Source organism: Phyllobates terribilis, unplaced genomic scaffold (genome assembly GCF_046119375.1).
Source record: "Phyllobates terribilis strain yellow unplaced genomic scaffold, ASM4611937v1 Scaffold_60__1_contigs__length_8166268, whole genome shotgun sequence".
NCBI classification, from domain to species: domain Eukaryota; kingdom Metazoa; phylum Chordata; class Amphibia; order Anura; family Dendrobatidae; genus Phyllobates; species Phyllobates terribilis.
The window spans coordinates 487,182-559,270 of record NW_027362820.1 but is presented as its reverse complement, the minus strand read 5'-3'; the positions used below and the strand labels follow the sequence as shown (position 1 = coordinate 559,270).

Sequence of the window (72,089 nt, the reverse complement as noted above, 5' to 3'; positions counted from 1 at the left end):
TGAAGGGGTGTGTCTCTATGGTCCCATCAATAAAGGGGTGGTTGTGTGATGGTTTGTGTGTCCCTGCACTAATGGGGTGGGTGTTTGTGTCCTCAACACTGCAGCACTGAAGGGGTGTGTGTATGTGTGTTTGGCACAAGTGTACATGTCTCATGAAATGCAGCGCTGAAGGGCTGTGTGTGTGGCCCCAGCACTGAAGGTGTGTGTCTGTGTCTGTTTGTGTGACCTCAGCACCAAAGGGATGTGTGTCTGTGACCCCAGCAATGAAGGGCTGTGTCTCTATGGCCCCATTAATAAAGGGGTGGTTGTGTGATGGTTTGTGTGTCCCTACACTAATGGGGTGTGTGTTTGTGTCCTCAACACTGCAGCACTGAAGGGGTGTGTGCACGTGTGTTTGGCACAAGTGTACATGTCCCCTGAAATGCAGCACTGAAGGGCTGTGTGTGTGGCCCCAGCACTGAAGGTGTGTGTCTGTTTGTGTGACCTCAGCACCAAAGGGATGTGTGTCTGTGACCCCAGCGGTAAAGATGTGTGTCTCTATGGCCCCATCAATATCGGGGAGGCTGTGTGATGGTTTGCGTGTCCCTGCACTAATGGGGTGTGTGTTTGTGTCCTGAACACTGCAGCACTGAAGGGGTGTGTGCACGTGTGTTTGGCACACATGTACATGTCTCCAGAAATGTAGCACTGAAGGGCTGTGTGTGTGGCCCAAGCACTGAAGGTGTGTGTCTGTGTCTGTTTGTGTGACCTCAGCACCAAAGGGATGTGTGTCTGTGACCCCAGAAATGAAAGGGTGTCTCTGTGCCCACATCAATAAAGGGGTGGATGTGTGATGGTTTGTGTGTCCCTGCACTAATGGGGTGTGTGTTTGTGTCCTCCACATTGCAGCACTGAAGGGGTGTGTGCACGTGTGTTTGGCACAAGTGTACATTTCCCCTGAAATGCAGCACTGAAGGGCTGTGTGTGTGGCCCCAGCACTGAAGGTGTGTGTCTGTGTCTGTTTGTGTGACCTCAGCACCAAAGGGATGTGTGTCTGTGACCCCAGCAGTAAAGATGTGTGTCTCTATGGTCCCATCAATATCGGGGAGGCTGTGTGATGGTTTGCGTGTCCCTGCCCTAATGGGGTGTGTGTTTGTGTCCTCAACACTGCAGCACTGAAGGGGTTTGTGCTCTCGTGTTTGGCACACGTGTACATATCCGCTGAAATGCAGCACTGAAGGGCTGTGTGTGTGGCTCCAGCACTGAAGGTGAGTGTCTGTGTCTGTTTGTGTGACTTCAGCACCAAAGGGATGTGTGTCTGTGACCCCAGCAATGAAGGGCTGTGTCTCTATGGCCCCATCAATAAAGGGGTGGTTGTGTGATGGTTTGTGTGTCCCTACACTAATGGGGTGTGTGTTTGTTTCCTCAACACTGCAGCACTGAAGGGGTGTGTGCACGTATGTTTGGCACACATGTACATGTCTCCAGAAATGCAACACTGAAGGGCTGTGTGTGTGGCCCCAGCACTGAAAGTGTGTGTCTGTGTCTGTTTGTGTGACCTCAGCACCAAAGGGATGTGTGTCTGTGATCCCAGAAATGAAGGGGTGTCTCTGTGACCCCATCAATAAAGGGGAGGATGTGTGATGGTTTGCGTGTCCCTGCACTAATGGGGTGTGTGCTTGTTTCCTCAACACTGCGGCAAAGAAGGGGTGTGTGAATGTGTGTTTGGCACACGTGTACATGTCCCATGAAATGCAGCACTGAAGGGCTGTGTGTGTGGCCCCAGCACTGAAGGTGTGTGTCTGTGTCTGTTTGTGTGACCTCAGCACCAAAGGGATGTGTGTCTGTGACCCCAGCAATGAAGGGGTGTGTCTCTATGGCCCCATCAATAAAAGGGATGGTTGTGTGATGGTTTGTGTGTCCCTGCACTAATGGGGTGGGTGTTTGTGTCCTCAAAACTGCAGCACTGAAGGGGTGTGTGCACGTGTGTTTGTTACAAGTTTACATGTCTCATGAAATGCAGCGTTGAAGGGCTGTGTGTGTGGCCCAAGCACTGAAGGTGTGTGTCTGTGTCTGTTTGTGTGACCTCAGCACCAAAGGGATGTGTGTCTGTGATCCCAGAAATTAAGGGGTGTCTCTGTGACCCCATCAATAAAGGGGTTGATGTGTGATGGTTTGCGTGTCCCTGCACTAACGGGGTGTGTGCTTGTTTCCTCAACACTGCAGCACAGAAGGGGTGTGTGAACGTGTGTTTGGCACACGTATACATGTCCCATGAAATGCAGCACTGAAGGGCTGTGTGTGTGGCCCCAGCACTGAAGGTGTGTGTCTGTGTCTGTTTGTGTGACCTCAGCACCAAAGGGATGTGTGTCTGTGACCCCAGCAACGAAGGGGTGTGTCTCTATGGCCCCATCAATAAAATGGATGGTTGTGTAATGGTTTGTGTGTCCCTGCACTAATGGGGTGGGTGTTTGTGTCCTCAACACTGCAGCACTGAAGGGGTGTGTGCACGTGTGTTTGGCACAAGTGTACATGTCTCATGAAATGCAGCGCTGAAGGGCTGTGTGTGTGGCCCCAGCACTGAAGGTGTGTGTCTGTGTCTGTTTGTGTGACCTCAGCACCAAAGGGATGTGTGTCTGTGACCCCAGCAATAAAGATGTGTGTTTCTATGGCCCCATCAATTACGGGGAGGCTGTGTGATGGTTTGCGTGTCCCTGCACTAATGGGGTGTGTGCTTGTTTCCTCATCACTGCAACACTGAAGGGGTGTGTGCACGTGTGTTTGGCACACGTCTACATGTCCGCTGAAATGCAGCACTGAAGGGCTGTGTGTGTGGCCCCAGCACTGAAGGTGTGTGTCTGTGTCTGTTTGTGTGACCTCAGCACCAAAGGGATGTGTGTCTGTGACCCCAGCAATAAAGATGTGTGTCTCTATGGCCCCATCAATAACGGGGAGGCTGTCTGATGGTCTGCGTGTCCCTGCACTAATGGGGTGTGTGCTTGTTTCCTCATTACTGCAACACTGAAGGGGTGTGTGCACGTGTGTTTGGCACAAGTGTACATGTCCCCTGAAATGCAGCACTGAAGGGCTGTGTGTGTGGCCCCAGCACTGAAGGTGTGTGTCTGTTTGTGTGACCTCAGCACCAAAGGGATGTGTGTCTGTGACCCCGGCAATAAAGATGTGTGTCTCTATGGCCCCATCAATAACGGGGAGGCTGTGTGATGGTTTGCGTGTCCCTGCACTAATGGGGTGTGTGCTTGTTTCCTCATCACTGCAACACTGAAGGGGTGTGTGCACGTGTATTTGGCACACGTGTACATGTCCCCTGAAATGCAGCACTGAAGGGCTGTGTGTGTGGCTCCAGCACTGAAGGTGTGTGTCTGTGTCTGTTTGTGTGACCTCAGCACCAAAGGCATGTGTGTCTGTGACCCCAGCAATGAAGGGCTGTGTCTCTATGGCCCCATCAATAAAGGGGTGGCTGTGTGATGGTTTGTGTGTCCTTGCACTAATGGGGTGTGTGTTTGTGTCCTCAACACTGCAGCACTGAAGGGGTGTGTGCACGTGTGTTTGGCACACATGTACATGTCTCCAGAAATGCAACACTGAAGGGCTGTGTGTGTGGCCCCAGCACTGAAAGTGTGTGTCTGTGTCTGTTTGTGTGACCTCAGCACCAAAGGGATGTGTGTCTGTGATCCCAGAAATGAAGGGGTGTCTCTGTGACCCCATCAATAAAGGGGTGGATGTGTGATGGTTTGCGTGTCCCTGCACTAATGGGGTGTGTGCTTGTTTCCTCAACACTGCAGCACAGAAGGGGTGTGTGAACGTGTGTTTGGCACACGTGTACATGTCCCCTGAAATGCAGCACTGAAGGGCTGTGTGTGTGGCTCCAGCACTGAAGGCGTGTGTCTGTGTCTGTTTGTGTGACCTCAGCACCAAAGGGATGTGTGTCTGTGAACCCAGAAATGAAGGGGTGGATGTGTGATGGTTTGCGTGTCCCTGCACTAATGGGGTGTGTGTTTGTGTCCTCAACACTGCAGCACTGAAGGGGTGTGTGCACGTGTTTGGCACACGTGTACATTTCCCCTGAAATGCAGCACTGAAGGGGTGTGTGTGTGGCCCCAGCACTGAAGGTGTGTGTCTGTTTGTGTGACCTCAGCACCAAAGGGATGTGTGTCTGTGACCCCAGCAATGAAGGGGTGTGTCTCTATGGTCCCATCAATAAAGGGGTGGTTGTGTGATGGTTTGTGTGTCCCTGCACTAATGGGGTGGGTGTTTGTGTCCTCAACACTGCAGCACTGAAGGGGTGTGTGTACGTGTGTTTGGCACAAGTGTACATGTCTCATGAAATGCAGCGCTGAAGGGCTGTGTGTGTGGCCCCAGCACTGAAGGTGTGTGTCTGTGTCTGTTTGTGTGACCTCAGCACCAAAGGGATGTGTGTCTGTGACCCCAGCAGTAAAGATGTGTGTCTCTATGGCCCCATCAATATCAGGGAGGCTGTGTGATGGTTTGCGTGTCCCTGCACTAATGGGGTGTGTGTTTGTGTCCTCAACACTGCAGCACTGAAGGGGTGTGTGCACGTGTGTGTGGCACACATGTACATGTCTCCAGAAATGTAGCACTGAAGGGCTGTGTGTGTGGCCCAAGCACTGAAGGTGTGTGTCTGTGTCTGTTTGTGTGACCTCAGCACCAAAGGGATGTGTGTCTGTGACCCCAGCAATGAAGGGCTGTGTCTCTATGGCCCCATCAATAAAGGGGTGGCTGTGTGATGGTTTGTGTGTCCCTGCACTAATGGGGTGTGTGTTTGTGTCCTCAACACTGCAGCACTGAAGGGGTGTGTGCACGTGTGTTTGGCACACATGTACATGTCTCCAGAAATGTAGCACTGAAGGGCTGTGTGTGTGGCCCCAGCACTGAAGGTGTGTGTCTGTGTCTGTTTGTGTGACCTCAGCACCAAAGGGATGTGTGTCTGTGACCCCAGAAATGAAAGGGTGTCTCTGTGCCCACATCAATAAAGGGGTGGATGTGTGATGGTTTGTGTGTCCCTGCACTAATGGGGTGTGTGTTTGTGTCCTCCACATTGCAGCACTGAAGGGGTGTGTGCACGTGTGTTTGGCACAAGTGTACATTTCCCCTGAAATGCAGCACTGAAGGGCTGTGTGTGTGGCCCCAGCACTGACGGTGTGTGTCTATGTCTGTTTGTGTGACCTCAGCACCAAAGGGATGTGTGTCTGTGACCCCAGCAGTAAAGATGTGTGTCTCTATGGCCCCATCAATATCGGGGAGGCTGTGTGATGGTTTGCGTGTCCCTGCACTAATGGGGTGTGTGTTTGTGTCCTCAACACTGCAGCACTGAAGGGGTTTGTGCTCTCGTGTTTGGCACACGTGTAAATATCCCCTGAAATGCAGCACTGAAGGGCTGTGTGTGTGGCTCCAGCACTGAAGGTGAGTGTCTGTGTCTGTTTGTGTGACCTCAGCACCAAAGGGATGTGTGTCTGTGACCCCAGCAATGAAGGGCTGTGTCTCTATGGCCCCATCAATAAAGGGGTGGTTGTGTGATGGTTTGTGTGTCCCTACACTAATGGGGTGTGTGTTTGTGTCCTCAACACTGCAGCACTGAAGGGGTGTGTGCACGTGTGTTTGGCACAAGTGTACATGTCCCATGAAATGCAGCACTGAAGAGCTGTCTGTGTGGCCCCAGCACTGAAGGTGTGTGTCTGTTTGTGTGACCTCAGCACCAAAGGGATGTGTCTGTGACCCCAGCAATGAAGGGTTTGTGTCTCTATGGCCCCATCAATAAAGGGGTGGCTGTGTGATGGTTTGCGTGTCCCTGCACTAATGGGGTGTGTGATTGTTTCCTCAACACTGCAGCACTGAAGGGGTTTGTGCTCGCGTGTTTGGCACACGTCTACATGTCCCCTGAAATGCAGCACTGAAGGGCTGTGTGTGTGGCCCCAGCACTGACGGTGTGTGTCTGTGTCAGTTTGTGTGACCTCAGCACCAAAGGGATGTGTGTCTGTGACCCCAGCAGTAAAGATGTGTGTCTCTATGGCCCCATCAATATAGGGGAGGCTGTGTGATGGCTTGCGTGTCCCTGCACTAATGGGGTGTGTGTTTGTGTCCTCAACACTGCAACACTGAAGGGGTGTGTACACGTGTGTTTGGTACACGTGTACATGTCCGCAGAAATGCAGCACTGAAGGGCTGTGTGTGTGGCCTCAGCACTGAAGGTGTGTGTCTGTGTCTGTTTGTGTGACCTCAGCACCAAAGGGATGTGTGTCTGTGACCCCAGAAATGAAGGGGTGTCTATGTGACCCCATCAATAAAGGGGTGGATGTGTGATGGTTTGCGTGTCCCTGCACTAATGGGGTGTGTGTTTGTGTCCTCAACACTGCAGCACTGAAGGGGTGTGTGCACGTGTGTTTGGCACACGTGTACATTTCCCCTGAAATGCAGCACTGAAGGGGTGTGTGTGTGGCCCCAGCACTGAAGGTGTGTGTCTGTTTGTGTGACCTCAGCACCAAAGGGATGTGTGTCTGTGACCCCAGCAATGAAGGGGTGTGTCTCTATGGTTCCATCAATAAAGGGGTGGTTGTGTGATGGTTTGTGTGTCCCTGCACTAATGGGGTGGGTGTTTGTGTCCTCAACACTGCAGCACTGAAGGGGTGTGTGTACGTGTGTTTGGCACAAGTGTACATGTCTCATGAAATGCAGCGCTGAAGGGCTGTGTGTGTGGCCCCAGCACTGAAGGTGTGTGTCTGTGTCTGTTTGTGTGACCTCAGCACCAAAGGGATGTGTGTCTGTGACCCCAGCAGTAAAGATGTGTGTCTCTATGGCCCCATCAATATCGGGGAGGCTGTGTGATGGTTTGCGTGTCCCTGCACTAATGGGGTGTGTGTTTGTGTCCTGAACACTGCAGCACTGAAGCGGTGTGTGCACGTGTGTGTGGCACACATGTACATGTCTCCAGAAATGTAGCACTGAAGGGCTGTGTGTGTGGCCCAAGCACTGAAGGTGTGTGTCTGTGTCTGTTTGTGTGACCTCAGCACCAAAGGAATGTGTGTCTGTGACCCCAGCAATGAAGGGCTGTGTCTATATGGCCCCATCAATAAAGGGGTGGCTGTGTGATGGTTTGTGTGTCCCTGCACTAATGGGGTGTGTGTTTGTGTCCTCAACACTGCAACACTGAAGGGGTGTGTACACGTGTGTTTGGTACACGTGTACATGTCCCCAGAAATGCAGCACTGAAGGGCTGTGTGTGTGGCCTCAGCACTGAAGGTGTGTGTCTGTGTCTGTTTGTGTGACCTCAGCACCAAAGGGATGTGTGTCTGTGACCCTAGCAATGAAGGGCTGTGTCTCTATGGCCCCATCAATAAAGGGGTGGCTGTGTGATGGTTTGTGTGTCCCTGCACTAATGGGGTGTGTGTTTGTGTCCTCAACACTGCAGCACTGAAGGGGTGTGTGCACGTGTGTTTGTCTGTGTGTGTATGTATGTGTGTGTGTGTATGTATGTGTGTGTTGAGGTGAGTGTGTATGTGTGTGTGTGTGTGTATGTATGTGTGTGTGTGTGTATGTATGTGTATAGAGGTGAGTGTGTATTTGTGTCTGTGTGTGTATGTATGTGTGTGTTGAGGTGAGTGTGTATGTGTGTGAATGTTCATGGATGTATTAAAGGTAACCCATCACTTCATTTCAGGCCCCTAAACCACCACCATTGTGAAATACCACTGTGTAATGAGTTTATAAAGATGCCCCTGTATAAATCATTCATTTCTGCATTGTGTAGACAATGAGCTTATAATGAACCAACAGTTTATACAAGGACATATTTATTATTCTGTTGGTGCCTTGGTGGTGATTTCATTCCCAGTCCCCTTAAAGGGTTATTTGGGACTTAAGAATTGATGACCTATCTGTAAGATAGCTGATCAGTATGAGATCGGAGGGTCTGACACCTGGCACCCCCACGATCAGCTGAAATCTGCTCCGGCAGGTGCCAGACACATGATAAGCATACTTGATAGGACGCTGCTTCTGGTCTATAGGACGCACACAATACTGAGCAAGATTTTTTGTTGTTAAAAAGTGCGTCATATAGTCTAGAAAATACAGTTAATGACGGTCACTCTTTAACTAAGAAATGCATCTTAACTTATGAAGGACTATATCCGTCATAATTCTGCTCCCCGCATTTCTTGCAGGCTCACACGCCGAGTCTGCATCTTTCTCGGCAGATGATGGCTGTGTTATTCAGCAATCATATGCCTCTAACAGTCGCAGGTTGAGCGGAGCTCTGCCCACGACAGTTAGCCTATTAAATCTTGCTATCAGTGTGTGACAGCGGCATTTAATGTGCGCCAGCAGGGGGTGCACCATTCCATCTCTTCATTGGCGCACCCGTGACTTGATCACTGAAGATCCCTGTGTCTGTCATCACTGGATTCCTGTGACAGCCAGCCTGTTGCTAGTGTTCATAGGAGACCGTGATCTCTGCTATATATAGCAATGCTGTATATAGCACAAGCAATCAGATGATCGCAGGTTCAAGCCCCCTAAAGAGACGAAGAAATACAGTGAAAAGTAAAAAAAAATGAAAAAAGTATAAAAGTTCAAATCATCCCAGTTTTCCCCCCATTAAAAATTAAGAAATATAAAACATTTAAAAAATACACATATTTGGTATCGCTGCGTTTGTAAAAGTCAGATCCATCAAAATCTAAAATAAATTAATCCATTTAGTAAACGGCGTAACTAGAACATTACATAAAATGCCAGAATTACAGATTTTCAGTTGTTGCAACAAGAAAAAAATATATAATAACAGACAATCAAAACATTGTATATACCCCAAAATGATATCAATATAACCATCAGTTTGTGGTGCAAAAAACCAGCCCTCACGCAGCCCCATTCCCGAAACATGAAAACGCCGCGGCTTTCAGATCTCGGAAAGTGGCGACACAAGCAAATTATTTTTACAAATTTCTGAATTTTTTTTTCATCACTTAAATATAAATCCTATAAATCGTCACTTAAGTAGAACAGATGAAGCTTTACTACCTCCTGCTCCAGCTCCAGCACTTCACCGCTGCCGCTGATCTTTAGTCACTGGCTTCAAGGGTGACATCATGACTGCAGCTCTGCAGCCAATCACTAGGCTCAGTGGCCCACGCTGACAGAGCTTCTAAGCTCAGTGATTGGCTGCAGCAATGATGTGTGCTGAAGTTGAGCCATCACCCCTGCAGCCAGTCACAATAGAGCACAGGCAGCGCTGAAGATCCAGAGCTGGAGCAGCAGGAGAAAGTAAAGCTCTGTGTGTTTTCTCTACCACTGGGAACCTCCTATATATTACATAAAAACATTCCTGAAAACCCCTTTAATCTGACTTTATAGAAAAAGTCTCTATCCGGCTACTGTCCTCCCCTCATGAATCACAAAATATGCCAAGTGTGAACAACTCCTGTCCCCAAATGAGGACTTGCAGGCGATCAGTTGATAGTCGGGGGTCCGGCAGTGAACCCCCTCAGCAATCAGCTGTGTTTTGCTGGACGTAGTGGCCTCTCCAGGACACATGTGGTATTACATGGTGCTCTTTCAGAATAATATGTAATATGTAATACATGATATCTTGAAGTCTTCCAGAAGAAGATATTGGCAGACAGGTAATGACTTATTACCTACCAGCCATTGTCTCCTTTATCACTCGCTAGTTCTTATACACATTGGGATGATGTCACATCTTCGTTGGAAGCCGTATTAGGAACCTCCATCGCAGATTTTATCATACAGGACGAGTTCTCAGCCAACAGCTATTTGGCCATTGTTCACATGACGTAAGCCAATGTTATATACAGCGATATGCAGCAGGATACACGAGATCCAGGGAAATATCCGATCGCCAGAAATGGGGTCAGGAAGGAATTTTTTTCCCCCCTGAATCAGAATTCTTTTGGGGGGGTTTCTTTGCCTTCTTCTGGATCTTTGGGTCCCAATGACTCTCAGGTGGTCCCCAATGACCGCAGCTCGTTTTGTGGTCTCCACTGGGGCCAATCTGAGAGTGACTGTGACCATAGTTTAATTTCTTAAAGGACCAGTAATATTTTCATTACAATGTTGCTTACTGCTATTTCAATAAAAAAAATAATTATATATATATATATATTGTTTTGTGTTTTTTTTCCTGGATTTCACCTTACACAGTGAGAATGATAAGAGTAATCACAAAATATGGGGGCTCCATACACAGAGAGAACTCTGGTACCAAATTCCATGACAATTGTTCTGGGGTTCAGTCTGTGATGGAGCAGTAACATTGTATCCAGGACGTCGTACACACCATGCTACAGAAAGAAGACTGAAGAGCGGGACGCAGCTGCAGAATACAGGAGACACAGGGTCTTGTGTAACAGTAAAAAACAGGAAAGATGCTCAACAAGTGGCCGGGGGGCTCCAGGACCAAACCAGGAGGGGGGCCTCAGTCATCAGTGGCCAATATTCCCATGAAGTGGCCCACATTTACCAACCGCTCTGCAGCCACTCGTTTACCTTTGTCCAACACCTCCGTCGGTCCTTGCAGTTATTAGGCCACCACTGAGATTCTTTTCTGACTACACACAGACATGTACATAGAAACCGTGCATGCCGCCATCACCGGACACAACCAGAGTCCTGGTCCAGACCAGTGGCCTTTCCAATTCAAGTCTACTTGGGGTTAAACAAGGGCCCTGTCTCTAAGAGAACCATGTGCTTGCCACTTGGAACAGCAGTAATACAGTAACACCAGGTTAATATTCTTCGGGCACAGAGATGCACAGACAGTGAACCCTCTTAAAAAGAAGAATTGGACTGACATTCCCTAAGCAATAAGTACCCACACAATTGGAGGGACAGATTGCTAGCCCTTGCTGCACCATGGTGTATGCCCAGTGGTGGCCACTCTTAGTCTAAGTTGGCTCTTCAGATTGCATGGTGATAAAGAACCTGAGAGTCATATACCTTCAAGAAAAAGATCTCATAAGGACACGTTGCCTTGAATTGTGAAGAACACAATAATGTTTTCCATACAATTCTATTGTGTTCTATTCAAGATATATTAAAAAAAGTCTGGTCCTTAGAAGTTATAAAATGAGGTCAATACAACCTCAGGTGAACAACAACACATCACAAATTACACCAGGTCATCGAATATTTACCAAAAAATAGACTTAAATGCAGAAACAGTGTGTGAAAAATTAAAGGGGTTGTCCAATGAAAACAAGCTCCAATCTACAGGAACCGTCATCCCCTTTAGATTGGAACGGTGGTACGCATGCTAAAATGCTGCTCCATTCATTCTATATGAGGCGGCCATGAAGTGCGCCCGACTTTTTTGGACCGATGAGACAGAGTGACCTTACAGAGAAGGGTCCTTGGATTGGACGCCGAGTTACGGACCCCAAAGCAGCATTGAATATGATGTACTAGTGGGAGTCACGAGTGCAAGGGTTCAAGGGCGCCAGTAGTGGAAGACATAGTGCGCGAAACCGGAGAACAAGTAAGCAGACCTGCTGATCATCACTGCAGTGCTGAGGCCGAGTTATGGAGAAATAGGGAGCGACAGTGCGCCTCACCAGTCCTGGAGTATATTACAGAGGAAGGATACTGTGTGGAAAATGCTTCATACTGTAAAGGAAACGGCCAGAACACTTTGTGCCCCCCGATATCCCTTGTATGCCGGGACGTTGCTAGGGTCCTAAAAGATCAGGGGCCAAAGCCCCAAAGTAGGTGTTTCCCCATACAACCTCCCCGCCACTTAAAAGAGGACCTATACATATATAATTACAGTACACCATTGTTGCTAACCTAAAATACACAACTGAAAGACCAATATTCCCAAAATTACTTCTATACAAGGCAATAATAATCCCGCTACACAATGCCCTCTACCATCAACACTACACAGTGAGTACATAGTATTATGATATGACCATTGCCTCTACATAAAAACACACTGTACAAAGACCATCTGACTTCTCACATTTCCAGCACCGTCCCCATCTATTCCCACCCTGCACAACCTCCCCATGCTGCCTGCTCCTCCGACATGGAATAGGAACCTCAATACTTCAAAAATTATGTCATTACTATGATTACCCTCCACCAATTAATGCTACAAAGACTGTGTGCCAGATAGAGGGGACCTATCAAAATAATAGCGTCCCATAGAAAGTAGTAAAGAGCCCACTGTGCTACCTAGCAAGTAATAATGCCAGATATGCTCTTATGAAAGTTTCAATATCTGAAGTGTTCCCTCCAAGCAACAAATACCGTTGAGTATCCCCTATAAGTAATAATGCCCCCTTAAAGCCACAATCAAACTACACCCAACTACAAAGTTCTTCTTCAAGTCTATGGACGATGATTTCGGGGTGGTGAAAGAAGAAATTTCTGATGATGCACCCATTTAAAAGAAATAATGTCCAGAGTGCCCCCATAGCACCCTGTATATTGTATGATAGTCTCACAGCTCACTACACACTGTATGATGGTCCCCACAGCTCCCTATACACTGTATGATGGTCCCCACAGATCCCTATACACTGCATGATGGTCCCCACAGCTCCCTAGACACTGTATGATGGTCCTAACAGCTCCCTACGCACTGTATGATGATCTCCACAGCTCCTTAGATACTGTATGAGGGTCCCCACAGCTCCCTAGACACTGTATGATGGTCCCCACAGCTCCCTATGCCCTGTATGATGGTCCCCACAGCTCCCTATGCTCTGTATGATGGTCCCCACAGCTCCCTAGACACTGTATGATGGTCCTAACAGCTCCCTACGCACTGTATGATGATCTCCACAGCTCCTTAGATACTGTATGAGGGTCCCCACAGCTCCCTAGACACTGTATGATGGTCCCCACAGCTCCCTATGCCCTGTATGATGGTCCCCACAGCTCCCTATGCTCTGTATGATGGTCCCCACAGCTCCCTACGCTCTGCATGATGGTCCTCACAGTGCCCTATGCACTGTATGATGGTCTTCACAGCTCTCTACGCACTGTATGATGGTCCCCGCAGCTCCTTATGCACTGAATGATGGTCCCCACGGCTCCTTATGTACTGTATGATGGTCCCCGCAGCTCCCTACGCTCGGTATGATGGTCCCCACAGCTCCCTATGCCCTGTATGATGGTCCCCACATCTCCCTATGCACTGTATGATGGTCCCCACAGCTCCTTAGGCACTGTATAATGGTCTCCACAGCTCCCTATGCATTGTCTGATGGTCCCCACAGCTGTATACGCACTGTATGATGGTCACTGCAGCTCCTTATGCACTGTATGATGGTCCCCACGGCTCCTTGTACACTGTATGATGGTCCCCACGGCTCCTTGTACACTGTATGATGGTCCCCACAACTCCTTATATACTGTATGATAGTCCCCACAGCTCCCTACGCTCTGTATGATGGTCCACACAACTCCCTATGCCCTGCATAATGGTCCCCACAGCTCGCTATGCCCTGTATGATGGTCCCCACATGTCCCTATGCACCGCATAATGGTCCCTACAGCTCGCTATGCACTGCAAAATGGTCCCCACAGCTCCTTATGCACTGCATAATGGTCCCCACATCTCCCTATGCACTGTATGATGGTCTCCACAGCTCCCTATGCATTCTCTGATGGTCCCCACAGCTCTCTATGCACTGTATGATGGTCTCTACAACTCCTTATAACTGGCATGATGGTCCCTACAACTCCCTATATCCTGTATAATGGCCCTCACAGCCCCATATATACAGTACTGTATGATGGCCCCCACTGCCCAATATATACTGTATGATGGCCCCCACACCCACTTGTACATTATATTATGGCCCCTACAGCTCCCTTTATACTGTATGATGGCCCCACAGCCCCTTATAAACTGTATTCTGGCACCCACTCCCCATTTTATATAATATGATGGCCCCACTGCCCCTCCATTATATAAAGTCATTACAATCAAAGTGATCTATTTCAAGTGTTTATTTCTGTTAATGTTGATGATTATGGCCAGGGGCGCACATAGAAATCATGAGGCCCCATAGCAGAAGCTCTAATTGGACCCCCCCACCAAAAAAATAAAGAAATATTTGTCTGTGTCACAGAAGAGCTGATCTCACAACTTTCCAGCCTTTACTTCGTTTTTCTAATGTTCCTCCTACTGAAGTCCTAGATCCCTCTTTCATTGCCCCCATGAAGTATGATGCCAATAAAAGTGCCCCCCAAACACAGTATGATACCCCCATGGTGCATTCTTCCACATTAGCCTCTACATGAACAGTATAATGACCTTATTGTACCCCACTTCAACTCCCAAGGCAAAGTATGGTGACCCTAACACAGTATGATTCACCCAACTGTGACCCCCACACAGCCCTCCATACAGTATAATGGGCCTACATACAGTATAATGGCCCACACTAGCCCTCCAAACAGTATAATGGCCCCACACAGCCCTCCAAACAGTATGATGGACCCCACACAGCCCTCCATACAGTATGATGGACTCCACACAAACCTTCACACCGTATAATTGCTTTCATACAGTATAACAGCCCCCCAAATAGCCCCCAAAATATCATAATGGCCCCACATAGACTTCCATATAGTATAATATGCCACCCATAATCCTCCATATAGTATAATACACCCTCCAAAATCCTCCATATAGTATAATGCACCCCCCATAATCCTCCATATAGTATAATGAACTTCCCATGGTCCTCGATAGAATATATTGCACTCCCCATAGTCCTCCATACAGTATATTTCACACCCCAAAGGGTAAAATGCAGCCCCCATATAGTATAATGCACCACACAGTCCTGCCGTATTATGGGCACCACGTACTCACTGATTTTAAAATACCGTATGTTTTAAATAAGACGACCCGAGTATAAGCCGAGGCCCCTAATTTTACCACAAAAAAAACTGGGAAAACGTATTGAGTTGAGTATAAGCCTAGGGTGGGAAATGCAGCAGCTACTGGAAAATTTCACCATCCTGGTATGTATGGCACCCCTCATCACCAATCCTGGTATGTATGGCACCCCTCATCCCCAATCCTGGTATATAGGGCCCCCCTCATCCTCAATCCTGGTATGCATGGCACCCATCATCCCCCAATCCTGGTATGCGTGCCCCCCCTCATCCCCCAATCCTGGTATTCGTGGCCCCCTCATCCCCCAATCCTGGTATGTGTGGCCCCCTCATTCCCCAATCCTGATATGTATGGCCTCCTCATCCCCCAATCCTGGTATGTGTGGCCTTCTCATCCCCCAATCCTGGTATGTGTGGCCCCCTCAACCCCCAATCCTGGTATGCATGGCCCCCTCACCCCCCAATCCTGGTATGTGTGGCCCCATCACTGCACACTGCCTGTCATCACTGTATTCCTGTGACAGCCAGCCTGTTGCTAGTGTTCATAGGAGATCGTGATTTCTGCTATATATAGCAATGCTGTATATAGCACAAGCAATCAAATGATTGCAGGTTCAAGCCCCCTAAAGAGACTAACAAATACAGTGAAAAGTAAAAAAAAATGAAAAAAGTATAAAAGTTCAAATCATCCCAGTTTTCCCCCCATTAAAAATTAAGAAATATAAAACATTTAAAAAATACACATATTTGGTATCGCTGCGTTGGTAAAAGTCAGATCCATCAAAATATAAAATAAATTAATCCATTTAGTATACGGCGTAACTAGAACATTAAATAAAATGCCAGAATTACAGATTTTCAGTCGTTGCAACAAGAAAAAAATATATCATAACAGACAATCAAAACATTGTATATACCCCAAAATGATATCAATATAACCATCAGTTTGGGGTGCAAAAAACTAGCCCTCACGCAGCCCCATTCCCGAAACATGGAAACGCCACGGCTTTCGGATCTCGGAAAGTGGCGACACAAGCAAATTATTTTTATTATTTTTTTTTACAAATTTCTGAATTATTTTTCATCACTTAAATATAAATCCTATAAATCGTCACTTAAGTAGAACAGATGAAGCTTTACTACCTCCTGCTCCAGTTCCAGCACTTCACCGCTGCCGCTGATCTTTAGTCACTGGCTTCAAGGGTGACATCATGACTGCAGCTCTGCAGCCAATCACTTGGCTCAGTGGCCACGCTGACAGAGCTTCTAAGCTCAGTGATTGGCTGCAGCAATGATGTGTGCTGAAGTTGAGCCATCACCCCTGCAGCCTGTCACAATAGAGCACAGGAAGCGCTGAAGATCCAGAGCTGGAGCAGCAGGAGAAAGTAAAGCTCTGTGTGTTTTCTTTACCACTGGGAACCTCCTATATATTACATAAAAACATTCCTGAAAACCCCTTTAATCTGACTTTATAGAAAAAGTCTATATCCGGCTACTGTCCTCCCCTCATGAATCACAAAATATGCCAAGTGTGAACAACTCCTGCCCCCAAATGAGGACTTGCAGGCGATCAGTTGATAGTCGGGGGTCTGGCAGTGAACACCCTCAGCAATCAGCTGTGTTTTGCTGGACGTAGTGGCCTCTCCAGGACACATGTGGTATTACATGGTGCTCTTTCAGAATAATATGTAATATGTAATACATGATATCTTGAAGTCTTCCAGAAGAAGATATTGGCAGACAGGTAATGACTTATTACCTACCAGCCATTGTCTCCTTTATCACTTGCTAGTTCTTATACACATTTGGATGATTTCACATCTTCGTTGGAAGCCGTATTAGGAACCTCCATCGCAGATTTTATCATACAGGACGAGTTCTCAGCCAACAGCTATTTGGCCATTGTTCACATGACGTAAGCCTATGTTATATACAGCAATATGCAGCAGGATACATGAGATCCAGGGAAATATCCAATCGCCAGAAATGGGGTCAGGAATGGTATGTGTGGCCTTCTCATCCAACAATCCTGGTATGTGTGGCCCCTCATCCCCCAATCCTGGTATGCATGGCCCCCTCATCCCGCAATCCTGGTATGTATAGCCTCCTCACCCCCCAATCCTGGTATGTGTGGCCCCATCACTGCAACCTCCTACCCCCCCAATACTCACCTATCCTCCTCGCTCCCCCGAGGCTCACGGGCCCCATAGCAGTGGTGTGGCCTGCCACCATTGGCGGTACGCCACTGATTATAGCTTACAGCCAATGAAATCACAAAAGTCATTATCTCAGTAAATTAAAATACTTTATAACATCAGCTTGAAAAATGTTTTTAAAATCTGAAATGTTGGTCTACTGAAATGTATGTTCAGTAAATGCCCTCATACTTGGTCAGGGCTCCTTTTGCATCAATTACTGCATCAATGCGGCGTGGCATGGAGGCGATCAGCCTGTGGCCCTGCTGAGGTGTTATGGAAGCCCAGGTGGCTTTGATAGCAGCCTTCAGCTCGTCTGCATTGTTGGGTTTGGTGTCTCTCATCTTCCTCTTGACAATACCCCATAGTTTCTCTATAATAGATTCTCTATGGGGTTAAGGGCATGTGAGTTAGCTGACCAATTAAGCAGAGTGATACTGTTGTGTGTAAACCAGGTATTGGTACTTTTGGCAGTCTGGACAGGTGCCAAGTCCTGCTGGAGAATGACATTTCCATCTCCATGAAGCTTGTCGGCAGAGGGAAGCATGAAGTGCTGTAAAATGTCCTGGTAGACGGCTGCGCTGACTTTGTTCTTGATAAAACACAGTGGACCTACACCAGCAGATGACATGGCTCCCCAAACCATCACTGATTGTGGAAACTTCACACTAGACCTCCAGCAGCTTGGATTGTGACCTCTTCACTCTTCCTCCAGACTCTGGGACCTTGATTTCCAAAGGAAAATTGGAACTCTGGGATCTAATGGATGGTGTCAGTGACTGCCTTCTTGGCATTTGTCAAGTCAGCAGTCTTCCCCATGATTGTGGAGCCTACTGAAACAGACTATGGGACATTTTTAAACACTTAAGAAGCCGTTGCAGGAGTTTTTTGTTAATTATTCTAATTTACTGAGATAATGACTTTAGTGTTTTCATTGGCTGTAAGCCATAATCGTCAACATTAACAGAAATAAACACTTGAAATAGATCTCTCTGTCTGTAATGACTCTATATAATATAGGAGTTTCACTTTTTGTATTGAAGAACTCAAATAAATTAACTTTTTGATGATATTCTAATTTAGTGAGATGCACCTGCATATGATGACTGTTGCCTCCAGTGGAATATATGCGGTGTCTATTTTGGGATATTTTAGTACACCCATGATGATACTATAGACAGCCATTATACCTGGAATGGCCCCTTCCTTGCGTGCCTTGCTTTTTTTCGCTTACACGTCTAACAATCACATATGTGTTGTGTCCCTTCCCCCATCATCCTATTTTTCTATTGCTGAATAAATATGATAGATTTTATACTCCCTGGACTCCTTTGATGGTCTTTTACCCTGCGGGGTTTTCTTTCATATATGGATTCACTGTGTGGTGGTGATGGTAGAGGACATTGTGTAGCAGGATCATTTTGGCCTTGTATAGTAGTAATTTTGGGAATATTGGTCTTTGTATAGTGTATTTTAGATTAGTAACAGTGGTATACTGTAATTATATATGTATAAATCCTCTTTTAAGTGGCGGGGAGGTTATATGGGGAAACATGTACTTTGGGGCTGGGGTCCCTGATCTCTTAGGACCCCAGCAACGCTCCTGCACTGGGGAAAAGCAGGGTCTGGTGGCCACTTTAATATCATCACTTTATGGATATGACGCCAAAGAAACTAATGAAGTGCTTTGCAAACTGCCATAATTTTCACAATTCTGAAAATAAATTGTAAGTTTAGTTCCACTATAAGTGATGTTAATTCTGTTATGAGAGCTAACCTTCTGAGACAATTTGTCACTGCGGTGTGTGAATTGTCATATTAAGCTTTGCTACATCTATACATAGTGAAGCTCAGGGTCAAAATGCTGCAGGTCCCATCTCTTCTACAGAACAATCCCATGGAAATAAAGCTGATCATTTTATCAGACGGGATAATTAGAACTTACCTGGTTGGATCCTTTGTTTCTGGTGGTTTCTTTCCCAGGTCGTCATTAAGGCCCTTTACAATAAGCTCCAAAAACTCATCGGACTTTCAAGCGTTTTCTCCATCACAGAAAGGACAGAAAGGACGCGCTTATCCTGGCAGAGGAGAATCAGAGATATATTGTTCTACATCTCCCAGATGTTTGGATTTATCTACAGACTAATGATTAATCTCGCATGAAGAATGATAATATTATAACAGATCACAATTTTGGGGTAAAATTATTCAATTTTAAATATATATACAGTACAGACCAAAAGTTTGGACACACCTTCTCATTTTAAGATTTTTCTGTATTTTCATGACTTTGAAAATTGTACATTCACACTGAAGGCATCAAAACTATGAATTAACACATGTGGAATTATATACTTAACAAAAAAGTGTGAAACAACTGAAAATATGTCTTATATTCTAGGTACTTCAAAGTAGCCACCTTCTGCTTTGATGACTGCTTTGCACACTCTTGCATTCTCTTGATGAGCTTCAAGAGGTAGTCACCGGAAATGGTCTTCCAACAATCTTGAAGGAGTTCCCAGAGATGCTTAGCACTTGTTGGCCCTTTTGCCTTCACTCTGCGGTCCAGCTCACCCAAACCATCTCGATTGGGTTCAGGTCTGGTGACTGTGGAGGCCAGGTCATCTTGCATAGCACCCCATCACTCTCCCTCTTGGTTAAATAGCCCTTACACAGCCTGGAGGTGTGTTTGGGGTCATTATCCTGTTGAAAAATAAATGATGGTCCAACTAAACGCAAACCGGATGGAATAGCATGCCGCTGCAAGATGCTGTGGTAGCCATGCTGGTTCAGTATGCCTTCAATTTTGAATAAATCCCCAACAGTGTCACCAGCAAAGCACCCCCACACCATCACACCTCCTCCTCCATGCTTCACGGTGGGAACCAGGCATGTAGAGTCCATCCGTTCACCTTTTCTGCGTCGCACAAAGACACGGTGGTTGGAACCAAAGATCTCAAATATGGACTCAACAGACCAAAGCACAGATTTCCACTGGTCTAATGACCATTACTTGTGTTCTTTAGCCCAAACAAGTCTCTTCTGCTTGTTGCCTGTCCTTAGCAGTGGTTTCCTAGCAGCTATTTTACCATGAAGGCCTGCTGCACAAAGTCTCCTCTTGAAGAAATGTGTCTGCTGCTAGAACTCTGTGTGGCATTGACCTGGTCTCTAATCTAAGCTGCTGTTAACCTGCGATTTCTGAGGATGGTGACTCGGATAAAGTTATCCTCGGAAGCAGAGGTGACTCTTGGTCTTCCTTTCCTGGGGCGGTCCTCATGTGAGCCAGTTTCTTTGTAGTGCTTGATGGTTTTTGCATCTGCACTTGGGGACACTTTCAAAGTTTTCTCAATTTTTCACACTGACTGACCTTCATTTCTTAAAGTAATGATGGCCACTCGTTTTTCGTTACTTAGCTGCTTTTTTCTTGCCATAATACAAATTCTAACAGTCTATTCAGTAGGACTATCAGCTGTGTATCCACCTGACTTCTGCACAACACAACTGATGGTCCCAACCCCATTTAGAAAGCAAGAAATGCCACTTATTAAACCTGACAGGGCACACCTGTGAAGTGAAAACCATTTCCGGTGACTACCTCTTGAAGCTCATCAAGAGAATGCCAAGAGTGTGCAAAGCAGTCATCAAAGCAAAAGGTGGCTACTTTGAAGAACCTAGAATATAAGACATATTTTCAGTTGTTTCACACTTTTTTGTTAGGTATATAATTCCAAATGTGTTAATTCATAGTTTTGATGCCTTCAGTGTGAATGTACAATTTTCATAGTCATGAAAATACAGAAAAATCTTTAAATGAGAAGGTGTGTCCAAACTTTTGGTCTGTACTGTATATATATATAGCAATTACATTATTCTGACAAGACCAATTTTTTGTTTTTTTCTTCCCCTTTTTCCCAAAAAATATAACTTTGTTTTTTCATTAACATAGACGGAGGGCTTGTGTTTTGTGGGACTAGTTGCTCTTTGGAATGACAATATTCAATTTACCACATAAAGTATTGAAAAATGGGGAAAAAATCAAAGTAAGGTTATTATTTTTGTTTGTTTGGGTTTTTTTATGAACATTTAAAAAAAAATGTGGTTTGTGAGACCATTTTCATCTTGCGAAGACCTAATTTTATAAAATGATCCCATTGATGGAGTTGTCGGCTTTTTCTTGTGGAGAGATCAGTAGTTACAAGTTTCTGGCACTTTACTGTCCTTTACAGCATTGACCCGACGTGTAATAGATTTATATATACTGAAAGATTGTACTTATGTCAATGCAGCAGAAACAAATATTGTTTTACGCTTTTTCTTTTTTATAGTTGGCCAGAAAACCGCAGAACCTTAAGCAGAAAATGACATGAATGAGAATATCTGCCCGGCTTGTACCGGATCCGGGGGTGTTACGTACAAGGCGAAGGTCCCAGAATAAGGATTTGCTTCATTTTGGTGCAGAGTTTCTAGTAGTTTCTGGTGGCTACTGTTACAGGCAGATGCCGTCTGCATAATACAGCCAGCACCGCCTCAACCCCTCCATGCATGTGGACCCCGGCACAAACACTCAGGTACATCCTTTTATGCTAAGACATTAATAATTCTACAATTATCACACACAACTTATATACAGAAACCCCCCAACCGTCCCCGATCCAATGGGACTGTCCGGCTGTCGCTTGAGGTCGGGGCTATGTGCTGACGAGCTGTGTTCTGTCAGGACAGTCAGTGTAGTACAAGAATGTCTCATCGCGAGCTGCTGTGATCGCTCCTGGAGAGGGGCAGCATCCGCTCCGCACGCCTCGTACACACCCGGCTCCGCTCCGCAAGCCTCGTACACGTGCGGCTCTGCTCCGTACACCTCGTACATACGCGGCTCCGCTCCGTACACCTCGTACACGCGCGGCTCCGCTCCGTACGCCTCGTACACGCGCGGCTCCGCTCCGTACGCCTCGTACACACGCGGCTCCGCTCCGCACGCCTCGTACACGCCCGGCTCCGCTCCGTACGCCTCGTACACGCCCGGCTCCGCTCCGTACGCCTCGTACATACATGGCTCCGTACACCTCGTACACACGCGGCTCCGCTCCGTACACCTCGTACACACATGGCTCCGCTCCGTACACCTCGTACACACGCGGCTCCGCTCCGTACACCTCGTACACACGCGGCTCCGCTCCGTACACCTCGTACACACGCGGCTCCGCTCCGTACACCTCGTACACACATGGCTCCGCTCCGTACACCTCGCACACGCGCGGCTCCGCTCACCTCGTACACACGCGGCTCCGCTCCATACACCTCGTACACGCCCGGCTCCGCTCCGTACGCCTCGTACACGCCCGGCTCCGCTCCGTACGCCTCGTACATACACGGCTCCGTACACCTCGTACACGCGCGGCTCCTCTACGTACACCTCGTACACGCGCGGCTCTGCTCCGTACACCTCGTACACACGCGTCTCCGCTCCGTACACCTCGTACACACACGGCTACGCTCCGTACACCTCGTACACACGCGGCTCTGCTCCGTACACCTCGTACACACGCATCTCCGCTCCGTACACCTCGTACACACGCGGCTCCGCTCCGTACACCTCGTACACACGCGGCTCCGCTCCGTACACCTCGTACACACGGCTCTGCTCCGTACACCTCGTACACACACGGCTCTGCTCCGTACACCTCGTACACACGCGGCTCCGCTCCGTACACCTCGTACACACGCGGCTCCGCTCCGTACACCTCGTACACACGCGGCTCTGCTCCATACACCTCGTACACACACGGCTCTGCTCCGTACACCTCGTACACACGCGGCTCCGCTCCGTACACCTCGTACACACGCGGCTCCGCTCCGTACACCTCGTACACACGCGGCTCCGCTCCGTACACCTCGTACACACGCGGCTCTGCTCCGTACACCTCATACACACACGGCTCCGCTCCGTACACCTCGTACACACGCGGCTCTGCTCCGTACACACGCGGCTCCGCTCCGTACGCCTCGTACACGCGCGGCTCTGCTCCGTACACCTCGTACACGCACGGCTCTGCTTCGTACACCTCGTACACACGGCTCTGCTCCGTACACCTCGTACACGCACGGCTCTGCTTCGTACACCTCGTACACACGCGGCTCTGCTCCGTACACCTCGTACACGCGCGGCTCCGCTCCGTACACCTCGTACACACTCGGCTCTGCTACATCCACACTGTAAACCCCTCCTGACCCCACACATAAACTTCAGCTCATCCAGCACCATGACAACCAGCACAGCAGAGTCCTGCATCCACTGAGGCCCCTGATCATGTGACCCCTGACTCCTCCCCTCCTGTGACCTCATCACAGCTCCTGTGCGCACAGAGCAGCCATATATGTGGTGGCGGCTCTGCAGGTGGAGGTATGTGGAGACCCCATTACTGGGGCAGGGGAGACTAACCCCTTCAGCACGGAGACTCTTTTGGGGTCTTGTGTTGCCCCTTTATAAGAATCATAAGGTTTTTGTTCTGTTTCCTGTAATAGATACATACGACCCAACTATGGAGACAGGAAGGGAGGAAACGTATTGTTCTCATAGTACAGGACCCCTTTACTGGCCCCACAGTGTAATGCCCCCATTATGCCCCTTATGCAGGATGTATGATGCCCCCACAGTGTAATGCCCCCATTATGCCCCTTATGCAGGATGTATGATGCCCCCACAGTGTAATGCCCCCATTATGCCCCTTATGCTGTATGTATGATGCCCCCCACACAGTGTAATGCCCCCATTATACCCCTTATGCAGTATGTATGATGCCCCCACACAGTGTAATGCCCCCATTATGCCCCTCATGCTGGATGTATGATGCCCCCCACAGTGTAATGCCCCCATTATACCCCTTATGTAGGATGTATGATGCCCCCACACAGTGTAATGCCCCCATTATGCCGCTTATGCAGTATGTATGATGCCCCCACACAGTGTAATGCCCCCATTATGCCCCTCATGCAGTATGTATGATGCCCCCACGCAGTTTAATGACCCCATTATGCCCCTCATGCAGGATGTATGATGCCCCCACACAGTGTAATGCCCCCATTATGCCCCTTATGCAGTATGTATGATGCCCCCACACAGTGTAATGGCCCCATTATGCCCCTTATGCAGGATGTATGATGGCCCCATTATGCCCCTTATGCAGGATGTATGATGCCCTCGTACACACGCGGCTCCGCTCCGTACGCCTCGTACACACGCGGTTCCGCTCCATACGCCTCGTACACACGCGGCTCTGCTACATCCACACTGTAAACCCCTCCTGACCCCACACATAAACTTCAGCTCATCCAGCACCATGACAACCAGCACAGCAGAGTCCTGCATCCACTGAGGCCCCTGATCATGTGACCCCTGACTCCTCCCCTCCTGTGACCTCATCACAGCTCCTGTGCGCACAGAGCAGCCATATATGTGGTGGCGGCTCTGCAGGTGGAGGTATGTGGAGACCCCATTACTGGGGCAGGGGAGACTAACCCCTTCAGCACGGAGACTCTTTTGGGGTCTTGTGTTGCCCCTTTATAAGAATCATAAGGTTTTTGTTCTGTTTCCTGTAATAGATACATACTACCCAACTATGGTAGGAGTCCAGGGGAGGAGTCCTGAGGAGATAATTTGCATATTCCCACTGCATTTTGGGGTAAGTGAAGAGTCTCCGCGAGCTCAAAGAAAACTGGATTTTGGCTGTTGGAGCTGAAAAGAGGACATCGGTAAACCAGGGGAGGAGTCCTGAGGAGATAATTTGCATATTCCCACTGCATTTTGGGGTAAGTGAAGACTCTCCGCGAGCTCAAAGAACACTGGATTTTGGCTGTTGGAGCTGAAAAGAGGACATCGGTAAACCGTGCGCCTACCGGCGTGCGCATTTTGAAGCTTTTTTTTTAAGCTTTTTTCACTGTTTTCAGAACATTAACAATAAGAACATGGAAGAGTCCAGGAGCCATTTGGTGAGCTGCATATCCTGCTACATGTTCACAGACTTGCCAGTGGAAAAGCCAGACTTCACATGCCAGAAATGCAAGCTTGTGTCCCTGTTGGAGGAAAAGTTGCGAAATCTAGAAGAGAGGTTAACTACCTTGAAAATCATTAAGGAAGGTGAAGAGTTCTTAGACAGAGCAGAATTATCTCTTCATGATTCAGAAAGAGAAGAAATTCGAACTGCACCTGACGAAACAGAGGAATGGAAGCATGTGACCCACAGAAGCAGGAGGATCGAGAGGCAGTCAGCACCCATACTGCTCAGGAACCAGTACCAGGCTCTCACACAGGAGAACCATGAAGAAATACAGCAAGATAAGACTTTGCCAGCAATGAATAACCTTGTAAGCCCTCAGAATCCTCCTGGATGGAGAAAGAAGAATGTTGTGAAGAAAAAACAGAGAGTGGTGGTCATGGGGGATTCCCTGTTAAGAGGAACAGAGGCCGCTATCTGCAGACCAGACATAACCTCAAGAGAAATGTGCTGTCTTCCAGGAGCAAAAATTAAAGATGTGTCTGACAGGATATCAAGACTCTTCAGACCTACAGATCACTACCCATTCCTGCTAATACATGTGGGGACAAATGACACCGCAAGAAAGGACCTGGAAACCATCTGCAGTGACTTTGAAGACTTAGGCAAGAAAGTGAAAGAATTGGGAGCGCAGGTGGTCTTCTCATCCATCCTCCCAGTGGATGGCCATGGAACAATGAGGTGGAATAAGATTCTACAGGTGAACAACTGGCTACGTCGATGGTGCCGTCAACAAGGATTTGGATTTCTGGATCACGGAATGAATTACCTATACGATGGACTACTTGCTAGAGATGGGGTGCACCTTACGAAGACTGGAAAACATGTATTTGGAAGTCGCCTTGCTACACTCATCAGAAGAGCTTTAAACTAGAACAATGTGGGAAGGGAAGCAAAAGGCCAGAAAAAGCCATACAGCTGACAAATACTATTGAGATCTCTGCTACTGGAAGTGGAAAAGAAGAACAAAGACAAAAAAAATCTAAATAATAAAAATATGGGAGGAAGAGAAACCAAACACAAACTAAAATGTTTTTATACAAATGCACAAAGCATGGGCAACAAACAAGGAGAATTGGAACTACTAATGCAGGAAAAGGAATATGATGTCATTGGAATCACTGAAACTTGGTGGGACGATACACATGATTGGAATAAAAGGCTAAAAGGATACAACTTATTTGCAAGAAACAGACTTGATAAACGAGGAGGAGGTGTTGCATTGTATGTTAGAAAAGCGTATATCTGCACAGAGATTGAAGCTTCAGAGACTGGGAGTTCTGTGGAAACTGTTTGGGTAAGAATACAAGGAGAGAACAACGGAAAGGACACCATTGTAGGCATTTACTACAGGCCACCTGGGCAAGCTGAAGATATGGATGAACTCTTTATGTATCAAATGACCAAGTTCTCCAAAAAATATGACGTAGTGGTCATGGGAGATTTCAACTATCCAGACATTTGTTGGGAATCTCTCTCAAGTAAAACTAACAGGTCAAGCAAATTCTTATCCTCTCTTGCTGACAACTTTATCTTCCAAAAGGTAGGGGAGAAAACAAGGGGATCTGCTACTTTGGATCTAATCCTTATAAACAGGGAGGAAATGGTTGAGGAGGTAAAGGTGGCTGGGACCCTAGGAGGCAGCGATCATGCTATTATAGAATTTTGGATAACTAGAGGAGGAAGACATGTGAAGACTCAAACTTCAAGGTTAGATTTTAGAAAGGCAGATTTTAAGAGACTCAGAAAGAGAATAGGAGGGATCCAATGGCTGGATGTCCTTAAGGACAAAAATGTCCAGGAAGGATGGGAAATTTTTAAAAATGAGATTCTCAAAGCACAATCGTTAACAATCCCGAAAAGTAGGAAGAATGGGAAGCATTTAAGGAAACCAGGATGGATGAACACAGAACTTAAACACATGCTAAAAAGAAAGAAAGAAATGTTTATTAAATGGAAAGAGGGAGGCATATCTAAAGAAGATTATAATGCAGTCTGCAGATCCTGTAGGGCACGTATCAGGTTAGCTAAAGCTGACAATGAATTAAGGCTTGCAAGAGATGTCAAAAGCAATAAAAAAGGATTTTGGGGGTATGTCAAAAGTAAAAGAAAAGTCAAAGATGCTATAGGATTTTTACAGGATGAAAATGGAGAAATGGTAAGAGAGGATGTTGAGAAGGCCGAACTTTTTAATTCCTATTTTGCATCTGTTTTCTCTCAGAAAGAAAATGTAACATCAACTGATCTTCACTGTCCTTTTAAAGGAATAGAGGAATCCAAGTTATCTGTAAACCGAAAGATTGTGAGGGAATATTTAGCTAACATAAATGAGTTCAAGTCTCCAGGTCCAGATGAATTACACCCCAGAGTACTGAAGGAGATTGTAGAAGAAATTTTAGAACCACTCTCCATAATCTTTGAAAATTCTTGGAGAACAGGAGAAGTCCCAGAAGACTGGAGAAGAGCAAATGTTGTTCCTATCTTCAAAAAGGGGAAGAAGGTGGACCCAGGGAACTATAGGCCGGTGAGTCTGACTTCTATACCAGGAAAGATCTTTGAACAAATTATTAAACAACATGTATGTAAGTACATGGATAAGAATGAAGTGATTAACCAGAGTCAGCATGGGTTTGTAACTAACAAGTCATGTCAGACTAACTTAATTTCCTTCTATGACAGAATCACTGACTGGGTGGATCAGGGAAATGCTGTAGATATAGTATATCTTGACTTCAGCAAAGCATTTGACAAAGTATCTCACATCATCCTTATTGAAAAAATGACCAAGTATGCAATGGACCAGGCAACTGTTAGGTGGATTCATAACTGGCTTAGTGATCGGACTCAAAGGGTGGTTGTAAATGGCTTCACATCCAGCTGGATGAATGTCTCAAGTGGGGTACCACAGGGCTCCGTCCTGGGACCTGTATTGTTCAACATCTTTATCAATGATTTAGATGAAGGAATTGAGGGTAAACTGATTAAATTTGCTGATGACACAAAGCTAGGAGGGATAGCTAATACTAGAGAAGAGAGAGAGAGGATTCAAAAAGACCTAAATAAACTGGAGCAGTGGGCAGCAACCAACAGAATGGTTTTTAACAGGGAAAAATGCAAAGTACTACATCTGGGCAATAAAAATGAAAAAAGCATATACAGAATGGGAGGAATAGAGCTAAGCAACAGTACATGTGAAAAAGACTTAGGTATACTAATAGATCATAGACTGAACATGAGTCAACAGTGTGATGCAGCAGCAAAAAAGGCAAATACAATTCTGGGATATATTAACAGAAGCATACAGTCTAGATCATTTGAAGTCATTATCGGTCTTTACTCCTCTTTGGTCAGACCTCATCTGGAATACTGTGTACAGTTTTGGGCACCACATTTTAAAAAAGACATAGACAAACTGGAGCAAGTTCAGAGAAGAGCGACCAGAATGGTGACTGGTCTGCAAACCATGTCCTATGAGGAACGGTTGCAGGATTTGGGAATGTTTAGCTTGCAAAAAAGAAGACTGAGAGGAGACTTAATAGCTGTCTACAAATATGTCAAGGGCTGTCACATTGTAGAAGGATCATCTTTATTCTCATTTGCACAAGGAAAGACTAGAAGCAATGGGATGAAACTAAATGGGAGGAGACACAGATTAGATATTAGAAAAAACTTTTTGACAGTTAGGGTGATTAATGAGTGGAACAGGCTGCCACGAGAGGTGGTGAGTTCCCCTTCAATGGACGTCTTCAAACAGAGGCTGGACAGACATCTGTCTGAGATGATTTAGTGAATCCTGCTTTGAGCAGGGGGTTGGACCAGATGACCCAGGAGGTCCCTTCCAACTCTACCATTCTATGATTCTATGGAGACAGGAAGGGAGGAAACGTATTGTTCTCATAGTACAGGACCCCTTTACTGGCCCCACAGTGTAATGCCCCCATTATGCCCCTTATGCAGGATGTATGATGCCCCCCACAGTGTAATGCCCCCATTATGCCCCTTATGCAGTATGTATGATGCCCCCACACAGTGTAATGCCCCCATTATGCCCCTGATGCTGGATGTATGATGCCCCCCACAGTGTAATGCCCCCATTATACCCCTTATGCAGGATGTATGACGCCCCCACACAGTGTAATGCCCCCATTATGCCGCTTATGCAGTATGTATGATGCCCCCACACAGTGTAATGCCCCCATTATGCCCCTCATGCAGTATGTATGATGCCCCCACGCAGTTTAATGACCCCATTATGCCCCTCATGCAGGATGTATGATGCCCCCACACAGTGTAATGCCCCCAATTATGCCCCTTATGCAGTATGTATGATGCCCCCACACAGTGTAATGGCCCCATTATGCCCCTTATGCAGGATGTATGATGGCCCCATTATGCCCCTTATGCAGGATGTATGATGCCCCCACACAGTGTAATGCCCCATTATGCCCCTTATGCAGTATGTATGATGCCCCCACACAGTGTAATGTCCCCATTATGCCCCTTATGCAGGATGTATTATGCCCCCCACAGTGTAATGCCCCCATTATGCCCCTTATGCAGGATGTATGATGCCCCCACACAGTGTAATGCCCCCATTATGCCCCTTATGCAGGATGTATGATGCCCCCACAGTGTAATGCCCCCATTATGCCCCTTATACAGTATGTATGATGCCCCCACACAGTGTAATACCCCCATTATGCCCCTTATGCAGGATGTATGATGCCCCCACACAGTGTAATGCCCCCATTATGCCCCTTATGCAGGATGTATGATGCCCCCACAGTGTAATGCCCCCATTATGCCCCTTATACAGTATGTATGATGCCCCCACACAGTGTAATACCCCCATTATGCCCCTTATGCAGGATGTATGATGCCCCCACAGTGTAATGCCCCCATTATGCCCCTTATACAGTATGTATGATGCCCCCACACAGTGTAATACCCCCATTATGCCCCTTATGCAGGATGTATGATGGCCCCATTATGCCCCTTATGCAGGATGTATGATGCCCCCACACAGTGTAATGCCCCATTATGCCCCTTATGCAGTATGTATGATGCCCCCACACAGTGTAATGTCCCCATTATGCCCCTTATGCAGGATGTATTATGCCCCCCACAGTGTAATGCCCCCATTATGCCCCTTATGCAGGATGTATGATGCCCCCACACAGTGTAATGCCCCCATTATGCCCCTTATGCAGGATGTATGATGCCCCCACAGTGTAATGCCCCCATTATGCCCCTTATACAGTATGTATGATGCCCCCACACAGTGTAATACCCCCATTATGCCCCTTATGCAGGATGTATGATGCCCCCACACAGTGTAATGCCCCCATTATGCCCCTTATGCAGGATGTATGATGCCCCCACAGTGTAATGCCCCCATTATGCCTCTTATGCAGGATGTATGATGCCCCCACACAGTGTAATGCCCCCATTATGCCCCTTATGCAGTATGTATGATGCCCCCACACAGTGTAATGCCCCCATTATGCCCCTTATGCAGGATGTATGATGCCCCCATTATGCCCCTTATGCAGGATGTATGATGCCCCCACACAGTGTAATGCCCCCATTATGCCCTGTATACAGGATGTATGATTCCCCCCCACAGTGTAATGCCCCCATTATGCCCCTTATGCAGTATGTATGATGCCCCACAGTGTAATGCCCCCATTATACCCCTTATGCAGGATGTATGACGCCCCCACACAGTGTAATACCCCCATTATGCCGCTTATGCAGTATGTATGATGCCCCCACACAGTGTAATGCCCCCATTATGCCCCTCATGCAGTATGTATGATGCCCCCACGCAGTTTAATGACCCCATTATGCCCCTCATGCAGGATGTATGATGCCCCCACACAGTGTAATGCCCCCAATTATGCCCCTTATGCAGTATGTATGATGCCCCCACACAGTGTAATGGCCCCATTATGCCCCTTATGCAGGATGTATGATGGCCCCATTATGCCCCTTATGCAGGATGTATGATGCCCCCACACAGTGTAATGCCCCATTATGCCCCTTATGCAGTATGTATGATGCCCCCACACAGTGTAATGTCCCCATTATGCCCCTTATGCAGGATGTATTATGCCCCCCACAGTGTAATGCCCCCATTATGCCCCTTATGCAGGATGTATGATGCCCCCACACAGTGTAATGCCCCCATTATGCCCCTTATGCAGGATGTATGATGCCCCCATTATGCCCCTTATGCAGGATGTGTGATGCCCCCCACACAGTGTAATGCCCCCATTATGCCCCTTATGCAGGATGTGTGATTCCCCCATTATGCCCCTTATGCAGGATGTATGATGCCCCCACGCAGTGTAATGCCCCCATTATGCCCCTTATACAGTATGTATGATGCCCCCACACAGTGTAATACCCCCATTATGCCCCTTATACAGGATGTATGATGCCCCCACAGTGTAATGCCCCCATTATTCCCCTTATGCAGTATGTTTGATGCCCCCACACAGTGTAATGCCCCCATTATGCCCCTTATGCAGGATGTATGATGCCCCCACACAGTGTAATGCCCCCATTATGCCTCTTATGCAGGATGTATGATGCCCCCACACAGTGTAATGCCCCCATTATGCCCCTTATGCAGTATGTATGATGCCCCCACACAGTGTAATGCCCCCATTATGCCCCTTATGCAGTATGTATGATGCCCCCACACAGTGTAATGCCCCCATTATGCCCTGTATACAGGATGTATGATCCCCCCCACAGTGTAATGCCCCCATTATGCCCCTTATGCAGTATGTATGATGCCCCACAGTGTAATGCCCCCATTATGCCCCTTATGCAGGATGTGTGATGCCCCCATACAGTGTAATGCCCCCATTATGCTCCTTATGCATGATGTATGATGCCCCCCCACACAGTGTAATGCCCCCAGTATGCCCCTTATGCAGTATGTATGATGCCCCCACACAGTGTAATGCCCCCATTATGCCCCTTATGCAGTATGTATGATGCCCCCACACAGTGTAATGCCCCCATTATGCCCCTTATGCAGATTGTATGATGCCCCCCCACAGTGTAATTCCCCCATTATGCCCCTTATGCAGTATGTATGATGCCCCCCCACAGTGTAATGTCCCCATTATGCCCCTTATGCAGGATGTATGATGCCCCCACACAGTGTAATGCCCCCATTATGCCCCTTATGCAGGATGTATGATGCCCCCACACAGTCTAATGCCCCCATTATGCCCCTTATGCAGGATGTGTGATGCCCCCATTATGCCCCTTATGCAGGATTTATGATGCCCCCACACAGTGTAATGCCCCCATTATGCCGATTATGCAGTATGTATGATGCCCCCCACACAGTGTAATACCCCCATTATGCCCCTTATGCAGGATGTATGATGCCCCCACACAGTGTAATGCCCCCATGATGCCCCCACACAGTGTAATGCCCCCATTATGCCCCTTATGCAGGATGTATGATGCCCCCACACATTGTAATGCTCCCATTATGCCTCTTATGCAGGATGTATGATGCCCTCACACAGTGTAATGCCCCCATTATGCCCCTTATGCAATATGTATGATGCTCCCACACAGTGTAATGCCCCCATTATGCCCCTTATGCAGGATGTATGATGCCCCCACACAGTGTAATGCCCCCATTATGCCCCTTATACACGATGTATGATGCCCCCACACAGTGTAATGCCCCCATTATGCCCCTTATGCAGTATGTATGATGCCCCACAGTGTAATGCCCCCATTATGCCCCTTATGCAGTAAGTATGATGCCCCCACACAGTGTAATGCCCCCATTATGCTCCTTATGCATGATGTATGATGCCCCCACACAGTGTAATGCCCCCATTATGCCCCTTATGCAGTATGTATGATGCCCCCACACCGTGTAATGCCCCCATTATGCCCCTTATGCAGTATGTATGATACCCCCCCACAGTGTAATGTCCCCATTATGCCCCTTATGCAGGATGTATGATGCCCCCACACAGTGTAATGCCCCCATTATGCCCCTTATGCAGTATGTATGATGCCCCCATTATGCCCCTTATGCAGTATGTATGATACCCCACAGTGTAATGCCCCCATTATGCCCCTTATGCAGGATGTATGATGCCCCCACACATTGTAATGCCCCCATTATGCCCCTTATGCAGGATGTATGATGCCCACACACAGTGTAATGCCCCCATTATGCCCCTTATGCAGTATGTGTGATGCCCCCACACAGTGTAAAGCTCCCATTATGCCCCTTATGCAGGATGTATGATGCCCCACACAGTGTAATGCCCCCATTATGCCCCTTGTGCAGGATGTATGATGCCCCCACACAGTGTAATGCCCCCATTATGCCCCTTATGCAGGATGTATGATGCCCCCCACAGTGTAATGCCCCCATTATGCCCCTTATACAGGATGTATGATGCCCCACAGTGTAATGCCCCCATTATGCCCCTTATGCAGTATGTATGATGCGCCCACACAGTGTAATGCCCCCATTATGCCCACACACAGTGTAATGCCCTCATTATGCCCCTTATGCAGGATGTATGATGCCTCCCACAGTGTAATGCCCCCATTATGCCCCTTATACAGCATGTATGATGCCCCACAGTGTAATGCCCCCATTTTGCCCCTTATGCAGGATGTATGATGCCCCCCACAGTGTAATGCCCCCATTATGCCCCTTATACAGGATGTATGATGCCCCACAGTGTAATGCCCCCATTATGCTCCTTATGGAGTATGTATGATGCCCCCACACAGTGTAATGCCCCCATTATGCCCACACACAGTGTAATGCCCTCATTATGCCCCTTATGCAGGATGTATGATGCCTCCCACAGTGTAATGCCCCCATTATGCCCCTTATGCAGCATGTATGATGCCCCACAGTGTAATGCCCCCATTTTGCCCCTTATGCAGGATGTATGATGCCCCCACACAGTGTAATGCCCCCATTATGCCCCTTATGGAGTATGTATGATGCCCTCACACAGTATAATGTTCCCACAGTGCCATAATCCCCCCCACACAGTATAATCAGTGGCGTAACTAGGGTCTGATTGGCCCCGGTGCAAAGATTTCGACTGACCCTCCCCTCCCACTTCATCCTGATATGTCCCCTATCGTGGTATTTATATCCCCCGTTTAATGTATAGTAAAAAAATGTTCTATAAGGCTATGTGCCGTAATCGCCGCCATTGACTTGCATTGGACCGCGTGACATCCGCATCACTGCATCTGCACATGCGGATATCACACGGTTCAATGTGCGGATGGTACCCAGGTCTGGAGGAGAGGAGACAATAGAACCATAGAACCTGTTAAAAAAAAGGAATTTAAAATAAAAAAAAAAGATTCTACTTACCTTCCGATGTCCTCCCGGTGTTTTCTCCCCTCCGTCTGGTCTGCTGTATGGGTCGCGTTGTTGTGAAGGACCTGCCATGACGTTATTGAGTCATGTGACCTGTCACTCAATGACGTCATCGCAGGTCCTTCACACCACCGCGAGCTGCCCAAGACACCGGACGGAGCAGACGAAACACCGGAGTACATCGGAAGGAAAATATAATCTTTTTTTATTTTTTACCATTCTTATTCTTTTTTTTTTTTAACTAACTTGGTCACACTACTATCCATGCCGGTTGCATGGATTTATATAGTGTGAACAAGTTGTCAAGCACTTTTCCAAGTGATGCTAAAATCGCTTGGAAAAGTGCTTGATAACCTGCATGCAGAAATGCATGTGAAGAACGCTTGACAAACTCTTCTACCTGGCGGGAAAAATGCATGTAAAAACAGCACGCCTTTTTCCTGCCAGGGAGAAGCGGAAAAAATATGCAGCATTTCTGCATCTTGGGCACTTAGCCTTATACTTACCAGGTACGAACTTAGAAGTCATGGGACCCCATAGCAGAAGTATAATGCACAGCCCATAGTCTTCCATATAGTATAATGCACAGCCCATAGTCTTCCATATAGTATAATGCACAGCCCATAGTCCTCCATATAGTATAATGCACAGCCCATAGTCCTCAATATAGTATAATACACTCCCCATAGTCCTCCATATAGTATAATGCACAGCCCATAGTCCTCAATATAGTATAATACACTCCCCATAGTCCTCCATATAGTATAATGCACAGCCCATAGTACTCCACATAGTATAATGCACAGTCCATAGTACTCCACATAGTATAATACACTCCCCATAGTACTCCATATAGTATAATGCACAGCCCATAGTCTTCCATATAGTATAATGCACAGCCCATAGTCCTCCATATAGTATAATGCACAGCCCATAGTCCTCAATATAGTATAATGCACAGCCCATAGTCTTCCATATAGTATAATGCACAGTCCATAGTACTCCACATAGTATAATACACTCCCCATAGTACTCCATATAGTATAATGCACAGCCCATAGTCTTCCATATAGTATAATGCACAGCCCATAGTCCTCCATATAGTATAATGCACAGCCCATAGTCCTCCATATAGTATAATGCACAGCCCATAGTCCTCCATATAGCGTAATGCACAGCCCATAGTCCTCCATATAGCGTAATGCACAGCCCATAGTCCTCCATATAGCGTAATGCACAGCCCATAGTCCTCCATATAGCGTAATGCACAGCCCATAGTCCTCCATATAGCGTAATGCACAGCCCATAGTCCTCCATATAGCGTAATGCACAGCCCATAGTCCTCCATATAGCGTAATGCACAGCCCATAGTCCTCCATATAGCGTAATGCACAGCCCATAGTCCTCCATATAGCGTAATGCACAGCCCATAGTCCTCCATATAGCGTAATGCACAGCCCATAGTCCTCCATATAGCATAATGCACAGCCCATAGTCTTCCATATAGTATAATGCACAGCCCATAGTCCTCCATATAGTGTAATGCACGGCCCATAGTCCTCCATGTAGCGTAATGCACGGCCCATAGTCGTGCATGTAGCGTAATGCACGGCCCATAGTCGTGCATGTAGCGCAATGCACGGCCCATAGTCGTGCAGGTGGCGCAATGCACGGCCCATAGTCGTGCATGTGGCGCAATGCACGGCCCATAGTCGTGCATGTAGCGCAATGCACGGCCCATAGTCGTGCATGTGGCGCAATGCACGGCCCATAGTCGTGCATGTAGCGCAATGCACGGCCCATAGTCGTGCATGTGGCGCAATGCACGGCCCATAGTCGTGCATGTGGCGCAATGCACGGCCCATAGTCGTGCATGTAGCGCAATGCACGGCCCATAGTCGTGCATGTGGCGCAATGCACGGCCCATAGTCGTGCATGTGGCGCAATGCACGGCCCATAGTCGTGCATGTGGCGCAATGCACGGCCCATAGTCGTGCATGTGGCGCAATGCACGGCCCATAGTCGTGCATGTGGCGCAATGCACGGCCCATAGTCGTGCATGTAGCGCAATGCACGGCCCATAGTCGTGCATGTAGCGCAATGCACGGCCCATAGTCCTCCATGTAGCGCAATGCACGGCCCATAGTCCTCCATGTAGCGTAATGCACAGCCCATAGTCCTCCATATAGCGTAATGCACAGCCCATAGTCCTCCATATAGCGTAATGCACAGCCCATAGTCCTCCATATAGCGTAATGCACAGCCCATAGTCGTGCATGTAGCGTAATGCACAGCCCATAGTCGTGCATGTAGCGTAATGCACAGCCCATAGTCGTGCATGTAGCGTAATGCACAGCCCATAGTCCTCCATATAGCGTAATGCACAGCCCATAGTCCTCCATATAGCGTAATGCACAGCCCATAGTCCTCCATATAGCGTAATGCACAGCCCATAGTCCTCCATATAGCGTAATGCACAGCCCATAGTCCTCCATATAGAATAATGCACAGCCCACAGTCGTGCATGTAGCTTAATGCACAGCCCACAGTCGTGCATGTAGCGTAATGCACAGCCCACAGTCGTGCATGTAGCGTAATGCACAGCCCACAGTCGTGCATGTAGCGTAATGCACAGCCCACAGTCGTGCATGTAGCGTAATGCACAGCCCACAGTTGTGCATGTAGAGTAATGCACAGCCCACAGTCGTGCATGTAGAGTAATGCACAGCCCACAGTCGTGCATGTAGCGTAATGCACAGCCCACAGTCGTGCATGTAGCGTAATGCACAGCCCACAGTCGTGCATGTAACGTAATGCACAGCCCACAGTCGTGCATGTAGTACTATGGCCTAGGGTACCATGTACTCACTGATTTAAAAAAAAAAAACAACACATTATACTCACCTTCACTCTGTCGCGCTGCATATTTTTATGGAGCTGGCAGCTGGCTTCAGCGTGCAAGCGACGGGAGCGCATGATGTCACTTCCATGCGCCTCTAGTCACGTGTACGCTGACTTCATCTGATTGCCTCTGATTGGTCGGCAGCGTGTATTGTGGCACACTGACAAGATGGGAATGAGGTAGTAGGGGTCAATGAGGATCTAGGAGGGGCTGGGATATGCAAGGAAAGTAGGGAGCTGAGTAAGTGTAATAAATGTGCTAATAATATTAAATATCTGCTGGCAAATGCAAGAAGTCTCGCAAACAAAATGAATGAACTGGAGACTCTTATATCGGTCACAGAATACGATGTGGTGGGTATTACGGAAACCTAGCTGGATGAAAGCCATGACTGTGTGACAAACATGGAGGGATATACTACATTTTAGGATATAGTCAGCAGTGGGGTGCTGCAGTGATCTGTACTAGGACCGATTCTTTTTAACCTCTTTATTAATGACCTTGGGGATGGGATTGAGAGTAAAGTGTCAGTTTTTGCTGACGACATCAAACTATGTAGAATATTAAAATCTGATCTTGACATTATGATATTGCAGAACGATCTGGATAAGATGACTGAATGGGCAAACACTTGGCGGATGAGGTTTAATGTAGAGTAATGCAACTAGGTCGGAGTAATTCTATTGCTGCATATACATTATATGGGAGTATACTTGGGACTACAGAACAGGAGAAGGCCTTGGGTATTCTGGGTACAAGTAAGCTGAGCAGCAGTACTTAATGTCAAGCAGCAGCCGCAAAAGCAAACAAGACTGTAGGATGTATAAAAAGATAAGGAAGGTTGAACTGGATGCACCTAGGTCTTTATTCAACCTACATTACTATGTTGGTATGAATGTGTGTCCTCGGACACACATCTAGCTGAAACAGGGGCTAGCATTGGCTAGGCCCGGTCGTAGCGGTGACTGCGGTCATTAAGCCTCTAGATAAAATACTCCCACAGTACCTACAGCATATACAGTTACAGAAAATAAAAGGGATTAACAAGAGAACTTACTACACCGATCGCAGAGACGATTCAGTTTAGCTGAAGGAGAGCAGTTCAAATGGCCATTTTGTGAACGGGGTTTCCTGCATACATGATGTGTATCTCTCATACATGGGCCAGGTTGTGGGCTGGTCTCAGCACTTCATGATTTTATGGAATCCCCAACTTATGTGATAACGCCTCTCTGGATGATCGCAGAAGTTGTAGATTGACACCATATTTTCCATAAGGATTTTATTTTTACTTAGAGACCAAAAATGGCATAGCTGTTGTCAATTATGTGTCCACTGTGCATTTATGGCTCATTGGCAGAGGGGCTACAGTTATGAGAAAATATGTATCCTTTTCTCTGGCTAGCCCATGTGCTGGAAATGTATTTCTCATTAATATTGGATTTATGTATATTCCAATATTTTATATTTTCATTCGGAGACATCCTGACTGCTGAAGCTGTGCTGATGAAAGGAATGTGTATGCTGGGTGACCATGGCTATTTCTAAAGAGTGTGAGATATCCCTTTTATCCTTGATAGACCTTTTCCTGTCTGAACAGATAGGTTAATCTGCACTCTTTGTCTATGCACAATACACATCCTCATAGTCTTTTCCCTACAAGAAGCTTTTGCATGTTAATTAAGCTGATTCACTGTTCGGCCACATTCAATTTCCTACTGGTATTAGTTTCTTGTCTAAGTCTTGGAGACTGTCAGCTGTTTGTCTTACTGGAAAACCTTGTGAGGTGTCTACTTTAATCCTCTTACTTCACAAGGGACGGCCTGCATGTTGATTAGGCTGGTTCACTTCACACTATAGGTAACACTGTTCAGCAAGGCTTTTTTTTCAGCATGAAATTGGGTGAATCTTATCGGAATTGTCATGCTGAGAAATAACTTCAGAATTGCTCTATCACTTAAGATTTTTGAGAAAAATGCAATTATGTATGCATTGAATACTGTCAAATTTGTGGTGGCATGTGATATTCCGAATTCAAAAGTCAGCAACAGCGATCAAGTTTAGAAATGTTTTGCCATTGATTTTCTTTATAATCACTGTCCGATAATTCACAGGCAAGATTCCAACAATAGTCACCCAGCATCGAGGGCCTCCACCTCCCCTGGTACCTATTTTCCATCTAGGAATGTCTTGATGAAACCTTTCACCATGTTCATCACTTACAGTGCCTAGGTTTGTTGGGAAAAAGTCAATGTGTGAATGAAGGAAATGTATTTTAAGTGATATGTTGCACTTCATTGACTTGTAAGCCTGAAGAAAACTTTCAAACTGTTCAGCATAGTTTGGCACCTTGTAGTTGCCTAGAAAGTTGAAAACGACATTCTTGAAGGCCGACCATGCTACATGTTCTGCACTATGCAGAAGACCATCAAAGAAAGGCTGCATGCCCACTATGCGTTTTTCAAGCAGACCCGGGTACCATAGTACCTGTGTAAAAAAGAATTTAAAATAAAAAATAAAGATTATACTTGCCTTCCGGTGGCCCCCGGTCTCCTCAGCGATGCGTCCGGTGTGTTGGGCGGCTCATGGAAGGTCCTTTTAGACCATCGCGAGCCGTCCAACACACCGTTCGCATCGCTGAGGAGACCGGGGGCCATCGGAAGGTAAGTATAATCTTTATTTTTTATTTTTTACCATTCTTATTCTTTTTTTTTTTTACTATTACTTGGTCACACTATATAAATCCATGCCGGTTGCATGGATTTATATAGCGTGATCAAGTTGTCAAGCACTTTTCCAAGTGATGCTAAAATCGCTTGGAAAAGAGCTTGATAACCCGCATGCGGAAATGCATGCAAAAACGCTTGACAAACGCTTCTACCTGGCAGGAAAAACGCATGCTTTTTTCCTGCCAGGGAGATGTGGAAAAAATATGCAGCGTTTCTGCATCGTGGGCACTTAGCCTTACTATCATTTACTAGATCTCGGATTTGTGGGCCAATGAAAACACCCTCTTTTATCTTGGCATCACTGATGCATGGAAACTTCTGTCACAAGTAAGCAAAGACTTCAGTTTGCTTGTTCATTGCTTTGACAAAGTTCTTCATTAATCCCATTTTGATGTGCAAAGGTGGAAGGAATATCATCTTTTCATCTATTAATGGTTCGTGTTTAACATTCTTCTGCCCTGGAATAAATTTATTGCGTAGTGGCCAGTCCTTCCTGATATATTGCGAGTCTCTTGCGCTACTGTCCCATTCCCAAAGGAAACAACAGTACTTAGTGTATCCCATCTGTAAACCTAATAAAATTGCAACTACCTTGAGATCACCACATATATTCCATTTGTACCTTGATTATTGAATGTGCATCTGCATATTCTCATAGGTCTCCTTCATACTGATCGACATGTCCGATAGGTATCGAAGAGTAGACATTACCATTGTGTAGCAAGACAGCCTTAAAACTTAAGGCCAATGAATCAATGAACAGTCGCCATTCCCTTGGGTCATGGTCAACTCCAAGGACAGAAAACAATCCAGTAATATCACTGCAAAAAGTGAGACAGTCAGGTTGACTGAAATATTTGGTTAAATCTTCATGACGACTGCAAAATACTGAAATTTCTGTACCTGGCTGCAACAGATGCCACCCTTGCAACCTTGATCCAAGTAGTTCTGCCTGACTCTTTGATAAACCCAAATCTCTGACCAGATCGTTGAGTCTTGCTTGAGATATTAAACGTGGAGCAGTTGATATTGATGGTTCGAAATCTGAATCAGCAGCAGGTTCCATCTCTAATGAATCAACCATCATTTCATCGCCCTCTTCTATTCTCCACACCGGCGGTGGTTTTGGAACTGGCAGACTTTCATTGTGCGCCACTGGTCAAATTGCAGAAGCAAGGTTGGGATATTCAATAGACCTCCTGTTCTTAGAAGGAAAAACCGGATACATTCATCGTGCAGAAGTAACAATCGGTTATATGGTCCTTCTGATCCCTCCAGATCATTGGAATGTTAAATGGCATCGATGGTCGCACACCCTTCAGCCAAGACCTCAAACTCGTAGTGCAAGATGAGCAGCATATATGAGTAGCCCTTGCTCTGTCTTGGTCACCAATTTTGCATCCAAAATATAACTCCTATGCCTTCTTAACAACTGCAGTTATACTCCTTTTCTGGGCTTTAAGGGTATAATCTCCACATATATAACAAAAGAGCTCATTACTATTGCGACATTGACGCGATATTCTACAACTCATTACTTATTAAACCGTTTTGCTCCTTTATGAAATTTTCTCAAAACAGAAGAAACTCATGAAGATTACAGCGTCGTTACTGCTGTTATTATATAATGCTACTTGGAAATAGACCAAAGTCTGACAGTTGTGTCTGGACGTGCCTGAGAGTGCACAACTAATGCAGTGCATGATTGGACAGGACTTAAGTGCTGTATATTATAATAAAGAGAGTCCATATTATGAATTCCATTGGTTATTTCTACAAAAAATACGCTTCTGAAATAAAAAGTTTAATATAAGTGCCAATTTATTATGCACTACGTACTGTCCTAATCATAATCGTAAAATTAAAAGATCTCGGGAATGGTACATGCTACAGAAATTCTGATTTACATTTCTGAAAGCAGCGCCTCAAAATACATGGACAACATGTTTTAAAACAGGAAACAGAAAAAAAGTTACAATTTGTTGACCAGTGTAATTTGTACAATCTTCCACCTAAGAGTGTCAGCTCAGATTGCAAATGACAGAGGGAAGGAGGGAGGCGATTAACTTCAGAGATTTTTAATATTTTCTATGACCTATCCAGAAAAAAAAAACACCGTACATGGAGACATTAGCATTAAACCACTCCTGTGTTGGTGTTCTTACAAGCAAACTTTTATACATGAGATCTAATTTGATAAAAAGATTACAGCCGGGGAAAGATGGAAAACTTTCATATAGATGACTAGTGGTGATGTAGTCAGTGACGGACTCTGGCCAAATATGTTTCTGGAGTTATAGTAGAAGATGTCGTCCTCATCATGAAGTAGTTATTTCTCATGTCACGTGTAATGAATATCTCCTGTAGTATTGCTCATGCCGATTCCAATGTCAGTAAATGATACAAGAATTAGCGTTATGGAAGATAAGTCTATGAGAAACTTATTCAGCTGCAGACTCCGAGGAAGAAACTGCTTGTTGTCTGTGGCCTAAAATATATAGGTTTCATTAATACATGACAGGGTAAAAGCAGAATGTTGTAAACTAATAAGAATACCATTGCTGCTTGGGTCCCCCACCAGTCTCTGTATTTCCTGCGCACTTGTGATTACAGCTACCGCTAATCAGTTGGCTAAGCAGTGGTCAACTTAGCCAGTGATTGGGAGCATGGAGGAGATGTCTTTTTCTGCAATTCAACTTATGTTCAAATCCATACAAGACTAGAGAATACAACATCTACACCTTCTATCTCCTGATATATTTCCCTTATTGTGTCCAGTAATTGTATTATTACACGGAATTCTTTATGATGTTCCATCGTCTCATTGTCTTCCTATTTAGGTCACTACAATATCAGATCCTCTCAGTGGACATCTTCTATATTGACAGAATTTTTGTGAATCACCCATCAATGATGGATATGGACAGAGACAAGATGGCAGAGAGGATATTACACCTCACCCTAGAGATCATCTTCCGGCTTACTGGAGAGGTGAGAGATTCTGATGACGTCACATTACATCATTCTTATCTATGGGAATAACAGATGGACAGAACTGGAGAGGTGAGGACTCTGGAAATGTCTATAGTGAGATTTATTAATGTGTCTCTCCATAACCAGGATTACACAGTAGTGAAGAAGACCTCTAGTGAGCGCTGTCAGGATCCTGTGTCTGAGGGATGGGGAAGACCCCTAAGCCCAATCACAGGGCCTCCATCTCAAGCCTTGATACATGAGGACATCAATGACCAGAAGATCGTAGAACTCACCTATAAGATGATTGAGCTGCTGACTGGAGAGGTGACACTGCTGGGAATGCTGGGACATTATACAGTAACACTATTAAGGGATTGGGGGGATGACGGTATCATTGTATGTGTCAGGTTCCTATAAGGTGTCAGGATGTCGCCATCTATTTCTCCATGGAGGAGTGGGAGTATTTAGAAGGACACAAAGATCTGTACAAGGGCGTCATGATGGAGGTTCCCCAGCCCCTCACATCACCAGGTAATAGGACTAAATACACACGGCCTATAATTATCTGTATGTAAAGAATGAATTCAGTCCCTGTATGTGTTTCCTCCAGATCTATCCAGTAAGAGGACAACACCAGAGAGATGTCCCCGTCCTCTTCTTCCACAGGACTGTAAACAAGAAGATCCTAATGTTCCTCAGGATCATCAGGTAGATGGAGAGAAGGTGTCATGAGATCTCCCCTATGATGTGTAGATGGCTGTGAAGGTCTTGTGTTCAGTCTTGTTTTATCCACCAGTATTATATGTTTTATATTTGTGTAATGAGGACGGTGGAGATGGCAGGATTAGAGCTGATCATAGATGTGATTTCTCCATCTGTCTGTGACTTTTACAATATTTGTTTCAGGGTGAAGATCTGACCCATATTAATACTACAGAGACATATGTATGGGGTGATGAGCGGTGTAAAGAGGAGATTCCTACATATGACTACCCAGGTGAGTAGTGACCACTAAATGCAGAGAAGTCACAGATTCTTCTCTGTCACCAGCTATGGCTGCTTTATCGGTGATGTAGTCTGGCCATATCACAATCGTGTGATCGCCATTTTGCTACTAGAGCATAACATTCGCCTCCATATGAAAAATGTTCTAATTACTTGGGGAAATTGTGAAAGCTCTTTTCTATGGAACTTACAATCTGAAAGATCCACCTACCCCCTGGAATTAGAAGATGCTGACCGTTACCTGCCCATATGACAGCATACGTAGAATGTGCTGACAAGTTAGAAAATCACTTGAAGAAAAATATTCTGATGGGACTGTAAGAGAAAGCGGAGGGTAATGATGGTGTTGGCTTCCTAGATCCGTGATATCTTATTGGATGAATCTACCTTCTCTCCCTTCTGTGCTGCTGAATGTGCTCATATGGTCCCTACAAGACCAGGTCCAGTCTTTCTGGCCAAACTTCGCTTTTTTGATCAACAACATTAAATGTGCAGTGAGGCCAAGTGTGAATTTCTGTACAATAACAACAGAGTTTCCCTTTATCCTGAGTTTACACTTTATTTTAAAACCAACTAACTTCAAACAGGATTGCGATAAACTACATAAAAAAACATTACACCTGTGCCATGATATATCTCTAAGCTGTGCGTGGCTGATGGATGTAATATACATTTATTCACGCCTGCAGGAGATGTGTTGGCATGGCTCGAGCCCTGGTTTCATGGATTCACTCCACGTCATAAATTCCATTATGTTTTCGATCCTAAGTTCAGATTACTGCACAATCTCTCCTGAAATGGGGAGCACTAATACTTTCTCTACTCTCCTGGTCAGGACTCATAGTAGCTCCAATGGCTCCACCATAAATGAGTGCGACTCCGGTTTAGTGTTGGGTTTCTCCCCTTATACATAGGTTGTTGTTGGGGATGTAACATAGATTAAAAAAAAATATTTTTTTTCACAGGTTCCTTCGCACTCCGCAGACAGTTTTGTGTTTCTAATCAGGGCCATTTTTCAAATCTGACGTGTGTCACTTTATATGGTGATAACTTTGGAATTCTTCACAAAGGATAATAGGAAACAAATGGACCTTACTAATTATTTTCCAGCTTATTTATTTATTTTACTCGCTTATATACCGTCATTAATTCCACAGCGCTTTACAGACATTATCGGCACTGTTCTCATTGGGGCTGACAATCTAAATTCCCTATCAGGATGTCTTTGGAGTGTGGGAGGAAACCGGACAACCTGGAGGAAACCCACGCAAACACGGGGAGAACATACAAACTCCTTTGTTGTCATTGGTGGGATTTGAACCCAGGACCCCAGCGCTGCAAGGCTGCAATTCTATAGTCAAAGTATTGTCTGATCTCATCAGACAGTACTCACAGAGGTGAACACCACCAAATTACAAGTAAACAATTAGGAAAGGGAAAAGGGTGTGAGTAAAAGTGAAATTCTTTGTTAAATAATAATATTAAAACCTGGTAAATCATACATCCCATTAGGGATGTATCATGGATCATGATTATATAAATGGAGTCATGATCCACTAAATTACTGATAGAGTCAGACGGTGAATCAAATTATTAATAAAATAAGCCCCTAGCCAATGTCCCTTATAATTGATGGCTGGGTTTATGCTTATAAAATGAATGCCATAGATTATATCAAGGGTGTGCTGAATTATGATAGTATCCTCAGCCAGGAGAGATTTTATTAAATAAAGGCTCAATTTGCCAGCGTGAATTCAATAGTAAAAAATTCTCCTAGCCCGTTGGATACACTCCCCATATTATAAAGTGACTTCAAAAGTGTGGCAGGTCTGATAGATATAAGTGTAATGAGCCCTTGTGCAGAGGTTATCAGGGCACACTATTACACCTGTCACACAATCTGTGTAATGGATCCTTAATAATTCCACTCGCATCTCCAGTAGTGCTGTCGGCAGTGAAATAACTCCGGCAATATAACAGACTTAGCCAGCTTAAGAGCACAAGCGGCTCAGCTATGCCACTGACAGTCTCTCTCACGCTGTCTGCACAAGAATTGATGGTCAGCAGGAGAAGCAAGCGATCCAACTAAGTCACGATCTCCTGGTTGTGCAGGAGATCCAACACGCTTTCTGCCGATTTAGATATCAGATGCGGCTAGCATATGCCACTATCGGCCTCTCCCACGCTGTCAACACGTGTGTGGGTATGATCAGCGTGAGAGACAATTTCAACTATGTCAACAGTCTGTCAGATCTAACAGAGCTGACAGCTAAAACGGGGTAAATCTGGTTTTATGCAGCACTCTATAGTGCGGTCAAATATGGCATAATACTGTCTGATGAAACTATCAGGAGTCATCCCTGACGCGCGTTTCGCCGGGGATTCCGGATTTTTCTAAGGCTGCAATGCTAACCACAGAGCCACCGTGCTGCCCATGGTGGCTCTTGATCGCACAATACCCTATATACGGTTGTACACTACTGTCTGAGCACATGGCAGGTTAAGAAGGAAAGGAGCGACATTTAGCTATTTGAAAGCAGATTTTGCTGGAATAGTTTGCAGACACAATGTATTGGGGCACTGTTCATGGTCACCTGGCAGCGCAAAAGATGGCCACCACGAACAGGTTTGGCGCTATCTCCTCTGTTTTATAGAGCCCAGGGATTGGTTGGCTCAACATTCTTTAACCCCTCTACATGGATCTGGAGTTACACAGAGACCCCCAGGCTTGGGCCACGGTGTTACCTGCTGTTCTGTGGAGTGAGATGGGAAGAAGAATAGTCAGGTAACCGGGTCAGAACCAGGAGAGCAGAGAAAATACAAAATCACACAAGAGTAGTCAGTAAACGGACCGGGGTCACAACAGGAAACAAATACACAAGCCGGGAGCTGAGCACAGAGGACTGAACCAGAGGAGAACAAGGCTGTATCTAGCAGCTTCCGGCAATATCCTTCCAGCTTTAGTAGGGTGCGGTGCTTTCCAGTTGGCTGAAGCAGGGAGCAGATTACTCCAGCTGGACAGCACACACACCCATACTGCCAGACTGGAGGGTACTACAGGTCCAAGCAACCCTAATCTTAGTGGCTGGACAGAGCCTGCGCCGCCCAGAGCTTCTGGTTCTGACGTCTCCTCCATCACCAGCGCCGTCTGCAGAATGAATATCTGTAGGTAGTGATTCACCACACAATCCTTTTGGTATGCAAACAGTTTATTTCACATATGGTGATTCAGACATAAGCGCTGACCTAAAAAGGTGCAGGGATATGCGACACATATCAATTTTAACGTTTCGACCCTGTCAGTCTTATTCGTAATGTCGCTGTGAAAAAAGAGAAACAATACATAAATGTGAAGACACATATACATATTTACATGTATACAGAAATTATATACATGAGCCTTTCATATGCTCATCATGAATGTACTTGTAATTGTGCGACAATCTTCAGCGGCTTCTAGGACATCCGTCCTGCAGGTAAGTATTGCTGATATTCTGGCCACATGGTAAGTCATTGGTAAAAAGATGGGACAATGGAAGCAAAAAGATTAATGATTAAGTGGAGGAGCAAAGGAGCCGGAGGAGGGCCAAGGAGAAGAATGATAGAGCTTAGGTGGTAAAGAAGTTGGGTATCAGGGCAGAGACATAAGGAAAATGGGTCACCAAATAGATGCATATAAAGTTATGTTAGGTATGGGGTAGAGACATATGAGGAATATAGGTCCCCACTCAGATAAGTAATAAAGCTTAATAAGTAACAGGGCAGAGACATATAGGGAGTACAGGTCCCCAAACAGATCAGTATAGAGGCATGTGGCCAGGTGGCTTGCCTGACGGCTCAAAATGTGCTGGGTGGGTACCTTTAACGGAGCTGTGAATAGGCGCTCCCGCACCTTCATCTTGTGCATCTGTCTCTTGTTGCGGTTGGAGGGTTTATGTATGTTTCCGTGATTACCGCCAGACCGTAAGTGCGTGCGCTCAAACTTCCCCCCCCCCCCCCCCCTCCCTGGAAGTTGCGTCACAGGCAGGTGATGTGGCAGGGAGAGTGGGTCTGTTGGGGCGGGCCTGTCCTCCCGTATGGCTGTGTCACATGTGTAGCATATCCATGGCGTCTGGTGAAGACTGCTCATGCGCGTTAGGCTATATGCGATAGTTCTGTTATGGTAATTTTTTTAGAGAGGATTAACGCTGGCAGGTAGGCTTATTATTCCTGCAGCAAGTGGGACAGTATCCTCACACTGTCAGGGAAAGTGAATGTACAAAGTATGCATAATGATTCACTAGCGCTGGAATAAGGCTGGAGATATACTAATGAGATAAAATATACAAATTTATTAGTATTGGTTTAAAATACATTACAAAAGTAAAATCCGGGGTGTAAAGAGGATAAAATATAGCCTGTTGGAGATACGGTCAAATGTGGAGGGTAGAGTGGTGGGATAGTAATTTTCCTCCTGTATTTCAGATAATTTGTCCGGTTGAGGTTGAGGTTAAGGTCCTGGTAGTAGTTTCTTTCCTAGTTAGAAGACAAATGGTTTAGAATGTGGTGTGCAGATAGCAGGAGTAACCGATCTTACCCGCTGGTGAGGAAGGAAGGATGGTTAGTGGTCCTCTGTGTTGGTGTATTTTCTCGGTGGTAGAGAAAGCTAAAATATTGAAAATTAGTTAATTTCAAAATTATGTCTACAGGTAAGGGTTTGGTGGTACCACACCTACCGGGAAGAAAAAGAGGATGTTGGTAGATAGCTTTTTAAGAAGCGAGTTACTATTGTCCAAGTGGTCTTTTTGGTCCGGTGACTTTTAGAATCAAAGAAACAATATAGGTAAGGTAAAATAGGTTAGAATAAAGAACATATAATTTTATTAGGAATTGTAACTTTTAATTAAATCAATTACCTCAGGAAAGAGTCCAGGGGTGACTTGGAGAGAAAAGTCCTTATTATGGCACGTTCGTGGTGTAATCCATTTTAAACCGATAAAATATACAAATTTATTAATATATCTCCAGCCTTATTCCTGCGCTAGTGAATTATTATACATACTCAGTTCTGTTATGTTGTCATCATGGTGTATCGATGAGGGGCAAAAGTGAGGTTGATCTGGGTGGGGGAATAAAATTGTGCTGGTTGGGTCAATTGGTGCTGTGGATGAAAGGAATAATGGAGGGGGGTGGTGTAAGGAATATATGGAGTCCTGTATGAAACTAAATAGTGTGAGGCCATGCCCCTTGTATGTAATTAGGTTTGCTAGAATGATATATGGGAGCTGTGTGTAAGAGGGTGAGGAGAAGGGAGAGGGGAAGGGGTGGAGAGGGAGATAGGAGGGGGAAGCCAGGGGAGAGGGGAAGGGGGTTTCTGGAACTCGCCTGGAGAGGAGGAATAGGAGAGGTTGTAGAGCTGATCTAGTGTGTCTGAAAAAAAGATAATCAAGTTAGCCAATCTATTTCATTCTCTGTCAGTGTCTGGAGGGTGTGTATCCAGAACCACTCCCGTTGTTTAAGGAGTTTAATATGGTTACCACCTCGTCTGGGTACTTGTTCGATCACCTGGAACCTGAGTTGTGATACTGCATACTTGGCGCTTGAGAAATGATGGGGTAGTGGTAACAAGGTTTTGCCACAACAAATCGTGGATTTATGGCTGGCAATATGGTCCCTGATGTGTTGAGTAGTTTCCCCTACGAATAGTAGACAACATGGGCATTTGATTACCTACACCATAAAGTCAGATTCTCTGCAGAATGAATGAGGACAGGTATGGTGAAAGAAGCAGACGTCACAGCAGCAGATCTCAGAGGAGATGGGTCACACCATTTGCAGAAGCCCTAATATGACAAAATGGCAGAAAACCAGAGCAGTAGAAATTCTCATAAAGTGACTCCATTTTGAATATTATAACCCTCAGTGAATTAATGTATAGGAGTAGTGACTATTTTGACTGCACAACCACTTTCCGGAAATTAACACGCAGTGCATGTTGGAGCGTGAAAATTGCAAATATACTATTTTATTTCCCAACACATAGTGCCCAGATTGTGCTCCAGGAGACACACACCTTAAATTAAGTGGGTTCTTCTCCCTATAGTAATGCCGAATACATGGAGGCTAAATGTGGTTTTGGCACACTGCAAGGCTCTGAAGTGAGGGGGAGATCTGACTTTGGGAGAGCTGATATTGCTGGATTGGTTTATGGAAGCCATGTTGCTTTTCAAGAGCCTTTGAGACCCTAATAATGTGGAAACTTCTGTTTTTCCACTGACAGATGATGGGCCTGAGTGGGGACTTGTTTTTTGTGAGATGAGTAGAAGTTTTTCTTGGTATTATTTTCCCCTACATAACATTGTTTGGTGGCTTTTGATTCCATATTTGGGATCCAGAATGAACAAACATTTGAACACCTCGCTCTACTGGTTCATCCTATGAGGTTTTATATTGGGCTGTGAACTGTCATTGTCTTGGTAAATCATTCAATGTTTTTACATAACTTGCCATTTCTACAGACACTTTAAGTAGAAATGCTCAAAAATATAAAACTCAAGGATATTTTATTCAAAAATAATAATTTGTTTTATTCTTGGCAGATGACTGTACCAGAAGATCAGAGGGACAGCTGACATCTTCAATTTTTAAATCTGATGATCTTGAGATCCCGCAGGATACAAATGAAGTGAATGCCATTACTCCAGATATCCCATCATCCCTTCACAGCGAAGATCTGTCATCTGATTCTTTAAAACAGGTCCTGTCTTCTGATTCATTACCGACTACTAAGGAAAATCATAGTCACAAAAGAGGCATTCAGAAACAAACTGCTCCTAAAGCAACAAAGCCATTTTCACATTCAGAATATGGAAATAGTCTTCTCAAAAAGTCTTTTCTTAAACATCAAAAAACGTACACAGCAGAGAATAGATTTTTTTGTTTCAAGCAGGGGAAATGTTTTAACCATAAATCAGATCTTGATAGTCACCAGAGAAGTCACACAGGGGAGAAGCTATTTTCATGTTCAGAATGTCGGAAATGTTTTACAGAGAAATCAAGGCTAACCAAACATCTGAGAACTCACACAGGGGAGAAGCCTTTTTCCTGTTCAGAATGTGGAAAATGTTTTACAAGGAAATCAAATATTATCGTACATCAGAGAACCCACACAGGGGAGAAGCCTTTTTCCTGTTCAGAATGTGGAAAATGTTTTACAGGGAAATCAGATCTGAACAAACATCAGAGAACTCACACAGGAGAGAAACCATTTTCATGTTTAGAATGTGGGAAATGTTTTGCAAAGAAGGCAAATCTTATCAAACATCAGAGAACTCACACAGGGGAGAAGCCATTTTCATGTTCAGAATGTGGGAAATGTTTTGCAATTAAATCAACTCTTATTGCACATCAGAGAACTCACACAGGGGAGAAGCCATTTTCATGTTCAGAATGTGGGAAATGTTTTACAGAGAGATCACATCTTATCAAACATCAGAGAACTCACACAGGGGAGAAGCCTTTTTCATGTTCAGAATGTGGAAAATGTTTTATCCATGAATCAGATGTTGTAATACACCAAAGAACCCACACAGGGGAGAAGCCATTTTCATGTTCAGAATGTGGGAAATATTTTGCAAAGAAATCAAGTCTTGTCGCACATCAGAAAACTCACATAAGTGATAAGCCTTTTTCATGTTCAGAATGTGGGAAATGTTTTGGAAATAAATCAAATCTCATTGCACATCAAAGAACTCATACAGGGGAGAAGCCATTTTCATGTTCAGAATGTGGGAAATGTTTTGCAATGAAATCAAATCTTGTCAAACATCAGAGAACTCACACAGGGGAGAAGCCTTTTTCCTGTTCAGAATGTGGAAAATGTTTTAACCAGAAAGCCCATCTTTATAGCCACCGGAGAACCCACACAGGAAAATGCCGCAACTACACCCAACTGGTTTCTGTATAGACTAAAAAGACCCTAGCTGCACAACTTAAAACACCACCTCAGATCTAACTCCGTAGTAGGCCATTGAGGGTTTTCTTGTACCTCCTGAGGAACCAGAGGGGAGGCCGCAACACACTGTCAACAAGTGGAAAGGAAAGTGTGAAGTAAGATATAAAAACTGTGGGTGAGAAACTAAAACACATTCATATAGGGCAAAGAAGTCAAGCCATGGAGAATCAAAAATAAAAGGAACAAGTATGACCTCCCAGAAACCTAACTGTGGAAAAAGCTGCTGGAAGGGAAAGCAAACAGACGGAGAGGATAGTTTCAGCTTTTTGGTGAAACTTACAAAATTCATCCTCACCCACAATTACTTTGAATTTGATAACCACATATATCTACAGGAGACTGGTACAGAAATAGGAAGTGTAATGGCTTAACAGTATGCAAATTTTCATGACCAAGCTTGAATGTGACTTCTTGTCCTCATGTCACATCAGGCCTCTGGCCTACTACCTACTACTAATTGACTATAGTTTAATCATCTGGACATATTCTGAGCAACATCTAAAGAAGTTCCTTGAACACTTTAATCAATTTCATCCCACCATCAACTTAACACTCAACTACTTCTGTACTGAAATTAACTTTTTGGACACCATCATTAAGTTACATAACAATGAAATAGAGACGTCCATGTACCAGAAGCCAATTGACCGTCCAACATCCCCTAAATGGGTCAGTTTCCATACAAAACACATAACCTCTATTGGCTACAGCCAGGCCATCCGATACAGTTGGATATGTTCCAACCCTATGGACAGAGGCAAACACCTTGGTGGCCTCAGAAACACCTTTTTGAACCAGGGCTACCACCAAACAACAATTGAAAACCAGATTGCAAGAGCCACCAGAATATCAAGGAATCATCTACATTTCAAAACTAAACAAGAAAGCAACCGGGTGCCTCTCATAGTCACCTAAAATCCAAATCTGGAGGTGCTAATGGGAGCTTCATGGAAATTACAACCATTATTACAAAAAGATGCCCGATTACAATCTATATTTCCAGACCCCCCACTTCTGTGATTTAGGCAGTCCTCTCCAACAGCTACAGGAACTTTTCTCTGCAGCCAGAAAAAAATGTAAAACATGTCTATTTATAATGACCACTGACAAGATAAAGATTCCCAACCAGCATCAGGACCACAAGATCCCAGGTAATTTCAGCTGCATTACATCCAATATCGTGTACTTAATTATATGTACCAAATGTTCAACTGGGTGTCTGTGTGTAGGGAAGACAGGGCAAAAACTTAGAACAAGGATGAATTCTCATCGCCACACAATAAAAGAAAAAAGAATAGAGCTACCTGTGGCCAAACATTTTTTTATCCCTGATCACAGCATCGTGGACATGAAATTACTTGTATTAAAATGTAACTTCAAATCTCAGAGAGACAAAAAAAATTTCGGAGTACAATCTTATGACAATCTTTGACACACTGTCACGGGTGTATCAGAGGTGACAGATAGTCGCCCTGCAGTTGGTTGCAGGAGATCTCTATGTTTGGCATTACAGACCTCTTCTTAGAGGAGAGGCTGTCTCTAGGACCTAGCGGCTACCTCCCTCTGGCTAATTAGCTCTCTGGCCTGGGTGTATAAATATCTGGTGTGTCTGAGAGGGAGGTGCCGGCTATATTCATTTCTACTTGTGAAGGCTTAGCAAGAGCAGTACTGCATCATCTCTGGAGCTTGAGGCTGAGTGCCCATTTGTCTGGAGTTCGTCTAAAGCTAAGCAATCTCCCCCATGTTTGTCTACCCTTGTTTTCTATAGAGTTTAGTGAGATCGACTAGTGCTCATCTCCTCCCTTCCCTAGCCTTTGCCATACGCCAGGGAAAGCCAGGGTGAGGCACACGTGCGGTGATTGGCGAGGAGCCAATATAGTAGCTCAATTGTTGAATATAGTGATGGTAGTTGAGACAGGGTGACCCTAGACCAGACTAGGAGGTCTCCACTTTCCCCTTTCCCTAGTATCTGGGCTCCTTTTCCTTCTTCCCTCTGTGTTCACTTAGTCTTTCCCACATCTGGCGTGACACACTCAGAGCAGCAATAAATGTATGTATATCGCATGGATTTATGTCTTTCTACATCAACTAAGGAATGTGCTCCTCAGAACATTTTGGGACCATCACAATCATGGACCAGACCTCAATCACAGGACAATTAAACTTTCACAATCCTTATCTATGAACTGTGGTAATATTTACGGCCACAACTGCTTCTCCCTCTTCAATACTGATAGTTCTGCTTCATGTCACTTGTCTTATCTATTGCATTATTCCTGTGCCCTGCTGTGTATGAATATGTGGCTCTTCAGATTGTGTTAAAGTATGCCTGATGAAGATACCTGAGTAGTCTTGAAAGCTTGCAATTTGTTACCATCTTTTCAGTTAGCCATTAAAAGGTATCAACCACTGAGTACTCTCAAATCTTAATATTTTTCTATCTACTGGCTAACACGATACAATGATATATATTTCTCATAAAATTTTTGCTAAACTTATGAAATGTGTTTTTTCTGTTCAGGAAATTTCATTCATGGGTTTCATTTTATTGGCTGATGGGTTTAAGATGGATCCAGGGAAGGTTTTTATGTTATTCTGGTTTTCATCCCCATTTTGGTGAATTTTCTAAGATATGTTCTGAATGTCCTGGGGTGGAGGTCGCCATATAGAAACATGGGGATGTTACATGGGTTGAAAAAAAACCTAGGTCCATCAAGTTCACCCTTTTTCCACCAATTATAAATTTTTGTCTCTAAATTATCTATAACCCACAATGTTATATGTACTGAGGAAGTCATCCAGCCCTTTTTTTTAAATTTCGTAGTGTTTACCATTACTACCTCTTATGGTAGAGTGTTCCACAGTCTGACTGCTCTAACTGTAAAGAACCCTTTCCTGTTTGCCGAAATGACCATTCTTCCACCTGTAATAAGTGCCCCTTAGTCCTTAGTATGGTCTATGGATGGAATAATAGAGAGGATATGATTGGCGAGCACTCTGTCACAGCTGAGGTGCTGATGTAATGGGCATGGGCTGCAATAGTTCAAATATGATTCATCGCACACTCGGGAGGTGAAGATGCAAAAATTCATTATTAACATAAGAAATTAAGAAATAAAAGTATCAAACTAATCGTGGATGGTGACAATACAAGACGTTTCGGCCTATTAGTTGGCCTTAATTATTTTGGTCGCTACTGTAAAAAAGAACAGCCTTGTTTAGGTCATACCGTAATTATGGCTTTCTGCATGGACATGGGCAATGATCCCCTCAAAACATGAATTGTATATCTCGAATAGCAGTGGTAGTAATACTTCCTTATATCTCTTATATACTTCCACTGGAAGACCATCTGTTCCCAGTGCTTTATCGTTGGACATTGAGCTCAGTGCCCTTTCTTGATCTTGTATATCAAGTGATTCATCTAATTAATTCTGAGAGTCTAAGGAAAGGACCGGAAGCTTTAGAAACCGCTTCTTCCTTCCTGCAGCTGCAATGTTACCTGATTCAGCAGGTCCGGAGCTGCTTTCAGCCTGTTTTGTGTAGCCGGCATTGGATCTCTGATTATCGCATTCTCTGCATCTCCCAACTCCTGAAACACCAATTGATCCTGCTGCTTAGTCCGGGATTCAGCTGCTGAGATTTATTTTGGAAATATTCCTCTAAGGTCGGCCTTCATGGCTTCCCATACATATAAAATAGAAGTTGTATTTTTTTTTAATCACAAGATTCTCTATTTACCCTTCAATTTTCCCTTAAAAGTCTATGACTCGCATCCAAAAGGGGTTTAATTTCCCTGTGGCTCAGGGGCATGGCTTGGCCGGACATGTGAGCGGATGTGCGGCAGAAGAATTCTGGGGATAAGTAGTGGATGGAGTCTTCCAAGACAGTGCTGGCGCTTCTTCAGCAGGTACAAGAGTGGAAAAGTCTGTGGCTGCAGGCGCAGCACTTAGGCTGGCTTTGCTCTAGTTCCAGACTCGGAAGCGTAGACCGGCAATGAGGCACATATACAAATTACTGAGGTATCTAACCGCTTCTCTGCGCGCTCAGAGGAATTTTATAATACTGCTGAAAATGACTCTGAAAGTTCCTGCGCCCTGCAGCCTCAGTCAGAACTCACTACTCTCCATCAGGACACAGATTAGCACATAACTGGGCCTATGATAAAAGATGTTTTTATGGCTGTAACACAGAATGGATCTGCGCTATCTTCACTCAGCAGCCAGATGGGGGAGATCAAAGAGAAATTTACCTATATGAGGCAAAGGCTACAAAAAGTTAATGACCGCACCACAGCAGCAGAATTGGTGATCTGGAGCAGTGGTCCCCAACCTTTTTTGCACCAGGGACCGGCTTGAAGCAAGATCATTTTTCCATGGCCCAGCAAGGAGGGGGTGGGGTGGGCGGGGCTTTGGTCATATGGGGGCGGGGTAATGGAGGGATTTGGAGTTTAGTGCATACTTATCATATAGTATAGACCAGGTCCCCGCCAGGAGCTATGCCAGGAGCCCCACATAATGTGCTGTGCCAGGAGCCGCATCACTGAGGCCCCATCACGCCCTGCAGCAGGACAGGGCAGCTGTCCTGACAGCTGCTGTTCAGCTGCATTTACTTCATCCCAGGGGCGGACACAGACTGTAGTGGGCCCCTGTGCAAGAAATTTTTGGGGGCCCCCCCCCGCCCTTCATAAGGCAACAAAGTTATGTAAACATAACCCCCCCATGTGCATCTCTCACCCCCCCATGTGCAGCTCACCCCCGTGCATCTCTCATCCCCCTCCGTGCATCTCTCATCCCCCTCCGTGCATCTCTCATCCCCCTCCGTGCATCTCTCATCCCCCTCCGTGCATCTCTCATCCCCCTCCGTGCATCTCTCATCCCCCCCCGTGCATCTCTCACCCCCCCGTGCATCTCTCATCTCTCCCCTCCCTCCCATGTGCATCTCTCATCTCTCCCCTCCCCCCCCATGTGCATCTCTCATCTCTCCCCTCCCCCCCATGTGCATCTCTCATCTCTCCCCTCCCCCCATGTGCATCTCTCATCTCTCCCCTCCCCCCCATGTGGATCTCTCATCTCTCCCCTCCCCCATGTGCATCTCTCATCTCTCCCCTCCCCCCATGTGGATCTCTCATCTCTCCCCTCCCCCATGTGCATCTCTCATCTCTCCCCTCCCCCCATGTGCATCTCCCATTCCCCCCACTCCTAGTTAATTGTATTTAAAAAAAAATAAAACTTGTTATACTTACCCCCATGCGATCCCTGTAGAATCCTGGCGCTCGTCCAAATCGCTGACACCAGGTTCTCCTGACTTCCGGCCATGTGACGGCGCCGTCACATGACCGGAAGTCAGGGGAATCATGAAGGTGCTGCCGCAGCAGCGCAGCGCTAAGATGTTCCGGACCCGGCGCTTAGCATGCGGCCGGGGGCCCCATGAGGAGAGAGACGCACAAGAGGGGGCTCCTACCGGCCGGGCCCCATACTGGAGTCAGGGCAGTCATGCCCTGATGGCGGCCCTGCTGGAGGCTGGAGGGGCCCCCTCTCCCCGCGGACCGGCTGAAAAACCCCAACGGCCCGGTCCTGGTCCGCGGACCGGCGGTTGGGGACCTCTGATCTGGAGGATAAACAACCTCAAATTATCCGGTACACTCATAGACATGATCAACAGATTTTGGCCTTATTATCTAAGACAGTTGTTTTAGAGAACAGACTCAGGCAAACTAACATAAGAGTGGTCGGTGTCCCTGAAAAAACTCAGGGCAATAACCCTACTGAGTATTTTGAGAAATCTCTGGACTCTCTGTTTGGGACTGACCGCCCGTCTCTTTGCTGTTGAGAGGGCGCATAGAGTGCCATCCTGGCCACTGCCACCAAGGGTCTCTCCACGTCCAGTTTTAATGAAGCTGCTGCATTGTAAAGAAAGGGACACCATCCTTAAAGCTTCCCGTGATAAAGCAGGCATTTCCATCAATGGCAAAAGAATTTCATTTTCTCCAGATTACTCCATTGAAGTTTCAAAACGCAGGGCACAGTTTCTAGATGTAAAACGCCGATTGTGTACTTTGCAAACACCATACTCCATGCTTTACCCTGTGAAACTTAGGGTGGCGACTCTGTGAGAGACCTTTTTCTTTGAACATCCGAAAGATGCACTCTACTCGATTGACCTAAATGAGCAGAGGATCCGTCAAAGTCAGCAACGTTGAACTTGAATAATTTTAAGATTTATGCCATCGGTAGCCACCCGATTGACTGTTGAGGTCATATCCTTTACTATCTAACCCACCGCCCAGTGGACACACTAATCCTGTACTACATTCTACTATTGCAAGCCTCTAAGAAATGTTTACCTTTCTTATTTTAGGTTGTTTGCTTGCCTCGTACACGGCTACAGGATGGACTGGTGCCTTCCTCCCTCCAGCTTACATGGATGGATTTATGTTTATTTGTTGAGTGTGTTTGTGGGGTTTCTGTTCCTATAATAAGCCACTCGGTTCTGCAACTAACAGTAGTCATATTGATTAAGTGGAAATATTACAAAGCTGCTTTGAAAAGGGAAGCTGTGGGCGTGATACTCTACAAATCATTTTCAAATCATCCCCTAAATGATTAGATATCATGGCTGATAAAGTAAAATTCCCTTCATGGAATGTTAGAGGTCTGGGTGACTCCTTATAGAGAGCGGCGGTCATGGAACATAGCCGGGACCACCTGCCTGCAGTGGTGTGTCTGCAGGAAATGCACTTTGGAACAAACAGTGTTGCAGGCATGAAATATTAATGGATTAGCCACAACTTCCATTCCACTTTTTCTACATACTCTAGAGGGGTTAGCATCCTAGTACATAGGACTATCCCTTTTGAACTGATTTATTCCAAGATAGATGGGGAAGGGAGATTTTTAGGTATTCATTGTAAAATATTTACAAAAGAAATTCTACTTATGGCAGTTTACGTTCCTCCTCTCTATAACAATGCCATTGTGAAAAACATTGCTTCACTTACGAATAAGGTACCGGGAGTTCCAGACTTAATGCATGGGAGACTTCACCAATATTGTTCATCCATATTGGGATAGATACATACACACATAATACATTGTAATGCATTGGTTTAATCTTGGGTACAGAACATATTTCTCCCTTGCTAAAGACGGTGGAATATTTGCCCAGAGTGCTATAAGACCACCCACCCTTGCTGACCACCATCTGACACTTGCCCAGGCCGCAGACATCTCTGACTGTGGGCAATGAATCCCTTCTGGCTTCAAATTATAGATATTAAACCGGTGTCGCAAAGCTCACTATGGAACGCTATGAAGACGTGTTTAAGAGGAGTCTTAATACAGGCCATTAATAGATCTAAAACTAAGACCAAACAGTTTGGAGAGTTTTTACAGGATAGAGTTAGATCTACAGAAGAGAAATTTGTATTAACTGGTACAAGGAAGGATCTGATGATTTGGGGGGAGGCGCAGGAAACGCTTCCCTGACATTTCAAGGAAAAAGCTAAAAATAAAGGTATGTTCTACCAGACACACTTCTTTGAGGAGGGTGAAAAAGCGAAGCACATAATGGCCGTGATAACAAGGGCCCAGACGGGGAGTTTTTTTAAAAAAAACAAGGAGGGCGTGGAAGTAAACCAGACTGACCAGATTTCAAATACTTTATTAGAATTATATAAAGACCTATACAAATCTAAATTGCAATTCAAAAGAGAACAAATTTCATCCTATCTGAAGGAGATTAAACTGCTGACATTTTCTGTTAAAGATCGATAATATCTGAATAGTCCTCTACAGCTGGAGGAATTACAAATGGCAGTAGCTTCTATGGCAAATAATAAGTCGCCTGGGATGGATAGGCTCCCTACTGAAATACACTGTTCAGAAAAATAAAAGGAACACTGAAACAACAGAATATAACTCCAAGTAAATCAAACTTCTGTGAAATCAAACTGTCCACTTAGGAAGCAACACTAATTGACAATCAATTTCACATGCTGTTGTGCAAATGGAATAGACAATAGATGGAAATTATTGCCAATTATCAAGACACTCTCAATAAAGGAGTGGTTCTGCAGGTGGGGACCACAGACCACATCTCATTCCAATGCTTTATGGCTGATTTTTGGTCACTTTTAAATGTTGGTTGTGCTTTCACACTCGTGGTAGCATGAGACGGACTCTATAACCCACAGAAGTTGCTCAGGTAGTGCAGCTCATCCAGGATGGCACATCAATGCGAGCTGTGGCAAGAAGGTTTGCTGTGTCTGTCAGTGTAGTGTCCAGAGGCTGGAGACGCTACCAGGAGACAGGCCAGTACACCAGGAGAAGTGGAGGGGGCCGTAGGAGGGCAACAACCCAGCAGCAGGACCGCTACCTCCGCCTTTGTGCAAGGAGGAACAGGAGGAGCACTACCAGAGCCCTGCAAAATGACCTCCAGCAGGCCACAAATGTGCATGTGTCTGCACAAACGGTTAGAAACCAACTCCATGAGAGTGGTATGAGGACCCGAAGTCCACAGATGGGGTTTGTGCTCACAGCCCAACGCCGTGCAGGACACTTGGCATTTGCCACAGAACACCAGGATTGGTAAAGTCGCCACTGGCACCCTGTGCTCTTCACAGAAGAAAGCAGGTTCACACTGAGCACGTGACAGACGTGACAGAGTCTGGAGACGCCGTGGAGAGTGATCTGCTGCCTGCAACATCCTTCAGCATGACCGGTTTGGCAGTGGGTCAGTAATAGTGTGGGGTGGCATTTCTTTGGAGGGCCGCACAGCTCTCCATATCCTCGCCAGAGGTAGCCTGACTGCCATTAGGTACCGAGATGAGATCCTCAGACCCATGTGAGACCATATGCTGGTACGGTTGGCCCTGGGTTCCTCCTAATGCATGACAATGCCAGACCTCATGTGGCTGGAGTGTGTCAGCAGTTCCTGCAAGATGAAGGCATTGAAGCTATGGACTGGCCCTCCCGTTCCCCAGACCTGAATCCAATTGAGCACATCTTGCACATCATGTCTCGCTCCATCCACCAACGTCACGTTGCACCACAGACTGTCCAGGAGTTGGCGGATGCTTTAGTCCAGGTCTGGGAGGAGATCGCACAGGAGACCATCCGCAACCTCATCAGGAGCATGCCCAGGCGTTGTAGGGAAGTCATACAGGCACGTGGAGGCCACACACAATACTGAGCCTCATTTTGACTTATTTTAAGGACATTACATCAAAGTTGGATCAGTCTGTAGTGTGTTTTTCCACTTTAATTTTGGGGGTGCCTCAAAATCCAGGCCTCCATTGGTTAATAAATTTGATTTCCATTGATTATTTTAGTGTGATTTTGTTGTCAACACATTCAACTTTGTACAGAACAAAGTATTCAATGAGAATATTTCATTCATTCAGATCTAGGATGTGTTATTTGAGTGTTCCCTTTATTTTTTTGAGCAGTGTATATAAGAAATTTGGAAACATGCTACTTCCTCACATACTGACTACCTTTCAGGATGCAATTAAGGAAGGAGCTTTGCCTCATTCAATGCAGAAGGCGGTGATTATAGTCATACCTAAGCCAGGTAAAGATCCTTTACTTCCCGATTCATACAAGCCAATATCTTTGCTGTCAACAGATACCAAGATCATAGCGAAGGTTCTGGCCTCTAGATTAAATATAGTAATATCTACAGTAATCCATACTGACCAGTCAGGCTTCATGCCTGCTAGATCCACAGCTGTCAATATTTGACAACTATTTCTTAACCTTCAATTGTCGGTGGATGGTGATAGGGATAGGGCTGTATGCTCACTAGATGCCGCTGAGGTGTTTGACTCTATTGAATGGGAATATCTTTCGGCAGGAATGGAAACATTTGGTATAGGGTCTGGCTTCATATCATGGGTTAAATTACTATATGGTAGGCCTGTGGCCAGAATACGAGTGACTGGACATCTCACCTCGACCTTTGGGTTAAATAGGGAGCATCCGTGCCATGTGCCCCTATCTCCCCTGCTCATTGCATTGGCCATTGAGCCCATGGTAGCGATTATTAGGGAGCATCCAGGTATAACTGGGTTCCATAGGGGGCATAAAAATGAGAAGGTTGCTCTCTATGCTGATGACAATTTGCTGTTCTTGGCTAAAGCTTCTGAGTCCCTTCCTATAGCAATGAAAACGATTGAAACATTTGGAAAAAAATCGAGTCTAGGGATAAATTGGAGCAAATCAGTTATACTTCCGTTAGATAATACAGATGAGAATGATTCCCACTACACTAACTCGGGCCTACAGGTAGTATCGGAGTTTAAGTACTTAGGCTTTAACATAACGGCTAAAATAGATGATTATGAGAAGCTGAACCTTGACCCAATATTAACAAAGTTTAGAAGTAAATTAGGGGCTTGGTCTAAGTTACTGTTGTCGGTTGTGGGCTGTGCTAATCTGATCAAAATTATTCGGATGCTCCTAATGTTGCTGTATGTTCTACACAACTCCCCAATATAGATAAATCAGAGATATTTCTTTAAAGTCAGTCAGGAGTTTAGAAGATGAATATGGGACAAACAGACTGCGAGAATTAAACTGGAAATACTGCAAAGAAACAAAACAATGGGAGGGCTTGAAGTCCCCAATCCATGGGCTTATTATGTGTCATCTCAGTTTCAGCATATTTGGGGATGGGACGACCCTGGGGGAGGGGGAGCTCAACGTTTGCTGCTGCAACATTATCTCCAATCGGACAAACTCTATGAGGCGCTGGAGGCAAATAAATTTATGACACTAGGGGGTAGAATGCCAAGAATACTACTAATTCACAAGCTTTGGGGGACGGTGAAAAAACTACAGGGTACAGAAGGAGTTTCACAATTCACTTCATTATGGAACACTCTGTGTCTCCCCAATTTATACCAACTGGTGGGATTCAAATCCTGGACTTCGAGGGGTTTAAATAGATTTAATCAGGTGTTAATAGGTGATTTAATTAAGGAATTCTCACAATTGCAAAATTAATTTTGGCTATTACATTCTGAATTCTGTAAATATTACAATTTCAGCACGCATATGAGATGGAGGGCATTAATTTAGATTGGAGGGGTTCCTCAAAATATAATAAAACAGAGAATAGCTAATTTACATAGCTCTCAGGGACTGATCTCAATAATTTATAACATTGTCCTGGAAAAGATATTGACAAATCATCCTATACGTTCAGTGGAAAAATGGGAGAGTGTGATGCGCCCTATAGAAGAAAACCATTGGTTAGATATATTGGAAAGAGCCCCACAATTATCATTAAGCGAATCCCACAGACTGTCTCATATATATGTGATACACCAGGTATATAGGACGCCTCAATTCTTATATAATTCTTGTCCTAGGTGCAAAATTCACTCTGCAGACATGTTATTTCATATAATGTGGAATTGTCCTAACCTAATGTCCTTTTGGAAAGGAGTTGTAGCAATCATCAACAGGGTTTATTCAATTAATGTAGAACTTTCACCATTAGTATGTATACTACGATATGTTGAAGATCTGACTATTGATGAGCACGACAAAATAGCGGTGGCACGTATGTTATACAACCCCTGGCAAAAATTATGGAATCACCGGGCTTATTCAGTTGTTTAATGTTGATGAAAAAAAGCAGATCACAGACATGGCACAAAACTAAAGTAATTTCAAATGGCAACTTTAGGGCTTTAAGAAACACTAAAAGAAATCAAGATTAAAAATGTGGTGCTCAGTAAGGGTAATTTTTTTCAGACCAAGCAGAGGGAAAATATTATGGAATCACTCAATTCTGAGGAAAAAATTATGGAATCATGAAAAACAAACACACAAAAGAACACTCCAATACATCACTAGTATTTTCTTGCACCACCTCTGGTTTAATAACCGCTTGCACTCTCTGAGGCATGGACTTAATGAGTGACAAACAGTACTCTTCATTAATCTGGCTCCAACTTTCTCTGATTGCTGTTGCCAGATCAGCTTTGCAGGTTGGAGCCTTGTCATGGACCATTTTCTTCAACTTCCACCAAAGATTTTCAATTGGATTGAGATTCAGACTATTTGCAGGCCATGACATTGACCTTATGTGTCTTCTTTCAAGTAATGTTTTCACAGTTTTTGCTCTATGGCAGGATGCATTATCATCTTGAAAAATGATGTAATCATCCCCAAACATCCTTTCAATTGATGGGATAAGAAAACTGTCCAAAATATCAATGTAAACTTGGGCATTTATTGATGATGTAAATGCTTTTACCTGACATGCAGCCCCATATCATCAATGACTGTGGAAATTTGCATGTTCTCTTCATGCAGTCATATTTATAAATCTCATTGGAAAGGCACCAAACAAAAGTTCCAGCATCATCACCTTGCCCAATGCAGATTCGCGATTCATCACTGAATATGACTTTCATCCAGTCATCCACAGTCCACGATTGCTTTTCCTTAGCCCATTGTAGCCTTGTTTTTTTTCTGTTTAGGTGTTAATGATGGCTTATGTTTAGCTTTTCTGTATGTAAATCCCATTTCCTTTAGGCCGTTTCTTACAGTTCGGTCACAGACATTGTCTCCAGTCTCCTCCCATTCGTTCCTCATTTGTTTTGTTGTGCATTTCCTGTTTTGAACACATATTGCTTTAAGTTTCCCGTCTTGATGCTTTGATATCTTCCTTGGTCTACCAGTATGTTTGCCTTTAACAATCTTCCCATGTTGTTTGTATTTGGTCCAGATTTTAGACACAGCTGACTGTGAACAACCAACATCTTTTGCAACATTGCATGATGATTTACCTTCTTTTAAGAGTTTGATAATCCTCTCCTTTGTTTCAATTGACATCTCTCGTGTTGGAGCCATGATTCATGTCAGTCCACTTGGTGCAACAGCTCTCCAAGGTGTGATTACAGCTTTTAAGATGCAGACTAACGAGCAGATCTAATTTGATGCAGGTGTTAGTTTTGGAAATGAAAATTTACAGGGTGATTCCATAATTATTTCCTCAGAATTGAGTGATTCCATAATTTTTTCCCTCTGCTTAGTCTGAAAAAAATTACCCTTACTGAGTACCACATTTTTAATCTTGACTTTTTTTTAGTGTTTCTTAAAGCCCTAAAGTTGCCATTTGAAAAGACTCATGGCTGTACTAGCTCAAAAGGGGGCTTCTACTCAATACTAAGCAAAGGGTCTTTAGACTTGTGACCATGTGATCTTTCAGTTTTTCTTTTTTAATAAATTTGCAAAAATTTCTACATTTCTGGGTTTTTTTTCAGTCAAGATGGGGTGCAGAGTGTACTTTAATGAGAAAAAAATGAACTTTTTAGAATTTACCAAATGGCTGCAATGAAACAAAGAGTGGAAAATTGAAAGGGGTCTGAATACTTTCCATACCCACTGTATATTAAATACACAACAAAATAATTTTCATTTTAATTTTCTCTCATCAAAGCCCAGCCGAAATGTGCGTTGGGAGCTGAAATGAAAGTACACCTCGTACACATGCGGCTCCGCTCCGTACACCTCGTACACGTGCGGCTCCGCTCCATACACCTTGTACACGCGCGGCTCTGCTCCATACACCTTGTACACGCGCTACTCTGCTCCGTACACCTTGTACACGCGCGGCTCTGCTCCGTACACCTTGTACACATGCGGCTCCACTCCGTACACCTCGTACACGCGCGGCTCCACTCCGTACACACGCGGCTCCGCTCCGCTCCGTACACCTCGTACACAGACGGCTCTGCTACATCCACACTGTAAACCCCTCCTGACCCCACACATAAACTTCAGCTCATCCAGCACCATGACAACCAGCACAGCAGAGTCCTGCATCCACTGAGGCCCCTGATCATGTGACCCCTGACTCCTCCCCTCCTGTGACCTCATCACAGCTCCTGTGCGCACAGAGCAGCCATATATGTGGTGGCGGCTCTGCAGGTGGAGGTATGTGGAGATTCCCCATTATTGGGCGCAGGGGGCATTAACCCCTTCAGCACGGAGACTCTTTTGGGGTCTCTGTGTAGTGTGAACAGTGAGGTAACAGCTGTGGACAGAATTCGGCTTAGCTGGTTCCCGTCCATGTTAGATCCATTCAGACGACTGCAGGATGAAGGACAGAAGCCCAGAGAAGTCCTCACACAGCGCCATTATTCATCTCCTAGTTCCGTCCAACACAATAATTGCTGCTGTTACACAGTCAATAAACATGCGGGGATTGCCCGCCATACACAGTAATCCGGTAGCCATGTTGGATACTGGCATTACTGTGATTGGCCGGTCGTATTGGGTCTTACAGCAGTGTTCCCCAACTCCAGTCCTCAAAGCCCACCAACAGGTCATGTTTTCAGGATTTCACAGGTGGTAATTACATCACCTGAGCAATACTAAGGAAGTCCTGAAAACATGACCTGTTGGTGGGCCTTGAGGACTGGAGTTGGGGAACACTGTCTTATAGAACCTCTTCTAACAACGACCATTGCACATCAGAACTTTTATCTCCGAGAAATGTCTGGCCACGGTGGTCTCTCCAAACTTCTGCTCTTTTTCAATTTTTTTTTGCAGCTGCCACAGTGGATTTCATCCTAGAATCATAGAGCCGAATAGAGGACGATGTTCCTTCAGTCTGATTGTAATTGATCGTGATGTTTGTCCAACGTCCACTTTACCACAAGAGCACTTTAACTAGTAAATCACCAGAACTGTAGCAGGTAAAAAAAAACACCAATATCCACAGGTGTCCCTTCTAATTGGTGTGAAAACTATCACCTTTAATAATCCTCCAACAGTTCTGGCATAACAAACACAGAAAAGTGCATGAAGGAGATGTCATAGTGAGCAATTCAACTTGTGTTCCATCCATACAAGACTAGAGAATACAACAACTACACGTTCTATCTCCTGATGGTCCTGATGGTCCATGGTCTTCAGTAATTGTATTATTACACAGGATTTTTATGATGTTACATTGGCTCATCGTCTTCCTATTCAGGTCTCTACAATATCGGATCATCTCAGTGGAGATCTTCTATATAACAGAATTTTTCTGAATCACCCATCAAGGATGGATATGGAAAGAGACAAGATGGCGGAGAGGATATTACACCTCACCCTAGAGATCCTCTTCCAGCTTACTGGAGAGGGGAGAGATTCTGATGACCTCACATTGCATCATTCTTATCTATGGGAATAACTGATGGACAGAACTGGAGAGGTGAGGACTCTGGAAATGTCTGGAGTGAGATTTATTAATGTGTCTCTCCATAACCAGGATTACACAGTAGTGAAGAAGACCTCTAGTGAGCGCTGTCAGGACCCTGTGTCTGAGAGATGGGGAAGACCCCTGAGCCCAATCACAGGGCCTCCATCTCACCCCCTGATACATGAGGACATCAATGACCAGAAGATCCTAGAACTCACCTACAAGATGATTGAGCTGCTGACTGGAGAGGTGACACTGCTGGGAATTCTGGGACATTATACAGTAATGCTATGAAGAGATCAGGGGGATGACTGTATCATTGTATGTGTCAGGTTTCTATAAGGTGTCAGGATGTCACCGTCTATTTCTCCATGGAGGAGTGGGAGTATTTAGAAGGAGACAAGGATCTGTACAAGGACATCATGATGGAGGTTCCCCAGCCCCTCACATCACCAGGTAATAGACAGGACTAAATACACACGGCCTATAATTATCTGTATGTAAAGAATGATTTCAGTCCCTGTATGTGTTTCCTCCAGCTCTATCCAGCAAGAGGACAACACCAGAGAGATGTCCCTGTCCTCTTCTTCCACAGGACTGTAAACAAGAAGATCCCAATGTTCCTCAGGATCATCAGGTAGATGGAGGGAAGGTGTCATGAGATCTCCCCTATGATGTGTAGACGGCTGTGAAGGTCTTGTGCTCAGTCTTGTTTTATCCACCAGTATTATATGTTTTATACTTGTGTAATGAGAACGGTGGAGATGGCAGGATTAGAGCTGATCATAGATGTGACTTCTCCATCATCTGTCTGTGACTTTTACAATATTTGTTTCAGGGTGAAGATCTGACCCATATTCATACTACAGAGACATATGTGAGGGGTGATGAATGGTGTAAAGAGGAGATTCCGACATATGACTACCCAGGTGAGTAGTAACCACTAAATGCAGAGAAGTCACAGATTCTTCTCAGTAACCGGCTGTGGCTGCTTTATCGGTGGTGTAGTCTGGCTGTATCACAATCGTGTGATCACCATTTTGCCTCCAGACCACAACATTCTCCTCCATCCAAAACTGTTCAAATAACTGGGCATTGAAAGACCTTTTCTGTAGAACTTACAACCTGGAGGATCCACCTCCCCCCGGGATTAGAAGATGCTGACCGTTACCTGCCCAGGTTTGTGAACTACAAAGCCAAATGACAGCGTACGTAGAATGTGCTGACAAGTTAAAAAATCACTTGAAGAAAAACATTATGATGGGCCTGTAAGAGAAAGTGGAGGGTAATGATGCTGTTGGCTTCCTAGATCCCTGATATCTTATTGGATGAATCTACCTTCTCTCCCTTCTGTGCTGCTGAATGTGCTCATATGGTCCCTACAAGACCAGGTCCAGTCTTTATGACCAAACTTAACTTTTATGATTTGTTATTGTCTATAGTCACAGTTTTTGACTACAGTATTTTGTTCCCAAAATACTCAGATTTATCCCCTTCCCACAGCCAGTTTTGCGTTTCTAATCAGGCCTCATTTTTCGAATCTGATGTGTGTCACTTTTTGTGATGATAACTTTGGAATTCTTCACAAAGGATAATTGGAAACAAATGGACCTTGCAAATTATTTTCCAACTTCTCTTGAATCTGACAATCCCCTATATACGGTTGTACACTACTGTCTGGGCACATGGCAGGTTAAGAAAGGAAGGAGCGACATTTAGCTATATGAATGCAGATCTTGCTGGAATAGTTTGCAGACACCATGTATTGGGGGCACTATTCATGGCCACCTGGCAGCTCAAAAGATGGCCCCCACAAACAGGCTTGGCGCTATCTACTCCATTTCTTAGTGTTATCTTACGCCCTATTCTTAGTGGCTGGACAGAGCCTGCATCGCCCAGAACTTCTGGTTCTGACTTCTCCACCATTACCAGCGACGCCTGCAGAATGTATAAGGCGTCTGGTGACAGAAGCAGACTTCACGGGAGCAGTTCCCAGAGAAGATGGGACCCACCATTTGCAGAATCCCTAATATGACAAAATGGCAGAAAACCAGAACAGTAGAAATCCCCATAAAGGGACTCCATTTTGGAAACTATAACCCTCAGTGAATTAATCTATAGGAGTAGTGACTATTTTGACTCCACATGCACTTTCCGGAAATTAGCACGTAGTGGATGTTGGAGAATGAATCTTGTTCATTTGCCATTTTATTACCCAACTCATAGTGTCCAGATTGTGCTCCAGGAGACACACACCGTAAATTAAGTGGGTTCTTCTCACTATAGTAATGCCAAATACATGGACGCTAAATGTGGTTTTGGCACACTGCAAGGCTCAGAAGTGAGGGTGAGATCTGACTTTGGGAGAGCAGATATTGCTGGATTGGTTTATGGAAGCCATGTTGCTTTTCAAGAGCCTTTGAGTCACTAATAATGTGGAAACCTCTGTTTTTCCACTGACAGATGATGGACCTGAGTGGGGACTTGTTTTTTATGAGATGAGTAGAAGTTTTTATTGGTATTATTTTAGCTTACATAACATTGGTGGCTTTTTATTCCATATTTGGGAAGCAGAATGAACAAATAGTTGAACCATGCTTTACTGGTTCATTATATGAGGTTTTCTATTAAACTGTGATCTGTCAGTGTCTTAGTGAATAATTCCATATTTTTGCATAACTTGCTGTTTTTACAGACACTTTAAGTAGAAATGTCATAATGTATAAAATTCAACGATATTTTATTCTAAAATAATAATTGGTTTTCTTCTTGGCAGATGACTGCACCAGGAGATCAAATGGACAGCTGACATCTTCAATTTTTAAATCAGATGATTTTAAGATCCCACAATATACAATTGAAGTGAATGCCATTACTCCAGATATCCCATCATACCTTCACAGCAAACATTTGTCATCTGATCCTTTGAAACAGGTCCTGTCTTCTGATTCATTACCGACTACTAAGGAAAATCAAAGTCACAAAATAAGCATTAAAAAACGAACTGATCATAAAGCAAATGAGTCATTTTCAAGTTCAGAATATGGAAATAGTTTTCCCTTCGAAAAGTCCTTTCTTAAACTTGAACAATTTCACACAGCAGAGAATAGATTTTTTTGTTCCAAATGTGAGAAATGTTATAACCAGAAATCAGATCTTGTAAGACACCAGAGAAGTCACACAGGGGAGAAGCCATTTTTATGTTCAGAATGTGGGAAATGTTTTAACCATAAATCGAGTCTTAATTGCCACCAGAGGACCCACTCAGGGGAAAAGCCCTTTTCCTGTTCAGAATGTGGGAAATGTTTTAATAGTAAAATGATTCTTGATAGACACAAGAGAACTCACACAGGGGAAAAGCCCTTTTCCTGTTCAGAATGTGGGAAATGTTTTAATCGTAAAATAATTCTTGATAGTCACAAGAGAACCCACACAGGAGAGAACCCATTTTCCTGTTCAAAATGTGGGAAATGTTTTACGAGGAAATCAGGTTTGATTAAGCACCAGAGAACCCACACAGGGGAGAAGCCTTTTTCCTGTTCAGAATGTGGGAAATGGTTTAACCAAAAATCAAATCTTAATTGCCACCAGAGAACCCACACAGGGGAGAAGCCTTTTTCATGTTCAGAATGTGGAAAATGTTTTAACCATAAATCAAATTTTGTTAAGCACCAGAGAACCCACACCGGAGAGAAGCCTTTTTCATGTTCAGAATGTGGGAAATGTTTTAACAATAACTCAGATTTTGTTAATCACCAGAGAACTCACACAGGGGAGAAGCCTTTTTCCTGTTCAGAATGTGGGAAATGTTTTAACGATAAATCAGATTTTATTAAGCACCAAAGAACTCACTCAGGGGAGAAGCCTTTTTCCTGTTCAGAATGTGGGAAATGTTTTGTGAAGAAATCATCACTTCTTAGTCACCAAAGTATTCACACAGACGAGAAGCCATTTTCATGTTCTTAAAGTGGGAAATGGTTTACACGGAAATCAACGCTTAATAAACATCGGAGAAGTCACACAGGGGAGAAGGCTTTTTCATGATCAGAATGTTGGATATGTTTTAACATAAAAATGTATCTTTTTAAAGGGGTTGCCCACTACTAGGACAACCACTTGTCATTCCTCATGTTTGACCTTGTTAACATAAAAACATTCATACTCGCCTTCCTTGCCAGCTCCGTTGCTGCAGTGTCAGTACTCGTGTTCCCGGGGTTCGTGAGGTTGTTACATCACACGAGCCCTGCGCCCAATCAGCGCCAGCTTCACTGTCCCCACCTTGGACGTATTGAACATTAACAGGAAGCCAGGGGTTTGACTGCTCTCCGATACCCTCTTAATGTTCGATTTGTCCGAAGTTGGGGACAGTGATGTCATCTTTTACTTTTTAAAAATTACAAAAAGTAAAATGGGCCCATGCAAAAGTTTGGGCACTGTGCATGGTTGCTACCTAGTAGCCAGCCAAGAGTCTTTCAATTCTTGTTTGAGGGATTTTCATCCATTTTTCCTTGGAAAATTCTTCCAGTTCTGTGAGATTCCTGGGTCGTCTTGCATGCACTGCGATTGTGAGGTCTAGCCACATATGTTCAATGGTGTTCATATCAGTGCAGTTGTTAAACCTTTATCTTGCGCCTTTTGAGGGGTAGTCTATTGTGGATTTTGAGTTCTATTTTAACCTCATCGTTCCACAGGACTTGTTTCCAAAATGCATCAGGCTTGTTTTATATGTTCTTTTGCAT

General features: G+C 45.0%; 2 protein-coding genes across 3 annotated transcripts; both read left to right on the top strand.

Annotated features, from left to right (window-relative positions):
- The first annotated feature begins 43,014 nt into the window (after positions 1 to 43,014).
- LOC141192323 (uncharacterized) lies at positions 43,015 to 67,281 on the top strand. 2 transcript variants are annotated; one of them, XM_073661811.1, is made up of 7 exons: positions 43,015 to 43,160; positions 43,290 to 43,469; positions 43,553 to 43,676; positions 43,756 to 43,853; positions 44,052 to 44,142; positions 50,729 to 53,294; positions 67,141 to 67,281. In XM_073661811.1, exons 1-6 carry the CDS (start codon positions 43,080 to 43,082, stop codon positions 52,093 to 52,095), a joined length of 1,941 nt encoding a protein of 646 aa, XP_073517912.1. In that variant the 5' UTR covers positions 43,015 to 43,079; the 3' UTR covers positions 52,096 to 53,294; positions 67,141 to 67,281. The 2 variants fall into 2 exon arrangements, with proteins under 2 accessions (XP_073517912.1, XP_073517914.1); XM_073661813.1 differs by lacking the exon at positions 67,141 to 67,281 and adding an exon at positions 66,714 to 66,922.
- A 276-nt stretch (positions 67,282 to 67,557) lies between these two features.
- Positions 67,558 to 71,880, top strand: LOC141192354 (uncharacterized). The gene is made up of 4 exons (XM_073661871.1): positions 67,558 to 67,806; positions 67,890 to 67,987; positions 68,189 to 68,279; positions 70,127 to 71,880. The coding sequence occupies exons 1-4, from the start codon at positions 67,674 to 67,676 to the stop codon at positions 71,314 to 71,316; spliced, it is 1,512 nt and encodes a 503-aa protein (XP_073517972.1). The 5' UTR covers positions 67,558 to 67,673; the 3' UTR covers positions 71,317 to 71,880.
- The last annotated feature ends 209 nt before the right edge of the window (positions 71,881 to 72,089 follow it).

Excerpts from the sequence above, each read along its gene's own strand:
- LOC141192323 (XM_073661811.1), top strand. The coding sequence starts at position 43,080 with ATGATGGATATGGACAGAGACAAGATGGCAGAGAGGATATTACACCTC. Across the intron at positions 43,854-44,051 it reads ATGTTCCTCAGGATCATCAG|GGTGAAGATCTGACCCATAT; the intron begins GTAGATGGAGAG and ends TATTTGTTTCAG. Across the intron at positions 44,143-50,728 it reads TCCTACATATGACTACCCAG|ATGACTGTACCAGAAGATCA; the intron begins GTGAGTAGTGAC and ends TATTCTTGGCAG.
- LOC141192354 (XM_073661871.1), top strand. The coding sequence starts at position 67,674 with ATGTGTCAGGTTTCTATAAGGTGTCAGGATGTCACCGTCTATTTCTCC. Across the intron at positions 67,988-68,188 it reads ATGTTCCTCAGGATCATCAG|GGTGAAGATCTGACCCATAT; the intron begins GTAGATGGAGGG and ends TATTTGTTTCAG. Across the intron at positions 68,280-70,126 it reads TCCGACATATGACTACCCAG|ATGACTGCACCAGGAGATCA; the intron begins GTGAGTAGTAAC and ends TCTTCTTGGCAG.